Genomic DNA, 72,089 nt, shown 5'->3' with positions numbered 1-72,089 from the left:
ATTGCTATGAAAATACCCCAAATCTCAAGAAATCACATACAAACCATATACAGTATTATCGTAACCGTGTGTTTATTATTTGGATATTTCATAAATACAGACATTTCTCTGTTTGTTGTGGTCAGATCTGAATGTGGAAGAGTAGGGTAAATGTATCAAATTTTCATTTTTCGTGAATAATTCCTTAAAGGAAAAATGTTCATATGACAAAGGTTATTCAACCTTTCAAAAATAAATATTCTTCGATGTAGTCTGATAATTTAAAAACTATGTATATTGTGGTCACTCTTTTAAAGAATACCTATCTTTCACTCCATTTTGCACAATGCGAATTTGGAAAGGTTACTGTTACAGCATGAATTTTGGAAAGCAAGGGGGTCAGGGTCATCTATTGTGGAGTTTCCTGTTCCCCAGAGCAAGCATGTATTGAGACGATTCCACAGCATAGTGGTCTATTACAATTTTATAGTAATCGTTTCAGATGTTGTCTTAAAGTTAACAAATTTTCTCTCCAAGGAGTTTGTGTGGTGTGATGGATGTTGTCCAGCTTTTGAATCTGTGTAAATGAATATCATAATTTCCAAAAATTGGATGGGAAAAAATAAATCGGTAATACTTTATTTTGATAGTCAAAATAATACATTCTAAACACAGTAAAAAAACCAGCAACCACAAGACAACTAGAAGACATTATACTAAAAAAAGACTGTCTGCTTAATATCTTCTAAAACTTTATTTTGATGGGTCCACAACATACAACATACTGACTATGAGAAACTTTGCAAGTATATGTCAACTTATTGTACTAACCCTAAACCTAACCTAACAGACTACTCTGAGAGTTAGACATGTAGTTGCAAATTAATAAGAATTAGTTGGCATATATATATATATAGTTAGTAGAATGTCTAATGTGGACTATCAAAATAAAGTGTAACCAAACATATTTATTATTAAGCTTTTTCTACACAGCAAGTGTGAAAAGTCTCAAGCTTAATAACAGGATTAGTTTTGTTGCATCACAAATGCTCACTTGCAGTGTAAACGCAGTGTAAGGATAATGCTGTTTTGTCATCTTCATGAAGTGTCCTTTCCTTTAGTGGCTGTAGCAGCTAGTTAGTGTGCATGTGCTTGGGAGTAGGGAAAACATGCACAACACACTGCAGCTGGCACTGCACCAAAATGCACCTGCACACTGAGTTTAGTGTACAGGCATGTAGTGCTGCTTTCCCGGTCTCTCTAAATCTCTCTGCACCACTCTCTCTTTCTCTCCTTCTCACATTCTTTTTTTCAACCTCTTTCACACCCTTGTTCGCACTTTCACTCCGAAGTATCACTCCCTCACCCCTTGTCTAGACTTGCTGCACCTGTGGTACATTAATCTGCAATAGTCCTTGGCTGGATAACAACTCCTTAACATGACAACATGGACCAGCGACTTCACCACACCTTACCTTCTCCCTGCAGAGAAAAAAAAAAAAGAGCGAGAGAGCTTGACCAAGCTTGGCTTCTATTTAGCAAGATTTCAAAATGCACTGGAGGCAGTACTATGCAACTCAGCTAAAAAGACCTCTAAAGATGGTCACCAGTATATGTTTTTTTTAATGCTGGTCCACATCGTGCGATACTAGTGTCCCTACCAGGCTTCTTAACTGGCATTAACAGGTGAGACCTAATGCCAGTCAATCTAAATTTGTAATTAAAAAGCAGTTTTCTAGGTTGAGGGATATGTCATGCAACAAACACATGTTGGCATCTGCCTAATTTGGCTAGATTTCATTCAGTGACAAATGAATTTGTGCCAAATATTGCATAACCTTGTCGCCAACAAGAAAAGTCACTGCAGGTGTGTGTGTGTGTGTGTGTGTGTGTGTGTGTGTGTGTGTGTGTGTGTGTGTGAGTTTTAAGCTAATTTTCCTAACCAGCTATGCTCGATAATATGGGTACATTATTATTATTATGTTTTCCCCCTTTTGCTGCTGTCTGCTACCCTTTAAGAACAGATACACTTATGCATTGTGAACCACCAGTCAAGAACCACTGCTATAGACTACAGCTGCTATACTGTAGCTACAGGTGTGTCCAATGGGTTCCTCGGATGCACTCAAACACCTTTGTGTTCTTGTGCTTTCTGGAGCTCTGCCACATTCACAGCCTGGTTCTCACGTCTCCTGTCATGCATCTTTACTGATAGAACTGGGCTTGCTTGCCTTATTTACGTCAGTGTTACATATATTTAAACCAAGCAGCACCCTTCACTGCATTTCTGTGAGGCCATAACATTCCCGTATTTACTCCCAGGGCAGGGACTCATTTACAAGGACCCTATTTACTATATACATTAATTGGGCTTGAAGAATGTTGATTATGGGACATGTTCAGTTTAATCTAGTTGTTAATAACAGCTGCTTTTTGCTTTGAAATTATATGAAAGAACCCCTTGGGTAAATCATGGAAAGATTTCCAAAGTGTTGTGGCTCTGAGTCAGGCGGTGTGCGTAGCTGGAATCAATCATGTTTTTTTCTTTTTTCTTTTTTTTTACTACATAATATCCCTGCTGAAAAGACTATCATGGCTGGTCACCAGCAAATGCTGTACAGAACATCACTGCTGAAAACACTTGTTTAGACTAACATGAATTTCCATGTAGGTCAAGGCTGGTTTATGGTCTCTAGTTTTCATAACATTCTCAACCCATTATACTTCTGTAATGTTATGTATCTGTGAGTGTGGCTGGATATTCAACAAGAAAACTAAATCTAAGGTAGGATTTGGTCAATTGAGAGTTTTAAGTCGCTTTTGAATAAAAGCATCCGTTAAAAATGAATAAATGTAAATGTCTTGTGTTGCAAACTGCTCCAAACGGCTTTCATGTTCTGTCTCCCCCAGCGCACATTCACACCTCTCTGGGTGGAATATGCCTGTAATTATAATTCTTTGTGTTTATTATATTTAATAACGCCTTTCTATTTACAGCTGTAATCCCTAATTTCTATGATAAAACTTCTCACTTTATCTTCTTTGCCTTTGTATCAAATGTCCTTCCATTCCAATGATCTTACATGGATTTACTTTTAAAAATGAATCATAAAACATAATTGCAACAGGTGCATAAGGGCTAGTTAGCATTTTATCTTAGCATAGCACCAAAGCATGTCACTTTCTCAAATTAGTACCATGTTTTTTCTCCAAATTTACTATAACCAGTATCCAGAGTGGTTCTTTAATGGAGATTTCTCTATCATTATCTTCCCAAAAGCAGTCAGCAGTCTTGAAAAATGCATGTTAGATCAGACTTGTTCTAAATGACCTACATCTATTTTAGACTTTCCAGATTTTATGAGGTATTCTCCATTAAATTATATATATATATATATATATATATATATATATATATATATATATATATATATATATATATATATATATATATATATATATATATATATATATACACATATATTAATTTATATATATATATAAACTATGAATAAAGCATTTTTTTGCAGTTTTCATTCAAACTTTTAGACAATTACATGTTTTATATGGCAGTTTTATATGGCAATGTGCTTCAAAGTCAGAAAAAAATGAGCATGATATTTGGTTTATTTCCTCTGTAAATTTCTGTCTACTGTTAGAGTGAACATCTGTATACTAAATGCACATGGGATTCATCCAAGATACTTCTAGTGCATCTGTTGACTTCATCTTATGTGTGGATTAGTTTTATTTGAAAAACAGAAGCATGTTGAATGGACTCTGGAGTGAATCTTAAGTAATAAATAACGTAACATGCAGCCAAAGAAAAGCACACAAAACACATTATTCACCCCGTTTGCATCTGCAGAGTGTCCATTCAACATTTATAGAACATCTGAAGAATGTTTTGAGGTGTTGTATAAGTTGAATAATTGACTCTGCATTACCACCTCGATTGTGCATTATTTTTCAATAATTTAATGGTTCCTATATATCAGTATTCTCTACTGTAATAAAGGCTATGTAAATTAGCATTGTGTTATAAATGTACCTTACTTACATGAAAATAAACAAGATGGCTTGATGAACACAGATAAACCACAATATTGCAATGGCTGCTAAATACTTAAATTAATTGAATGAAATTATAATTACAAAATGGCAGTGTATGTTTGTAATAAACAGAAAAATATTGTGCATTGGTGTGGACACTAACATTACTACCTTTATCTTTATACTTATCGTTCACCCGAAAAAGAAAAATTGTTATTAATTAACTCATCCTCAGGCCAGCTAAGATTTACAGTACAGTAGATGACTTTTTCAAAAGAATAAATACGATTTTTAGCTGAAACTATGGTCTTTTGTGAATCACAATAACTCATTTGAGAGTCAAAAAATCATATAAAGGCAACACAAAATTAATATCTGTGGCCAGTGTTGGGGGTAGTAATGCATTACAAATAAATCAGGTTACTTTTTACAAGCAACTGGAACGCATTACTTTTTAAGTTACTTTTTCAAATATGTAACACCAGTTACTTTGTTTTCCCATTTATTGACAGCTCTCCTGTGGTGTGCACGGTGTAAACATGATGTTACTGTAGCTCTTGACTAAATGTGAACATGCATTTACTCATCTCACTTGGACAAAACACATTCAGTATTCCTCAAAATAAATAAAAACAGTTAAATGCAAACTCAGAATATGACGCAAACCTAAAATAATTAAATATGTTAAATAACACACACATCCTTTATTTGTTTAAACAATGTATTTGCTGCTGACCTTCAATGATCCAATTCAACCATACTAATATGCAAAAAAAAATTACTCTAGATAAACAGCATTTGTTTCTTTCTTTTTTATTATTATTGATGAAGAGTGTTGGACTTTCTTCTCTTGCATCCTATTCTTCATGCAATCCAGAAAGGCATGACAGCTGAAAGGTTTGTTTGAACTGTGCCCTCTACTGTACAGATGTGAATTTATATTTCCTTCAACTGGAGGATTATTCTTTTCACTTTTGGTGTAAAAGGGCTTTTACTTTTGCCAAAAATAGAACTTTTTTATCTTAAAAAACAAACAAACAAGCAAGCCCAAATAAGAAGAGAAAAAGTAATGCAAAAGTAACGTAATGTGTTACTTTCCATGAAAAGTAACTAAGTTACTTTTTTGGGGCGCAACACAATATTGTAATGCATTGCATTAGTTAATTTAAAATGAACTTTTCCTAACACTGCCTGTGGCTCCTGACAGTGAAACCACTGTTATGTCTGAAAGGTTGAAAAGTTGTGAGTTGTGATAATTACACAATCAACGACCTTTATACAGTGCGTGCCATTGTAAAGAATGTAAGTCTGTCCCTCACAGCCTTGTTTTCATCTGCGTTAAATTCAATATGTCGTCTAACCTAATTAATGTTTATTAGTTCCATTTCTAACCATTACAGTTTCTTAGATGCATGCTTTTTGCTACAGAACAGACATGCCATCATGTTCCCACAGCCATTGCCCTGCAACTGACACTTTCACACATTGGGACCTGAGTTTGGGTGGTTTGGGACCCATGCCAATGCCTTCATTCTAGCAAATTCAAAGGATTAACAAGTTTCTCCTGATCTAAAGAAGGCAGATTTTAACCAACAAATAACTAAAATCCAGCAAAATTGACCTTCCTCTAGTCTATAATTGTTCTTGATGTTGAAGGAGCTTCAATTGTTGAGGGTTTGGAACTTGCCCATCAAGTGATTTTCTGTTTCACAAGACCCCCTGATACTCTGAGGATTAAGTGAAGTTAGTAAACACTGCAGACAAAACTACAACGGGTGGGAAAACTGAGGAAGAGCAGCTCACATTTGTGGATCATCCCAAACATTTGCCTAGTCTTATTTCACAAGTTGAACTCACACATTCTCGCAGATCTAATGCATTTGTCTGTTGGTAAAGTCTCACTTAAATAATGATTCATATGCTTGGTGACCTTCTGATTTGAACACTGCTTTGTCCAAGTGATCCTGTTGTAACATCTCTAAAATTAAACAACATGCTTGGCCGAAGAGATGAAGAGCTGAATGATATGAATGGTATCTTAATAGTTAAAGTACAGAAAGCTGTTGCATATATGGTTTACTCATCAGACAAGACAGTTTGGCAATTTTATGGTAATGTAATGTGTTGGAGTTTAATGTGTGCAAATGGCTATTGAATAAAATCACCATTGATGTCAATAAAAAAGTTCAGAACAGTTTATATGATATCCAATTCATGCAACATTTATATTTATAGATGCATACATATATAGCAATAATTTATTCACATTTATATTAACTATTACTAACTTACTACTATTACTACTACTACTAAAAATAATAATAATATGTTTTATTTATATAGCGTCTTTCCATGTTACAAACAATAGAGAAAATGTAATAGTAACAGAGTGAATTAGACTATGACATACAGTAAATTACAGCTAAATATAATACTAATATATTAATAACTAATATATTACTACTCTATATACAATATTATATATCAACAACAACATCAAATAAATTGTAATCAGTAATGGTGCAGCACAGGGACGAGATGAGGCAAGGACCTAGATGCAGCACTGCAGCATTTATTCAAATAAACAAGAAGACAATCCAGAAGGTTAAGGTAAACGCAATTGTCACAGATTTGTGGAACAAAGAAAATAACTGAACATTAACCAAAGAAATCAAGGGCTATATATATATACAAAGGATAATGAGCTAAACTAGAAACAGGTGAATAACATAATCTGTAATCAAGGTGACTAACGAGAACATACTCAGACACCATGGCAACAGGAATTAAACACAGGAAACAGTGCTGCGTTCCATTTACCTCAGATGTCAGAGTTAGCAATACCAAGCCATAAAAACACATTAAAAAGCAGTATTTTGCACAGATAATACAGACATATCATGTCCACAAACAGAGGTTGGATAGTACTTTGTGCACTACTGTATTTATTAAGACACAGACAAACAGAAGTGCTAATAAACAATGTATTACTACTGTGCAGCCATATTGGATTTCGAAGTCAGGGTTGTTGCATTTCCTCCAAGTTTCCAAGTCAGAAATCCAACTTGAGGGGGTGTTACAGTTACAACTCAGAATTTCTGAATTCCAAGTACAAATGTAATGCACCACAAGATCAGGTGGACAATGGATCTGAATGAATATCAAATAAGAGTCTTATAAAATGAATAACTGAACCAGAAGTTGTTCATTCTTGTTCCCATTATTTAACTAAGAATAAGAAATGAATAAATAAAACATGGCCACAATTTAACTAAAACAATACATCTAAAATTAAGGGGCTGATTAATGAACTAATTAAACATACTTGTAAGCATTGTTAGTATTGTTAACTAAAACTGAAATCCTACTACACCAACTAAATATAACTGGCTATTTATCCTGAAAATGTTTCATTTTAATTTGGTATTTGCATTATCTCGCATAGCTAGAATCGTAACTATTTATATTATAAATAGTTATCTAAGATTAAAGGGATACTCCACCCCAAAATGAAAATTTTGTCTTTAATCACTTACCCCCATGTCGTTCCAAACCCATAAAAGCTCTGTTCGTCTTCAGAACACAATTTAAGATATTTTGGATGAAAACCGGGAGGCCTGTGACTGTCCCATAGACTGCCAAGTAAATAACAGTGTCAAGGTCCATAAAAGGTATGAAAGTCCTCTGTTTTCTTTCAAATCAAAGCTTAATATACGTAGAAACAGCGCATCCTTGTGGCACGGATGATACAGAAGAGCATACGGTGATATGGAGAGACACAGAGGAGACTGTTGACAAAGGAATTGTTGAATAAAGTCATTATTTTTTGTTTTCTTCGCTTACAAAAAGTGTTCCCGTCGCTTCATATAGCCCAGATTGCACGTCTGATGGCAGATGGAGTAATCTGATGACGACTTTCATACCTTTTATGGACCTTGACACTGTTATTTACTTGGCAGTCTATGGGACAGTCACAGGCCTCCCGGTTTTCATCCAAAATATCTTGAATTGTGTTCCGAAGATGAACTGAGCTTTTACAGGTTTGGAACGACATGGGGGTAAGTGATTAAAGACAAAATTTTCATTTTGGGGTGGAGTATCCCTTTAAATGTTATAATTCTATATTATTATTCTTATTATTATTACTAGTGTTAATTATTAATTATTCATTTATTCATGTGGCTTCATTTACAAATAAAAGTGTCACAAATCTAGTCTTTCCAAGCAATGGCGCAAACTTTTCCTTTGCACCACCTGGTGGTGATTTTGTGAACGAGTTTATTCTGGTACGAAGTAGACAGAATTTAACCATTAAATAACTGAATTCCAGCTAAATTGATACTCCTCCAGTCCATAATGGTTCTTCACATTGAAGGAGCTTCACTTGCTGAGGGCTTGGAACCTGCCTATCAAGTGTTTTTCTGTTTTCACAAGACCCCCTGATACTCTGAGGATTAAGTGTAGTTAGTAAACACTGCAGACAAAACTAGAATGGGTGGGAAACTGGCTAAGGAAGAGCAGCTCACATTTGTGGAAGGGATTATGGCCAGCTCCGCTCATCCCAAACATTTGCCCAGTCTCATTTCACAAGCTGACCTCACACATTCTCGCAGATCTCATGCATTTGCACCAGTGAGTGTGCCAAAGACACGAAGAAGCATTGTTATGTATCTGTGCAGGCAGTGCTGATGTATTCATTACATAAAATAAAATAAAAAAAACAACAAGAAATTTTTGAGTTCTGAAACTTGAGCCTTTCATGTCAAAACATCAAGAACATTCAAATTTCTTTAAAGATTTCTCTTTAGATAATTGACATTGCAGAGTTTACTGGTGTCTTTGTGATGACATGTGAATGTGACCTTAATGATAAAAATATAGAAAGCAGATTTTGATTTGCAGAGTTTACCAATATGGCTATTTAATGGTAATTTATAGAGTTTAAAAAAACAACCTGTGAAAGAGCACCTTTATGTACTGTAAAGTGGACATATTTGAATTTATTTTATTAATTAGTTATTAATATTAGTAACCTGTTAAAGTTTACTTTAAAGTGGACACATGTGAAAAATTTGTTCACTAAAAATGTTTACATTTTTAAATGTTATTTTATTACTAAATTACTAAAAATGATTTCTACAAGTTTACTAGACTTCTGAGTCTTCATTTTGGGTACACATGTGCCAGGAGTAAACAAGATCACAAGAAGGCCCCTTTTTTCTCAGCCTCTAAAGAAACGAGAGAGACAGTTTATGATAAGTTTAAAATTCAATGTTGTTATCGATTGTTTTTGTCCAAGAGTAATTTGAGTCAAGTACACTTATTTTAATTATATCTTTGATTAGTACATGAAAAGTAGACTGAAAGTATACTCTCTCTTATTTTAGAATGCTAATAGCACACTTGAATAAACTTCTGTAAGGTCTGGTTGAATCATTCATCGTATGAGTAGCTTTCATCAGGACTTTCAAACTAATTTTTCATTCCAGGCTATGACACTTTGTTGTTGATGGCACAGACCCATTTGGGTTCGTGTGTGTGCGTGTGCGTACAGGTATGTGAGTGTTTGCCCGGCTCACAGCTGTGCTCTACTTCTACGCACAGAATTGGTGTCACTCTGTTTGTCATCCCAAATGTCATTCGGGTTCCAGTTGCCTCATTTGAACCAACATTTGAGTAAAGAGATACAAAGAACCCAGAGTGCTTCCTTAGCACTGACTTTCAGATCAGCCTATACAATTACCATTTATCATCTTAAATGACACATCACATCATCACTTAGAAGCTAGTAGCGATATATTAAACCTCATTTGGAAGGTGAGATTTGTTTCAACAAGAAAAGGGCAAATTCTTTCCTCATAGGGTTTACTGGCATCAGATTATGGGCAACAAGATAAACATCCCATTTGCATTAACTTATGCTATGCTTAGGCTGTCAACCAACAAATAAAAGCAATAGCAATGAAACATTTTGTTAAACAGGTAAGCAACATTTCATTTAAAATACCAATAGACAGAATCCATTCTTGGTAGAATAGGCCAGAGGGTCTAGAATGTCTGACCTGATGACGGGGAAGGTACCAGCCCATCCCTGACCCAGAGGCGCCTGCTCCAGCCACGGTGCCATGAGGCTTAAGCTTTTAATCACTAAGCTTAATCCACTGGACAGCTGGAGAATCTTTTCGAGCCAAACTGTGCATGATGTAGCCTGTTAGTGTGCCCTTTATCTTTCTCTGATTCACAGTTATATTAGGGTGGTGGGAAGTAAGCCCATGAGACCATTGGAATGTGAAATCACAAAAGTCCTATTGGGAATGTGATACCGCTATCATATTAAGATTAATTATTGTGCTTTATGAGTCTACTGTTTATGAATGCATCTTGTAAGACCAAGCACATCATGGACACATACAATTAAGTACATTTTCTTAAATTCAGATAATTATAGCATTTTTTTTTTTTTAGTCTTCAACATTTGCCATTAATTACTCATCAGAGGGTGAGGATTCTCTGGCATTCAACCTATTTACTCAAAAAGGACCTATTCTTATAAAAATAATATGTCTTTGGCGGATTTTTTTTTTTTTTTTTTTTATGATGCTGTGTGCTCTACTTTCGTACACCAGCTGAAGAACATTTCATATCTTTGGTGCTGAAATGTGCTGTCAAGTTCTCACATTAAAGGAATTGCCAACCAAAAAATACAAAAATGCCAAAAAATAACTAAGCCATTCAAGATGTAGAGGACTTTGTATCTTCATTGGAACAGATTTGAAGAAAGTTAGCATTCCATCACTTGCTGAACTGTAAATCCTCTGCAGTGAATGGGTACCGTCAGAATGCAAATTCAAACTGATAAAACATAACAATAATCCACAAGTAATCATATTTGTTTAGAACATTTTGGACCTCCTCCACCTTGCGTCTCCACCTTCCCTTACACTCCTACTCTTTCCAGCTCCATCAATCCAAGAACCCATGCGCAGTTTGCCTTCTCAGTACTAACTGGCAGCACTCCAGTGTAAACCCTTACCTGGGAACAGGATCCAGACCACATGCAGCAGTGCACATCTCCTGAAGCTTCCTATCCATCTTCTTTGGCACAGCAGAACCTGCCTGGTGTACTCTTAACTCCTGTGACAACAACTTACTTTACAAGTACAAAGAAAATGGGATACATTTTTGGAAAAACAAAGGAAAGCAGTTTGTAAACTTACCCAAGGGCTCAAGGCAACTTCCTCCCAACACAAGTGCCAAAATACCAGTCTTGCTGACAAAATGGAGGACAATCAACAACAGATTCTAACATTTATAGCAGCAAACAAACAACATGATAAGGCAGAGACTGAACAAATGACCAGTTAAACAATTAGCAGGACCAATATTGAAGGAGTCTAAAACTGAACTGGTGGACAGATTCTAGATCCAGTTGAACAATACAGGGACCAATATGAGTCTAAAAATAACTGGTGGACATAGCTTAACATCAGTTGCTTCACAAGAACAGTTACCACTGCCCTTTATGGGAATGCTATTTTGAGACCGGTGCGGAAGGGTGAATGAAGATGAACCTCAAAAACATGAATCCAGCAGAGGACGAGTCCACCACCTTCGAATGTGGATCGCAGGCATCTGCTGCCAGGATCATTGGCAAGCTGCCTGCATTTCAGCAACATGAGCAGATCCTCTATGAGCTTCAGGGAATCCGTTTGGCTGGTCTCATGACTCCAGGTCTCTTTCTTCTCAGGCGCCCTGATTAATGCTGTCAGTGGTACATCCTTCTCAAGTTCGTAGTGGTAGCGCCTGGATCAGAACCCAAATTACTCAGCAACCAGAACGGATTTTGTGGCAAGTCCGAGGAAGTGTCGTGCAGTCGTCAGGAATGGCAATGCACCCTAGCTATTTCGGTTACAAACATGGCAAGCTTCCCACAGAGAGCAGCAAGGTGATATATCATTACACCTTCTAATGGCAAGGATTTAGACCTGGGCATCGCTTTGTGGGACCAAAGGCACTCACCACTGCAAAAGTCTGCCGAGCTCCATTGCTGAAATGAAGAGAAGGCCACTCAAGCTTCCACATACAGCCAGCAAAAGACTCTGTTATGTGGGACCCTTACCGTTAAAACCCTTCGACTCTCTCAAGAGTTGCACTCGACGTGTGGCGGGAGTGTTAGTACCCCATATAAGTATCGACAACTATAAAGGGGAAGCCAAACAAACCTTAGGAAGAACATCCCCCAACCAAAGGTCTCCAACATCTAGAAAGGGAAAGCCAATGAGTCTTTGGAAGGAGCTTGCCCCAGCAGACGATCTCCATCCCTGATCCCATGGTCTGCTCTATTTGGCCAATAGTAAAGCAGAAGTTCGGTTAAGAATGATACATCTACAGATTACACTCTACAAGAAGGATTTTATTTATGGGCTGATGTTCTCTCCTTCAAAGCCTTCACTTATGCAGTAGTCCTAGGATTGGACTTCATCTTGTTTTAGCTTAAAAAAAGTATACTAATAGCACACCTGAATAAACTTATTTTTGTAAGGGTATGCTTCCACATGCACCTTTCATTCTACAAGGCAGAGAAGTAGAGTTTAGAATATTTTTACGGAACAAGAAAGAGATACCATGATAATTATGCAGGCTTAGGTAACCCTGTGCTCAAAAAGTCAACACTTCAGCAGTCAAAAACTGCATACCTGTCTCTGTTCCTTCATGTCAAAAACTAGAGTTGTTTTCAGTAAACTCTCTAGATTTTTAAGAGATTATCATGTTTGTATGTCTTTCAATGACAACCAATCCACCTTCATTTCTGGTCTGGGGTGCCACAGGTATCTGTGTTTGGCCCAATATTCTTGTTGTTATAAAATTGCTGGGCTGGGTTAGAGAGTCTCCAGGCATTTTCTGTAACATTCTCTGGCATGATACACAACACTACCTGTCATTTGAGCCTGACAACTCCACAATAAAAGCTCATATCTCTTTCTGCCTTTTAGACAGAACTCCCCACAATCTCGGCAGCTCATATTAACCAAAAACTGAATAACAATATTTTTAAAATTTTTACTTTGCTCATATTTAATGTCAGCTGATATAACTTTTTTTCTTTTAAACCAAATTATCCACCCAAGTGTTATAAGTATTTTTGAAACACCACATGATTTTGCTCTGGGTGGTCTGTAATCTCATTTTGTGGTTGTGGTTCCTCACTATTATGTAAATAGTAACACAAAAATCCAGTAAGTGAATAAACATTGAGACACAGAATGGCTGAGAATAAAAAAATGTAGGAGCTGTGGGGACTAACCTCTATCTTTTAAATATCTTCTTGTGCCTTGGCCAAGTAAGATACACCAAGCTCTCTTATTTTTCCTCTTTCGACATGGGTTCGTGAGAGATTTGTGGCTGTCATTCTTAGGACCATATTTCCTTTAGCACTCACACTATTTACTGTTCCTTGTTTAGTCTAGCTTTTAACATATGATAGCCACCTGTAAACATGGAAGTAGAAAAAAATCATTGCCCTCTCTGTAAAAGTACTCCAGAATGTTAGTTGGAAGTGGAAATACTCAAGTTAATACTGCCCATTTCCAGCCTCAAAGTGTTCCAATTTTGGTGATATTGCATCTTCTTGCACCATCATTCTAGAGTGACTTAAAGGGGTTGCACACCAATGCTACACTTAAAGCATTCCACATGTCTAAGGCCACCAGGAGTAATTTCGGCATATAAGTGGTTCTAAATTTTGTCCCAAATCTAGAAGAAAAAAAATGCATGCAAATTTATTGATAACCCGTTATTGCAGCATATCATGTTTGTATGTCTTTCACAGAATAACCTACAGATGACAACCAATCCACCTTTATTTCTGGTCTGGGGTGCAACAGGGATCTGTGTTTGGCCCAATATTTTTGTTGATATAACATTGCTGGGCCAGGTTATAGAGTCTCTAGGCATCTCTAGGTCTCGAGACTTCAAGGGGTTGCACACCAATGCATTCTACATGTCTCCATGCCAAATTTACTGATTAACTGTTATTGTATCATAACAAATGCATAGTGTTTAACCAAAATATGTGAAGCTGAGTATATTTTCCATTTCTAAAAATAAAATATTGCACACTAGTAATTAATGAAATGTGCAGCATACACAGTTCTACACAAATGTCTATTTAGACTTTTACCACTGTACTTCTGAGATTAGGTTGAATACTAGGAGGAATTTCCTTTTAGATTAAAATGTTGCTAACCCTGCACCTCTGCTGGCAAAGTGAATGATTCACCCACAGCAAATGCAAGCATGTAAGATATACTAGAACCTGAGGCCCAAAGGACAAATCCACTTCATGTTTGTTTCATTTTATTTGAAATCCAGCTATGGTCTCTCAACGTTTTTTCCCTAGCTGTGCAAGTATGTGCGTCAATGCAAAAAACACATGCTTTGAGTATTATTTATAGATGGATTTTTTTTTTTTTATCATAATCTTGTGTTAAAGGAAAACCTGTCTCACTTCTACCACCCATTTTAAAAACTATTTGAGTTGTTTTCAGTTAAATCTCTACTTATCTTTAACAGAATACCATGCTTGTATTCCTTTGCTCGACTACCTGTCATTTCAGTCTGACAACTTAATCTAAGCTTATATCTGCCTTTCAGACATCTTAGCCTGAATTAGAGATCATCACCTTCACCTTAACCATAATAAATGTATTATTTATAGATTATTTTGTTCATTTATTATGATTGCCTTTTTCCTGAACGTAATTACCTGTGTCAGAATTTGTGAATAACTTCATGTCACATTTTTGAATGATTAAATATGATTTAAAATGGTGCACAGACAAAATATTTGTCATTGGAAATTTTGTGGCTGGTTAGGATGCAGTGAAAGCTTAATCACTGAGATATAATTTAACGCTGTTTTATATCTGCCATTCTTTAGACCAGACATATGTCACATATCTGTGTTTTGGTTCTTTTGAGTTCAGTTTCTTTACCCCTGTTTACCCATACAGAAATATATGCGCTCTTAGATGTAGCATGGTTGCATTTCTGGCAACCTGAGTTTGAGGTCGATCTCACACCCCCATCTCCACAACTTTGCTTCCTGTCTGTTTATACTGTCCTTAGGCAATAAAAGCAAACACACCAAAAACATAAATCCAAAAAAAATCAATATATATTGACAGATTTTGTCCAAAAATGTATTACACATAATTAAGCATACACATTTGTTTGTGTTACATATACATGATAATATATGACAATTTCCAATTTCTAATACGTTTTATTTAGGTTTTTACTTCATATGACAAATGTACATACAGACTTCATATGCAAATTTAACCATGGGTTCCCTCAAGATTTTCCTGTGGATTTTTATAATGAGGTTATTAAATTCATGAGTAAAATAATAAGGTCTGTAGTAAACATAACTTGGTGATACTTGGATGTTTGGCTCTACAGCATCCAACAACCCAAAAGTTTTTATGTAGTTACTTATTACAAACATAAATTTTTAATATCAAACTTCAAAATTCACATTTTTGTTATAGATGTGTGTAATTTACATTGTAGAGCAAAAAATCTAAGTTTTGGTTATTTACTTTACCACTGACCTTGTTTGCTCATAAATTAAAAAATCATGCCATATACACTATGAGCCAATGTCTGAAACGTGTATACATCATGTACTTTTCCTCAGTGGGAGTAAAATACAGTATAGATCTTATATATTTGGTGGTTGTAACTATAATAGCTTGACTGATCTGATGGTCTCTCCACAAACCCTCGTAGTTGCCAAGAAGCACTACCTGTGTAAACACTGTTCAACTTGCAGTGCAAACTCTTCCATTTCTGTGGCTTCTTCACCTCGTAGCCCTTGATTTCACATCCAACCTCAGGCAGAATGAAACATGCCTCAGCACAAAGCTTCTGTGGAATGGGCAACTACACACTTCTGCTCTATGGGAGACTAGTGAGGGGACTGCTGGGTACTTGTTGTTTTCAGCACACAAGGACATTTTAACTGACAGATTATCTCACTTCCCCACCCTTCTTGACCATATCAACCCTGTTGCGGGACTTTGCAGACAATGTAGGAAACAGATTGATTTTGAGTATGTGTGTCTGTCTGGTTGGTATTTTTTCTACAGCCTTTGCTCTAGTTGCACCCACTTCCTCAATGGTAACAGCTGTCAAAACGTTGCAGGATTACAGTACACCGCACAGTTACGGCTGGCGTTAGAGCCTGGCACAGGACAGGAAGCTAGGAGGGGTGATGCATGCTGGGAATAAGGGTCACACAGAACAAGGTGAGAGCAGCCCAAGGGAAGAAAAGCTAATACGATGCCATTCCAATGCTTGTCATTCTCTAACATATGTTGGATATATCCCAGGGTTTCTGTGATGATCTAACAAAAATGAACCATGTGAAAACATACATCATTAGATTTAAACCACCACCACAAGATGTTATTGAAGAAACTGAGTGATGTCAGGGATGGGGGTGAAGGATGGAGCGAGGACTCAATGGTGCAGGAGATGGGCTTTTATTAATAATATAATAAAACAAACAACAAAAACTACCCCATAGGGGAAAAACACAGCCAGCAACAAGACAAGGCTTGACTAGGCCGGACAGGACACATCCAGGATACATATGAAAACAAGTTGGCACAGGACTGCAAACAAGGAGAATAAACAGGGAGCAAATGAGGAGGTTAATGAGGGAAACACAGGTGGGGCAAATTAACCGATAATCCGGTAACAAGATGGGTGGGGTCAAGACAATTGACATGAGAGCACATGGCACACAGGAAACAAAAACAAAAGACATGTGCTCACACAAAACAAAAACACAAGCACATGGCCAGCAAACAATCACAAGCCATGTGCTTGAACAAAACAAAACATGAACTCACATCTAATGAAAATACTCTTAAGCCGCGTGTTCACACAAGACATAACAACATAAAAGCACACAGCCAATGAATAACACAAGCTGCGTGCAACAACACAAGACAACAGTAAAGTCCCTCCCATCTTCTCCCAGGCTCCTACCTCTGTCTGATCCACCCTGGCTCCTCCTGTCTTCTCCCTGGCTCCTCCATCAGTCGTCTCCACCATAGACTCTGTTTGTCGTCCTCCTCACGGGAGTCCGTCCTCCGCAAGAGCCTCAACCTGTCTGGTTTGCCTGCCTTCCGGCCAGCCCTTTACCGTCCTCTGTCCCCATCCCTTCTCCACTCCTTGTGTCCTCCTCCTAAGTCATTCTCCATCCCTCCCTTTGTGTCTATGGTGTGAGGTCGCGCCTTCAGGGAGGGAGGTGAACTGTCACAGTTATGGACTGTTTGTGGTGTTTTCTCCCTCATGTGCCCATATTTGGTCTTTCCAGTTCTCATTGTGTCATTATTAGTTGATCCTCCTCACCTGTCTGTCCCTCATTAGCACCCCTACTGTTCATTCTGTCTTCGTCCAGTATTGTGAATGTTACTGTGTGCGTGTGTGTGTGTGTGTGTGTGTGTGTGTGTGTGTGTGTGTGTGTGTGTGTGTGTGTGTGTGTGTGTGTGTGTGTCTGTCTGTCTGTCCGTCCGTCCTGTCTGGAGATTACCTGTCGTGAAATTATTGAAATTATTGAAATTATTAAAGTGTGTTTGAATTTATTCGTCTTCATCGTCCTGCCTCTTCCCACACACTGTATCGTGACAGATACATTTATGGTGATTACTTTTGCAAGCTTTATACATGTGCTTGAGCACTAAGTAGGCTACATACTAAAGCCCAACCCCCCCCACCACCACCACCCAGTACATATTCAAGTAATTAAATTAATCTGAACAATGAACATGCGACTAGTTAACTAATGGCTTAAATTAATGACTATTAGTCGACTAGATAATTCTTGAGTTGGGGAAGCCCTAGGGTGAGCTAATAATTATGTGAATTGCAATAGTACATTTTCTGATACCATTTCTTATGTTCTTAGCACATGAGTGTTATTGGGAAACTCAGAGCTCTCTCACTATAAGGCTTTACACAGCTGGGGAAGAACTTGAGGCTGTTGACCGCACAAAAGATCCTCAGTGGGGAGTTAGTGTCATAATCTGGCAAAGTTCTTTTACTTCTGATTCAACACAATCAGGGATTCGTGAGACATGTCAGCATGATATGGAACAGGTTTGCAAAAACGTGTAAGTAGAGAGGTGCATATACATGCTGTTCTGCTGTTTTATATTTTACAAATCATTGTAGGACTTGGTACCAAGACATGTCAAAATTATGTTACAAATGATGAAATTGTATACTTTATATTTTTCCCCCCATGTCTTATCCATCTGCCCAGATGTACATCTTCCTCTCAGCTCACCAATTCTCCCTAATTACATCTCTGGTGGCAACAGTCTCAACCCCATCCCCGATTACAGCCGGACATTGGAAGATGCTATTCCAGCAGGAGTTTGAAACGGATGGCTTTAACTGAACCAAGGTTGTGAACTTTGCTACAGATATGAAAGCCATTAAATATAAAGTCATTACAGAAATCTGTCATTGAAAAAAGCACCTTGGGACAGCTGTTTCCTGCATGTAATTAATCTCTGTTCCCCCCAAATAGGATAAAGACAAGAACAGGAAACTGCGACACACCATGTTGATCAGTTTCATGTTCCCAGTTCCTTGATGACGTCTTTACACTTGATTGTGTAGCTTTACCAAATTTCAGAGGAAAGGGGGTCAGTAAAAGACCAGAAGGTTTGTAATATCATATTACATGTTAACCTGCCAGCATAGGTTATTTTTTTAATAATGAAAATATAATATAGCTGAATGAAATCTAACAGAACCCAAAGGGGTTTTTAACCAGCAGAGAGGATTACATTTAGTCATATTTCTTTATTTTAAAGTTGATTTCACCAAGATAAATTAGTAATTTCTGATCACCGGTTTTCAGATAAATGAAAAACCTACATCTAAACTCCTGTAAAATCAGAAACACAAAATCTCAAAATTCTTTTAAAAACTCTTTTATTTTCAGATTTTCTTGCCTTTGTTATACAAAGATGTTAAATAACTTAAATACATTCTTACCAGTCATTCATGATCAGTTTATACCTACAAGCTATACACATGAGGTAGAGGAAAATAATTTAGAGGAAAATAGTTTCCCATAAGACAAGAAAAAGTGGACAAAGACAAACTACTGACAAAAAAAATCTGCCCTTAAAAGAAAAAGAATGCCTTTTAATAGTTACAGCATTGCACAAACCCTGACAAATATCAGAATAGTGACCAAGCCATAAGAATTTATGGAAAAAAATTACTGTGAATTTGTTCATTGCTAAGTATCTGCGTTCCACTCTCAATGAATGTAGGTCTAAAACTGTCAAGTGACTTGCTAGTTATGTTTATTTCATATAATCAGCAAAATAGTATAAAATAGTATAATATTTTACAGCCTTTATGCTACAAATGATGAGATTGCTACAGCTAACTGGGACATGTATAGTCTTATTGTGGGTGTTGTAGGTTTGCATTGTTTACATACTAAATATTGTTAATCTTTGGTATACGTTCCTTATAATAAATAAGGACAAAGTTGCACTTCAGACATAGAAGTGGAACTGAATTTTAGAGGGTTTGCATTGTTCTTTATCTTGGGGGGAAATGTTTTCTTTCAACCATCGGGAGCAATTATGTGTAGGAGAAAAGAAAAAAAACGTATACCTCAACCCCTGAAAGCAAATATCCAATTACAAGCCAAATGCAAGACAGAGAAAATATATAGAAAATCATCTTGAACTTTACAAAATGTACAATTAACACATGCTCATAAAACATTTCAAAATAAGTTATAGTTTGTCTCTGTGTCCATTTTTCCTACCAAATACATTTATACAGGTTGCATTGGAAAGTAATAATAAGGAACCAAGACAACAACACTAAGAAACTTATAACATATACTTTCACAATGCCTTCTGTCAATGAAAAAAAATATATATATATTTTAATATATATATATATATATATATATATATATATATATATATATATATATATATATATATATATATATATATATATATATATTACTGATTACTGAGAACATGCAGCATGCCAAAAATGCAACTATATGTGATATCTACATTGTTTGTCAGCATATTTACTGAATCAGGACAGATGTGAAAGGGCAGCTGAGGAGAATTGAATCTTATATGCATGTCATTGCTGTTTTCTGTTCACTTCTGCTGTGGGCAGACAACATGACTGGTGAAAAACTCGGCATAGCCATTATGGTTTCCATTTAGCGTGCTAAAGTCTATGTTTATGTTTCCATGCATTCTTTAATTGGCATGTCTTTTCCCATCAAATAACTATTTGGAATTCAGCTCGTTACTTTAAATGAAAGAAAAATTGAATCCCTTCTCAGACAGAATTATTTCCTGCACCCCTTGGTTTTTGTATTCAACATTTGCATCAAAATCCTCACTTATTATTATTATTATTTTTTTCTTCTTAATATTAATGTGAAGTATCAGCATTTTTGTTTCTCTCATGGCAAATATATGACCATCCTTACTTGAGAAGCAGAAAGTCTTAGATCTAACACAAAATTGCAAAAGTAAATGTGTCTTGTTTTAAGATTATTTTACTATCATTTTTTTTTTTTTTGTAGTTCTGTCTGTTTATGTAAATGACTTTTTAGTTGAGCATTTGCCCATCTTCAATACAACACCAAAACTTTCCTTATTGAATTATCTATCAGATGTTTCTGCAACATTTGATAAAAAATTAAAAAGAAAATTTGCTTATTTAAAGATTTGACACAAATAACATAAAATACAGTGCTTTCCAGATGATGCATACTTTTCACAGAGATCTATTAAGGATCATTACGTAAAAATTGTAACATTTATTTACAAAGCACTGAACTTGGCACTTCATAAAAAGTTTGAAAAAAAAAAAAAAATTTGAGTTTGAATTTGAACTTTAACGTACCTCTACTTAGCCAGACAGGTCTAAACATCTTTATTCTGGAAACTTCTGTCCAAAAGCCGTATGCATGTGCCTCACTTTTGTCTGTATGCCACAGGAACATAACCATAGCTATTTACAACTTTTTAAAAAAATTACATAAATAAATAAAAGAGCTTCCAAACTTCAGTGCGTGAATGGTGCCATTTTTCTTGTTGTCGGTCTCTCACTCAGTAGTTCATTCACACTAGACTAAAAATATTAAAAAAGCATATATAATTCATTCATATATATTTTGTCATATCTTAATTTCTTTATATTGTATTTACACTATGTGGATCTCAACAGAGTTTGGCGATCTGAATGCAAAGTCATATGTTTGTGCTGCCACTAAACTGACAGAGCGTTTAAATGATTAAAAGTCTGATCAGAAACTTAGATCCTGTCATTTGGTCACACAGCGCATTCTCCATGCAGGCTGTTATGTTAAGTAATTTTCAAAAATATGGAATTTCAGTGTTTATATTTTACAATAGAGATAAATGGATTTCTACGTCCATATAGTCATAAAAATATGTCATGTCCAGCCTTTTCACAATTGTGAATAGATTCAGTGAAACAGTCATTTTGGATTAACATGCATGGGCATTTGTCCAAGATGGTTATTCATCATAAATTTCTGAGTAAAAGTTAACAATGTGACAAAGAGAACCACAGTCAAGCAGTACATCATCCACACTTAAATGTAAAAAAACATTCACGGTAATTTTCCAACATCAATATCTGCTGGGAAATGTATTAGATCAGCTCTGAGGTTAATTATTCCCCCCTAGAAATACAATGCAAAAAGGGGAAATTACAAAAAATATTTTTTTGTTGCAATGCAAATTTAAGTCTCACATTTGCGGTCATGTTTATTCTCAACTCTTATTTGCTCCCTCCAGCTGTCTGTTAAACTGACAGAATGTAAAGTGGCCATGAATCATGCCATATTTCATATTTAACCAGCATTGTCCAGAAAAGCACTGCTGCAATAAATCAGCAGCTGGATGGACAAATTTAAGTCAAGTGGAAGTCTAAATCATGGAGACTAACGCTCCTTGCGATATCTCTGAGATTTCTTTACCATCCAACGGCGCATAGTGGTTTCACTTGTTCCCTGAACAATCATTTGTAGAGTTGGTTTAAGGCCGAGTTAGATCTTAAATAGACTGGCAAAGATTTCCTCTGTCAAGCAAAAATAAAATAAAATAAAAAACAAAAAGGAAGGAAAAGCACATTTTCCTTCCATGCAAGGACCGTTCCTTGAGATGTTCCATAAATTATATCCACAGAAGAACACAAATAAAAAAAGTATTGCTTTCCTAAGGGCCTTGTCGAAGAGAATTACAACACAAAGTGAATGCAAGCACACAAACAATAAAACATTTGTGTGGTTAGTGGTTATTTAACATACTCAGATAAGTGGTGTATATAATAGATTTATAATGTAATTTTATCTATGTACATATGCATACACACTCTTGTGTGGGTGTAGGATACATGTGCATGTAGAATAAATCTGACGCCACCAATTTTTCATTGCAAATTCTGTCTCCAACTTGGAATTAAGTCACATACGAACACATACTCTTACACGTACGGCTTGAAGCTATTATTCAGAGACTGTCAAATAATTGGACAAACAATTGTCTGTCCAAGACTGGACTTCACTGCTGACTGATATCTTGGCAGACAAATTACTCCATGAAATGTTTAATCTAGTTCCAAGGTGTCTCTCAAAGCTGTAGACCATTCCCTTAGGCTTGGTATATTACACAGCTTTCACACTGCTCCACATGGAAAACAGAAAAAATGCCCCGCAAAACCTCTCAAAAAAGTGCTTTCAACTAGTTTGATGTCCTTGAGACTGTTCCCCAAACCAGGACAACTTGTCACGTCTCCTCTCTTTTTGCCTTCCACTCATTCAGACTGGTGAGAGATATTCTGCATGGTCGTGACGGTTTTACCCCTTACAGGTGTAAACCTCCTCTCTTTGTGTGCACTGTTTGCATTCAACATAGCAGCACCAGCGCACCTGGCACTGACACGGTCTCGTCACCACCCGGCTCTGAGTGTTGTGGCCCCGGCCGCAGCAGATGGCCTCACAGTTCTTATCCTTGTAGCATTTGCGGGCCATGGTGCCTGACGAATACTTGCTTGGCCTGCAAAAGCTTGGCGAGTCCTCGATGTGAAGAAGGTCAGAGGTGCGGGGAATGAGTTCCGTTCGAGGGCCTGGAGAGGGCTGCTGCCCCTGGGATCTGGTCTGGGAGATCTCACCCTCCCCAGTCGCATCATTCGAGGGGTTGACCACTCTGATTGAAGTCTCGTAACGCTGCTTAAGCTGCTTGCCGATTTCATGGAAGGGTGCCAGCTGCCTCCAGCATGTTTGCACAGTACACGATCCCGAAACTCCGTGACACTTACAGGTGGTCTCCACCCCTGCCTTGATCACCTGTGCGGGACAAATGTTAAAAGCAGTCAGACTACACACATCAAAGGGATTACATTCGAGATTTTTACCAAACATCAACATTTACATCTCCAATTATCTCAGCAGACACAGCACAGCGCTCGGCTGCAATACATCAAAGACGCAGTAAGTACAGTGTTTACCGAACCCTTATGTTGCCCCTCGTATTGAAAAATCTGTATAGGTCAGTTAAACAGATGGGCAATGCTATTTACAAAACAAGTATTTCAAAAGCACATTGAGGCAGTGACTTTGATGTTCCCACATATTTTGATTGCTTTTAACCAAAGACCGAAGATATAATACAGGCCATTGAGGAGTAGGGCATTATCGTCATTCTTACCTAATTGCCGTAATTTTGGTTTTATCAAAAGCAACATCAGCTGACATTAAAAAGCTGTGCTTTAAAATATGTCAGTTATATACAGTTTTAAGAAAAGGTTGACCAAATATGTAAGACGCACCAAGACGCAAAGTGAAGGCTTATTGATGTTTTTTAATATTGTATTTAAATATTACAAATATTTAAAATGTATTAAAAAAATATGATAATATGATATATATGTGGGTTTTATAATGATATATGCAATAGAGTACAGTATAATATATTATTATTTATGTTAAAAATTGTCGTTCTTGAGTTTACCAGTATGGGTGGCATATAGTTTACACAATACAAATACAAAATAGAAAATGTTATAATTTTGAAACAAAACATTGACACAATGAGTGTTTTTAACAAACGGATACTGCTAAAGCGAGAAACCATAAATCCAATGTCTTCATTGCTAATTCAGTTCTATGCATGGCCTGACCTAGCTATGACACACAACATTTGTTCCTGTTTATGTTGCATCACACTGCGTAGCCCCTTTGTGAAATTGCATCTTGCTCCACATAGATGTATACTAAATATTACAGTTTTTTACAGCTCTTATTGTCACTAATGTCAGAACCTTTTTATTTTTTACATCTTTAACAACAAAACTCACAACCTTTCTCCAAATGCTTGGACACATCACACAAAAACCTCAGCTCATTTGTTCATTGAACTAAAATCACCTATTTAAAATAACACAATTTACTGAGTTTTATAATCATTAGGACACATTTTATCACATCAACAGTACAAAATCATCACAAAGTTTGTATTAATTTATTAAAAGTCTAACACCTATTTGGGTGTTCAACTACATCTAATTGTTTTGACAGTATTTTTTTTTTTTTTAGTAGAATGTCTTTCAATATGGTAGCATTCTAGAAATGTAGTAAATTTCTTTCTTATTCAGTTCCGTATTATGTTTGGTTTTAAACTTATGTTCAACCGTTTCGAAAATATTATATAAACGTGCAAATTTTCCTGTAGGTAGGTAGTTTTGGCGGTGGTTGTGTTTGAGTAAGTGAAGAATTCATGTAATTTGAAAGCTGTAGTCATTGAATGCAGTTTGTGCCAAAGCAATGATAAATGATCCACAGTTTAGCCCACATAGACTGCTGTTGTGCTCACTGTGTGAAGAGTTTTGAAAAAGTGACCTAAGAACTAAGAACTGAAATGGGTCGTAAGGATTGTAGAAACTGTAACATTTCAAAATACATCTGAGATGACTGTTGATGAGTTGTTAAGATGATTCATTTCATTATTATTATTATTATTATTATCTAACTATCAATCAAAACAACTGCTCAAATTGATATGTAACTGTTGTATTGCTCTTAATGCATAGTTTAATGGAAAATGACAAAGAATATTCCTTCAGGATAACGAGATTTGTTAACACTTTATTTAAAAGTGTTCTTGTCAATACAATGTAAAACAAGGACACTTTAAATTAAGTGTTAACAGATCCCATAATGCATCTATTTACTAAATTAATAACAGTAAATTTTGTGCCAAACCAAACCTAAGTACATGTTGTTAATTAATATTCCAAATGTATAATTACACTATAATAAGGACACATTAAATTAAATGTTTTTAAAATAATAATAATAATAATTGCAGTCATTCAATTCTTTATTTTGCTTTTTCCCCCCTAGCTACTCATTTTTGCCATGATTTAAAGAACCAATGTTATGATTTGGTTGTATTTAATCAATACTGTATATTTCATGTAGAATTTTTTTTAAGATTCCACTGACTGTAGTATTCTCTCTACTAGAATACAGTGTTTACAGTGATGCATTTATACAGTGCCATAATTAAATGTGCATCACATATTTTGTGCAAATGATTGTACAAATAACTACACAGTAAAACTATCTTACTATCTTGTGTATGGGTGAAATTAAGTTTCTAGGAAATTTCATAATAAATTAATAGAACCAGTGAATCAGAAAGTGATCATTTTCTTTAAAGATATGAATGCACAATGCAAAATTGAGCACTGAACAGCCTGTGTTACCAATGATGATCGTTTTGAGTTTTGTGACTAAAGTTTTGAAAAAAGACATCAAGGTTCTGAAATGAGTGTCAATGTGAAATGTTTCAAATTGGGAAGAAATGCAAAAGTTTGATTGTACAAGCATTGTCGATGGATGAGTTTCCAAAATTTGACCAACTGACAGAGGTACTTAAATTTCACGTTATGCAGAGAGCACTACCAACCACAGCGTTTGATCCATTCAACATTTCTGTAAGAAAGTAAACTTTAAGGTAAGCATATAAAAGGTGCTGTCTGGACATTTTGTGTTAAACAAGTGGTAGACTAGTTCAACAGAAACTGCAAATCCACCACAATGGAAGGAGAGGAAAATGTGTAACGTCAGCTTTAAAATGCAGGTGATGCCGAGGCTAGCACATTCCAAGTTTGTTCTCCATATGGGATTTGACCCCAAACCCCGTACACCTCCTTACATGTGCAGATGGACCAAAATATGCAGTGCTGTAAATCTCTTATCGCAGACGAAATGGCCTGAGGACGACTACTTGAGATGGACTGAGCAAAGAGGGCAAGTCTGCTGAGCACTGCTGTAATTTATATTCATTCTACAACTAAAACTAACAATATGAGACAATCTATTGGTGCCAGACCTGTAGTTTACTTTGGCTCTCAGTTATGGGTCTTTTTTTTACTCTTACAAGGGCCTCAATGTTACCTCGGCTCTTTCTCTTACCAGAAACAATGGAAGACTTGGACAAACTTAGTGCTCTTTAGTCTGTAAGGGAAACCTAACCTTGATTAATGGGCACTTATTATAAATTACTGAATTAAATAGCCAATTTAAGTGATTTAAAATGGGACCTTTAAAGACTATTTGAGTGACCCTAAAGAATTTATGAAGCTGAACATTTAACCACAGAGAAAAAGAAAGCAAGAAAGCAAGAAAGATAAATGATACAATCACCTTCTTTACAGTATACCATATGCAGATAACTCCACGTTTCTCATGCATGTTTCTGTTGCATAACATTTCCCACATTATTTATAATTCCCATGATCCCCATACTTTTTAATATATCTTAGCAGCTTACCTTCATTCCTACATTGCTGTTGTGCATATCTATCCGGGCGCGGAGATCCTTGTTGGACCTCTTACCCAGGAAGTCTTTGACAAATTTGTTGCTGTACTTGAGGTTGTCTCCACAGCCTCCCCACTGCCAAGCCTTGCGGTTCTCCAGATCAGGAGCCTCGTCACAGGTGCAGCGCTCCATGCGGCCAGCGCTGCAGGCTTTGGCCATGGCGTGGGTCAGGCCTGCTGAAGAGATGGCATAGAGGAATGCCGTCTCCTTGAAGCCTGTGAGGAACATGGAGATTATGAGGCAGCCAATAGTTCATTCCTGACCTTCAATCTTGTGATTTTACAGAGAATGCTAGTAGCAGTTCCAAGCCCCCCTTGCACTTACTTTTGTTCAGCAAGGACACATTAAACGAATCAAAAATAACAGTAAAGGCATTTATGATGTTACAAAAGATTTCTGTTTTCAAATAAATACTTCATGTTCATCAAAGAAACCTGAAAAAAAAAATGTAAACTGTAAAAAAAAGTATCGTACGCAATTTAATTTTATTTTGATAGTCCTCATTAGACATTCTACTAACCATTAATTTTCCAACTACCTGTCAGCTAAGGATACATTTACAAGACAACAATGTACTATAAAATGAAAAAAAAAAAAAAAAATTCCTTTGCATTTTTGAAAAGTTTCTCAGGTGACAACTTTGTGAAAACTATCCCTGTTCTCATGGATCTAAAAACGACTGAAATGCTGTATTAAGCATGCCAGGCCAGTAGCTGGCAATACTTATGCATAAAGAAACTCACGCATGCCTATAGACTAAACACATAATTCCTGTGCACAAATTCACATTTTTATAGTTTATAAGAAAACTATACTGGTTTTGTTTTCAAAAATTTGCATTCAACCCTATTTCAAAAGTTTGCATTTTCCTACTCAGGCTCATTGGAAATACGTGCCTCTTCCTAGATTTCTGCACAACTCAAAAAATGTACCTATAAACTTTTTTCCTAAGAAAGCCTAATTTTCGCACAATTCCTGCACAACATTGTGTTATGACTTCAAAACAATTCTTACATGCTGTGAGATTTGTAAAAAAAATAATCTTTTTAACATTAGCATCACATATACAGCTTCACATGTCAGGGTTTTATAATGTAGTAGTTACTTGGTAGCTCACGCGATACAGCGTTGCACTCGTGAAGTGAAGCGCTCCGGTACGGAGGTTCACCGGTACAGTCCCGTGAAACTACGGTTCAACAAAACAGCTTAAACCTGCGTAGAAGGAAGTTAAAATAGCACAGTTGCATCAGCGGATGTGTTTTTATACCACTTTTTCTTTCGATCAGTTAGGTTTAGGGTTGGGTTTGTTGTAGGGAGTATTTCCAACACGATAGGGCATTAACCTTTTTCGGCGACACTCCCCAGACACTTGAATTCTGAACTGCTCCAATACGTGCCTGAAGCTACGCTAGAAAAATGCCGCAATACGTGTATCAACGTAATAAAAATGTGGCCACAGTCAGGTATTGAACACACGTTTTAGCCTTTCTCACTGGACCTTTCATGTCGAAACTGGGCAAAATATGCAATAAGGTACGTAATATCAACGTCGCGACAAGCACGTATTTTCAGTGAGCCTGGGTTGCCATTTTCAGACTTCCAAAATGCTGTTATCATGTAAATGAACGGCCAAAAGGCATAAAAGGTTTTTAGTTGAAAACGGTGTTGTATAAACAGACTATTAGACTATTAGACTATTAGGTTATGGTTAGGCTTAGTAGAATAAGTTGACTTTTACTTGCAAAGATACTTATAGTCAGTAAACCATGGCATTGTATAGATCGCACACTTCTTACCCCTCTTTAAAATGTTAGCCCTGTAGCGGCCCTCCAAGGTGCAGTTCCATCTCTCAAAGCGGAACTGATACTGGCACTCTAAGGCACTCATGCTGATGGCCTCCATTAGAGTCTCGGCCACGCCAGGGTCCCGTCTGCACATTCTGCGCTGTTTCTTCTCCAGTTTGAGTCGATCACACAGCTTGTAGTGCGCCTTGCCCGCCCTTTCGTCTGGCTGTGAGCTCAGTGGCAAAATGGACAGGGGTTCATTACCTGTTAGCCTACAAGAGAGACAAATACAATCACCGTTACTGAGGAATTGTTAAAAGGCCAGATAAGACGTGTCTACCATTTAGAAAGAGGTGTGTCGCAAACATAGACAAGTCCAAAAGTAGAAAATAATTTCATATACAGACCGTTATTGCATTTACATTTACTGTGATATGCAATACCATTATTGTGATATAAATGTATTCATACTGTACCATGGTATAAGATATTGAAAGTTCCACCAATCCCTAATCCTAGTGTTTGCACACATTGAGCCAAGCTGTTTGTTTTGCCAATGCACGTTCAAAGAAAAAAAAATCCCATACATAAAATCAATTTGTCATCTATTGAAGTTTATATTGCTATTTTGCAAGTGAAATGGGGTATACATACAACTTTGTACTGAGGGGTCTGTATATTGTAATGCCACTGGACCTAATTTTTATAACAGGAAAATGTTAAGAGCCAAAATCACGTTCACAGCACTCACATAAGCACCACAACACAATGTGTTTCAACTTGACAAATCAGAGCACGTCACTCATCAATAACAAGCACTGGGGACAAAGTTGTATAAGAAAATTCTGGTCCCAAATTTACACTTTTTTTCTTTCTTATATTATTTTCTGAAATTACAGCTGTTCTTAATCAAGTAATGCCAATTCAAACTTTGATGAGCTGATAAGCTCCAGAGGTTGACCCATAGGTTTATTAGTTTATAGTGGCACCCTTCCAAAACAAAACTGATTGTGTGGAATATCATATCAAAGTATATAGGTCCAATACTGACAATAGTTATTATAGATTAATAAGCCTTTTTGTGCATTCATGAAATATTGCACTTTTATGTAAAAGTGTGTGAAGCAAGTCACACTGGACTGTAAAATTGCTACATTTTTACAGAAACTGCAATGAACAGGATATGATGTCACACTCCAGGGCTACAGTTTTTAAAAAATAATGCAACACATAAACATTAATAAATTCCAAATGTGAAAATACATAATCTATGCATAACACTGCAAACCTTTGCAGCTTGAATATTTTCATTAAGCCAAGAGGTCGCTCTTTGATGTTTGGATTGTCTATTGGTCCTACATCAAAATTGAACTTCACCAAACCTCAACTTTCCTACACAGTATAACGCCACAATTCTTTGTGTTGCTCTCTCTTGTCTGTATGTGAATGAATAGAAGTAAAAGGAGCACAAAGTGTGACCATGTCTTAAATGTGATACTATCACAGTCCAGACAAATAGAAACTACTATAATTAAATAAGTGAAAGGACAAGCCTGAATGAAAAATGAATGAGGGGTGCTTTGGGCACTTTTTATGTGCGTCCTGTCAGCTCGATAGCAAGAATGAATTCTGACGTGGTTAATGTTCTCAAATGTCTAATTCCCTATGGAAAACAAAGCTAAACAGGGTTTCCAAAGTTTGGGAAGTGGTTCCCAACACTGTTCAAAAGTACACATTTTGGACGTTTCCCTAATCAAACACACCTGATTCAGCTCATCATCTTGTTTGAAGACTTGTTTCAAGACCTGAAATGTTGATTGGTTGCTAGGTGGCAACAACAGCCAAATCTCTATGACTTTGTTTAGACAGACAGATTTATTGTGACAGGTGGAAGTCGCGGCCTAAAGGTTAGAGAGTTTGACACCTAACCCTAAGGTTGTGGGTTCGAGTCTCAGGCCGTCAAAACCACGACTGAGGTGTCCTTGAGAACGGCACCGAACCCCCAACTGCTCCCCAGGCACCGCAGCATAAATGGCTGCCCACTGCTCCGGGTGTGTGTTCACGGTGTGTGTGTGTTCACTGCTGTGTGTGTGTGCACTTTGGATGGGTTAAATGCAGAGCACGAATTCTGAGTATGGGTCACCATACTTGCCTGTATTCCACGTCACAGTCACTTTTATCACTCACCAAATTGGGGGTTTGTTCAAATCCCTAACCCTAAGAATTAACAACAATAATAGTAATAATAACAAACTAAGAACAATGAACGACACATATACTTATTTACCAGTATTTAGCCAATATCACATGGTGTAGGCAGCATGCGATGGAGCAGCACCTCTTTTGTCAGTTTATTTTAGAGCATGCAAGCATAAAACACGCTGGCTGGGTCTGCCGCATAGCTGGCGAACATCTAACCAGCATTCTGCGGTTTGTGACGAGGAGAGCTGAGAGTTACTTTCATAACACATACAGGGGACAAGACTGTCAGCTAATGACCATTTGGTCACACCAGTTGACAGCACTGGCAGGGCAGTAGCTCATTATGTGCAATTTCTGGGTTCCTTTTACACATTCAGTGAGAGGCAGAGGAATAAATGGATTTACAAAACTCACAGACTCGGGTCTTAAAACACATATGTTATTACAGTGAAGATTATAGCTTTAAATCTGCCACTTTGTCTCCTAATATAGTTACTGGCTATTATTAACTCCAACCTAGGGGTTGCCCAGAAAACATAGATCAACAGAGCAGCAGATGTTGATATTAATGACAGCACTGGGGGTATTCTGCTGTGATCACTTTAATGTAATTTTGCTGAGGATGTCAAGACATTTTTGCATGCAGCTAAATTTCCAAACGTTCATGCAATATATTCTGAGCTTGAAAAGGAGCTGCCGCATAAGGAAATCATGACACAGAAAAAACATGATGTTTATTCAGTTGCTTAAAGGTGACTTCATGCAAAAATATAAGGGGGTCCACTTGTGTTTTTATTAAGTTGTAACCTTCAGGCTTGTTGTGAGATCTGGTTGACAAAATGGGGGAATTCTGAGGCGGGGGGGAAAAGAGTAACTTCAGCTGCTTTTCCCAGGAATTCTTTAAGCGAATGTGTGGGTGCTCAGCAATGACCACAAAGTTCTTGATCACTTCATGAATGAGCTTAACCTATGTGGTCACATACTACCTGGCGATATCTTCTGAACATTTTCGAGTCAAGTTAATTATGAGGTGTATGCCAAAATGCTGTCTTACATTATTTGTCATCTCTTGAAAACACAAGGGGTTCAGGTTTTTCGAATAATTTGCTGTCAAGGAACCGCAACTGCATAATTCAATTAGGACATTAGACACGCTTGTGGCTTGCCTGTGTGATCCTGTAATATCCTGGCTCGCAGAGAGACCACCCTCAACGTACCAGCATACTACGGTCCTCTGGAAATGGAAAAAAGGAATGTTCAATTCCTCAGCAAACTGTATCTTTCCATTATAACTACATGCTCATATAGTGGCTATAATATACTGTGATTTCTTCTTGTACAGCTCAGACAAGAAGGCAGACTGTAAGTGTAACCTCAATAAGCAAACAAGTATGCAATGACGCTTCTGCAGAGAAGCTGACAAAATAAAATATATGATGCATATGGTTATGAGAGCCAAAAATACAGTCTACAGGTTTCATTCCAAGTACTAAAGGGAAATTCTGAACACATAACACAGATTTAAACAGGTCTGTGAGACATTTCTCTCGGGAGCCCTGACGAGGCATGAGTTCAGCATGTTTAAATGAACACAAACACAATCTTTGTAAGCTGAAGCTAAGTGTAAGGAATCTGTTTACTGCAGCAATTTGACATCTATTGACAAGTTAAGGAACAGAAACTAGGCAAGCAAAGACTTGCAAAGGCATATTAACAACACCCACATCCATAGCTTATTTTATAATGACAGTTTATCCCTCTGCAACACAGCTGTGTTTAACACTACAAGTCAACTTATAAATATATATAACAAAGAAATACTAAAGGTACACATTTGGTACAAACTGCAAAGTGACAATTGTTTAATTATTATCAAATATCACGAGAGTAGACATGACAGTTAAACTAAAGCTTTAAAATAGATGTATTGTTCATGGCTGTATTGACTCTAATGGCAATGCCTGAAACTTTAGTAATGCAGTCATTGTTTGAGGTCCAAAACATATTGTACCAAATTATGTGAACACAAACACTTCTAGCTACACAACCTCAATTGCATGTTTCAAAATACCATTCATTATGCTACTTACTGTAAGTACTTGTTGCCACAATAGCTAATACAGTCTTCTATTGTCATTTTTCTCTTTCAAGTCAACTACTGTCACTTAATTACAAATTTCATGCATAAGGTTTATTTCTGGCCCAAAGCAAAACTTCTGCATTTGTGCATTTACCCTTCAGTCCTTTAAAAAGGATTAAGAGTTCATTATCAACCGATAATATGCAGACCATAGACATGCTGGGCTGTAAGAATTCAAATAACTGCGAACAAACTGACAGATCTCACAGAAACAAAACAGAAATATCGTGTCTGCCCTCTGAGAAGTCTTTGAGACATGCTTCTATCTGAAACACAAAAGCTACTATGGAACTGGAGAGCTGCCAGAGACACTGAGCTCCACTAATCCCTGGGCTACTGGCGATGGCTCACAGCCCAGTATTTTTAGCCTTTTACCCAGAGTGCTGGAGGGCAAGCCTGGATGTGTGAGAATGGAGAGCAGTCAAGTATTCAGGCTTTTGAAAGATGAAGTCACCTCAGCTATGTGTATGCTTTTATGTGTGTGCTTTTTCCAAAACTGTATAGATTTGACAGACCGCTTACAGAGTGTACAGTATGTCAATAGAGACTAGCAATAAATCTTACATTGACGTTTTATCTCTGGACAAACCTTTGACTTCTTCAAGCAATAGATCACCCAAAAAGGAAACTTGCCATTTCAATATTTACTAAACCTCATTCAGTTCCAAAACCATGTTATTTCCATAGAACATAAAAAAAGAGAATTTTTGAAGAATCTTCACACAGCTTATTTTCATTACAAGATTTTATTCATGGTAAATCTTCCCCTCGCTGCAACTCTAAAATCTTATTCTCCATTCGGCATATTTTAAATGGTTCATGTTATGGTAACTGTATGATAAAATTATGTTTCAATAACAATTTTTTTTTAAAAGGAATACAATCGAAAAAAAAAAAGAAAAGAAAAAAAATACAGAATTTTTTTTTTTTTTTTTTTTTTTTGGACTTTCCAGCTTGTCCACATGCACATTCTGAAGTAAACAAACCGGCTGTTTTAACTGTTAGACAGGACTTATTAAGAACTTACTGTAACTATAAAGCCGACGTATTGAGTGTTGCAAAACTTCTATCAAAAACACAATTACCTCTTTTAAATTTTAGGTAGGACTACACCCAGAATAATCAGTGTTATTACATCTCCCATTCGTATGAATGATTATTATGAATAATTGTGTACTTGTCAGCATGGCAGTGAGCGAATGTTAAATCCTTACAGGTTGTCACTGCTGTCAAGGCTGACTCCACTCAACAATATGTCTGATGCTACATTATTATTATTATTTGAAATTGCTTTGGTATTTTTTTCACAAACAAGAAAAAAAAACCTCTTTGTACTGAGTACTAATTGCACAACAGGTCATCAGGTACAAAATCATGTGTTTTTAGATTGCCACTATGTTCAATCTGTGTATGTGTGTGCATTTCAGAGATAGATATTGTATTTATGAACACAGAGCATGACTCTGTCCATCAGATTGATCAGAGATGCATCAGTAGGAAGGAGACAGATGGTTTTGTGCTGCCAATACGGTACATTGTAAAAAAAAAAAAAAAAAAAAAAAAAATGTAAAATTTACGGTAAAAAACCAGGAGCTGTGGTTGCCGGAATTTTACAGTAAAAAATATGGTAGCAACATTTTGGATTTTACGGTTTTAACATAAATTTACAGTTAATACCGTAATTTCATTAACTGATATAATATTAATATACCAACCTATGGAAGTACTGAAATCTGTTTTGTACCTTTGTAATACTCTGATAATGACCAAATGCAGGTGGTGATGAAAAAGTCACATGATGAACCAAAGCCCATCAAAAGCAGCTTTTAAATAATAACATATAGAAGGTCCACAGTGTCATTCACACAAACACTAAACACCATCATGGTAACACACTTGAAACTGAAATAATGCAATAAACATTCATTTAACAACATTAGGCGTAACACACAACCCTAATATACAAAACTGATAAACTGAAAAATAAGAAGAAACAGTTATTTCATCAACAACAACAACAACAACAACAACAAAAAAAAACATTAAATTTGAAATGCAACGCAGGGAATTCTGGGAATGTCAATTTAGGGTTATTAACTGTAAATTATACAGTCTTTTTCACTTCCGAAAACGGTATACTACTGTAAATGTACATGTAATGTCCAATACAGTTTTTCACTGTATACAGTATGGGAATTTAGTGTTAACCATTTAACAGGTTTTTACTGTAGCAATATTACAGTCTTTTAGCGTTAAATTCATGGTCATTTTTTACAGTGTAAATATATGAAAAAAAATGGTAGGGTAAATGATAAAATCTCTTGTTCTTCCAAATCAGAAATGTTCAGTCCTTCTTTTGGAGATCCACCTTCCCAGAGAATGTAGTTCCAGCCCTGCTCTAACACACCTGTCATTTTCATGTGAACTCAAAGACCTTGACTGACTGGTTAAAGTTTGTTTGATTAGAGTTGGAACTAAACATTGCAGGAAAGTAGGGCTATGTCTAGAAACTCATTTTTTAAACTCTTGTGAGATTCATGGTTTCTGCTGCAAGGTTAGTGTTATGGGTCTCTACAAATATACTGTACACAGGGTACGGATGTGAACTCCCGTCTGCAATATAAGACTAATTTGCCTCAAAAAAAAAAAAAGGAAAAAAAAAGAGAAAACTGACTAACTTGCTAACTTTTCTGAGAAGTGCAATTTTAAGACAGAGTGCAGCCCTTTTTTAATATTCTGTTCAGAGGAAGGCAAATGCAAATATAACAGCTAAACAGTTTAACTATCAAGTGTTCAAAAAAGAACCAACCAATATCAGCCCACCATATCAAACAAGAGCCGACTATTAAACTAATGAAACAGAGTGATATACACTGATCAGCCACAACATTAAACCGCTGAAAGGTGAAGTGAAAAACATTGATTGTATCATTACAATGGCATCTGTCAAGGGGTTGGATATATTAGGCAGCGGGTGAACAGCCAGTTCTTGAATTTCATGTGTTGGACGCAGGAAGAAATGGGCAAGTGACAAGGGCCAAATAGTGATGGCTAAACGACTGGGTCAGAACATTTCCAAAACGGCAAGTCTTGTGGGCTGTATGCAGTGGTTAGTAACTACCAAAAATGGTGCAAGGAAGGACAACCAGTGAACCGGTGACAGGGTCATGGGCGCCCAAGGCTCACTGATGCACGTGGGGAGCGAAGGCTACCCAGTCTGTTCGGATTACACAGAAGAGCTATTGTAGCTCAAATTACTGAAAACTTAACTTAATGCTGGCCATGATAGAAAGGTGTCAGAACAAACAGAGTTCCCAAGATTACCCATGTCCACCACTGAGTGTCTGAATTGGACCATGGATCAATGGATGAAGTTTGCCTGGTCTGATGAGTCATGTTGTCTTTTAAACCAGTTGGATGGTTGGGTGCATGTCTTGTTTACCTGGGGAAGAGATGCATTATGGGAAGAAGGTAGGATGGCGCGTTATGCTCTGGGCATAAACCTTGGGTCCTGCCATTTCTGTTACTTTGATATGTACCACCGACCTAAAGATTGTTGCAGACCATAGACACCCCTTTCATGGCAGTGGTGTTTCCCGTTGGCTGTGGCCTCTTTTAGAAAGATTATGCACCCTGCCACACTGCAAAAATAGTTTAGGAATGGTTTGAGGAACAAGAGTTCAAGGTGTTGCCTTGGCCTCCAAACCTCCCAGATTTCGTCCATTTGTGTTCATCCACCTTCTTCCATTTGTGTAACGATAATTTGTGTAATGCAATCCATGGAGGCCTCACCTCACAATTTACAGGATTTAAAGGAATGGTTCACCCAAAAATTAAAAATGTCATTTACTCACCCTCAAGCCATCCATATATATGCCTTTCTTCTTTCAGATGAATACAATCAGAGTTATATTAAATAATATCCTGCTCTTCCCAGCTTTGTAATGACAGTGATTTATTGAAGCTCCAAAAAGCACATCCATCTATCATAAAAGTAATCCATACGACTCCAGTGAGTTAATGAATAATCTATTATCATTGGATTCCAGCAACTACTGTACATGTGTTCACGAGAGAGTCGAGTTACAACATATGACAGGATGATTTTCTGAAAGAAGTAAGGCCCGTTGACCTAGGATGGCTTAAGGGTGAGTACATTATAGGATAATTTCTATTTCTCTAAAGGGTCTGCTGCTATTGCCTTGGTGTCAGATGCCACAGGACACGTTCAGAGTCTACGACTCGATGCATCAGAGCTGTTTTTGGCATTTGCATGATAATGGGGAGGTGGTTTTGTTATTGTGGCTGATATAGTGTATATATAAAATTAAATGAGGAACTAAGGTAACAAACGTGAACACAGGAAATGCGATACAAAGGAATATAAAATCCATAGAAATAATCTAAATAAAAATATCTGGACACTAAAAAACTCAGAATACACATGGTCAAAACCCTTATCATGATATGAGTCATTTTCAACCATAATAAAGATAGACATCACAATATAATAATTCTGTCTATTTGTGTTGTCTGTGTACCGAGATGTTTCTATTTAAAATAAAATTGTATCTTTTTCATATTAATTATTACTTTTTAGGAAATGCTTACTCCTGCCTCAAACAAAACAGATTAATATTTATATTTTAATAAGATGTAAATTAATATTATAGATCGTCTTGTGAACTATTCACCGATGTCGATGTTTTGACTTTAAAAAAATTGAGCTCGTAATATTTTATTTAAAACATCATAAATTGCTCTTCCTGTAAAAATGATAGACTTACATTGGAAAGTTCAGGCAATGTATCTGCTACACAAAATGAATTCAATAAATATACTATAGCTAAATCTAAATTTGTAGGATCATTTCCGTTGTTAAATATCACCATATTATCCAGCTATAAAAAGTGATCTATGTTAAAGATTTAAGACATTATAGGCAAAACATTATGACTTACTGTAAAGCTTTTTTTATTAAAAAAAGATGTGTATTGTGAAAAGTGCTGTACAAATAAATTTGACCTGACTCAAATTATGAGTCCCAGACCATTTAAAGTTTTTATTACAGGTGTTCACATAATGCATGAGATTATAACAGCACTGGTGTGTTATCTTTAGGGTTGTATGATTTTTCTCCACTTGACTTTTTCCATCATGCTATCTCACAAGAGTCTTTGCTGCAGTTCTGTCACTCAGCGCTCTGGTGCTTGTTTGCCCCTTTTTTATTACTGTCATCACTTCATATTACCCGTGACATATCCGTCATATGCATTTTCTGTGGTGATGGTTGAACTTTAATAGTTCGTTACACACTCTGGAGGTTCTTGCCAGGTTCCTTAAAGTTGTTGTTTGTTCTAAACTCTGTAGTCTGTCTGTTCAGCATATTTGTGATTAGACCTTGCAATAAAGCGTTTATGAATAATGGATTACCAGCAGAGATGATTTCAAAGATGAAACTGAGACACAGGGAAAGCAACAACTCTACAGTGTAATGCAGTAAAGCAAATTATGCACTTTTCTGTAAACCCGAGGATTTACTAAGTCAAATACTAATGTTACTGCACACTGACAGCACATGATTGTAGTGGTTCTCACATGTGGCACCAAATTAATGTTATGAGTTTGGGTCACACGTCACTTGAGGTGAGTGTGGAGCATCAGGTGACTCTTCTCTCTTTTACCTCGGGTCCCAGGTCAGGAATTTCACCTTAACAGTAAAAGAACAATCAAGGAAGTAAATAAATTGCAAATTGTAGGAAGTTTGTCAGCTGACCAATCTGAAGGATTTGTAAGATATCTGCAACTTGTAGAGCCTCTTTCCTTATTAACACAATTTTATTAACAAAAAACAGACAAGAGTAACTAACACTGATATAAAATGAATACCTATTTATGGATACATTAACTTCATTTCCTTCTCCTCAAGAGCTTTTTCTGAATTTAAAAGACATCTGTTTATGTTGTCCACAGAAACACGATCACACTGAATTGCAAGTTTTCCACACCGCTGTGTGGAAATGGGGTTTCATACTTTGCCATTCTCTCTGCTTGCTGTCATTTACATGACAAATGAGTGACATTCCATTCACAAGCTCAAGATCATGACCTTCTGTTAAACTGTTCTTTGCATGCACCATAACAGTAAGTGTTGCATGTGAGCTATGAAATTGTTGGCTCACAAACAACATGATGTCAGAAGAGAGGAGATCATTTGGGAAATGAAAATTCTCCTGTGGGAGAAGAAAGGTCAGTGGATAATATTAAAAACCTGTATTGTTCATAGTATGGCAGAGAGATTATAGAAAACAGATGTAAAGAGACACAGTATAACTAATCTTACTCAGAACACTGACAGTTTGAGTTATGGACTACTAAACAACAGTCCGTGAGGCTTACATCACTCTCGTGACTTTCAACATGCTTTCAAATCTTCAAAGATTCCATCCAGTCGGAGGATATCAAACATGTTTGATATTTTCAGCCAATATTGCGCATGTTGTTTTTGTTTGTCATGCGTTTCCTAGCAAAAAGGCGCACGACTCTGAGTTAGTTGTAATTGGAACAACTTAAAAGTCTTGTAGTGTGTGATCCTCAGTCATTTAATGTATGATAGTCAGTTGTTCCTCTGTGACATTTACAAAGTCGGTAAGTGTATGATGCCTAGCGTTTTAAAATCTGTTCAGATTTTAAAAGTCATGTAGTATATAGCTTTGCCATAGCTACACATTGTGTACACCTGTCTCATTTTGCATCTTGTTTGTTCCCATTGTGACGAGTCAGCTGCCTCCTCCCTGATAATCACCGGCACCCCGTCCTAAATCGCCGCCCTTCACCAGGCTCCCGATAGGAGTGGGTGTGGGAGAGAGGAGGGGCGCTGGATGAGTCAGGGCTGGCGGCGTGTGATGGGGCACACCTGAAGGAAATGGAGCCTCATCACCGCCGCTGTTTAAAAGCCCAACGCGCCTCTCCTCGGGAGACCGGTCTCTTCCCCGTGCATGCACACTGGTGTCCTCGTGGGTCCAGGAAGGGTGCGTTGAGGGACTCCCGCGCCACCAGAGACGTGAGCTGCCGGACCCGCGGTCCGGTCGAGAACCGCACCCGTCTACACGGCCGTCGGGCCAGGATGCCGGGCCGTCCATCCCCTGCAAGCGCCGCGGCCAGCGAGGAGGATGAAGCCGCTAGAAGAAGCCGCCGCCCCTCGCGCCCCGGACCGAAGAGGGGAGCGCGTGCGGCCGCCGGACTCCGCCCCTTACCTGGACCCTTCCCTCCGTGAACACTGCCAGACCCCCACGAACCCCGCAGCACGACGAGGACACCAGATTCCCTGTTGTTTTGGACACTGTTCCCCTTTTGGACACTTTATTCCCCCTTTGTTTGGTTTTTCTGTTAAATAAAAAACCTCTCCGAGGCCTGACGCCACGCCCACTGTGTCTGTCGTTGGCTCGTCCCGTCACAGTGGTGGAGAATGCGGGCAAGGCGGAGCCTAGACAGCGCAGTTGGGAAACACCTGATGACGTCACTCCCTCTCGTTTGCAAAAGTGCGCGTACCCGGACTGGGACGGAGAAACGGAGGAGACGGCCTCCCAACCACACAAAGGGGTAAGTGACTTCTCTTTTACAGTCATTTTTACCCTGTGGTTGGTTGAGGCTGTCGACTAAATCCCGTTTCCTCTGTCCCTGTTCCGGCGCGCTGCGAGAGGGAGGACTGCCCGGAGAGGAATCCCCGCCTTGCCCGCATTCTCCACCACTGTGACGGGACGAGCCAACGACAGACACAGTGGGCGTGGCGTCAGGCCTCGGAGAGGTTTTTATTTAACAGAAAAAACCAAAAAGAGAGGGAATAAAGTGTCCAAAAGGGGAAGAGTGTCCAAAACAACAGGGAATCTGGTGTCCTCGTCGTGCTGCGGGGTTCGTGGGGGTCTGGCAGTGTTCACGGAGGGAAGGGTCCAGGTAAGGGGCGGAGTCCGGCGGCCGCACGCGCTCCCCTCTTCGGTCCGGGGCGCGAGGGGCGGCGGCTTCTTCTTCTAGCGGCTTCATCCTCCTCGCTGGCCGCGGCGCTTGCAGGGGATGGACGGCCCGGCATCCTGGCCCGACGGCCGTGTAGACGGGTGCGGTTCTCGACCGGACCGCGGGTCCGGCAGCTCACGTCTCTGGTGGCGCGGGAGTCCCTCAACGCACCCTTCCTGGACCCACGAGGACACCAGTGTGCATGCACGGGGAAGAGACCGGTCTCCCGAGGAGAGGCGCGTTGGGCTTTTAAACAGCGGCGGTGATGAGGCTCCATTTCCTTCAGGTGTGCCCTGCTAGCCCTGCCGCCAGCCCTGACTCATCCAGCGCCCCTCCTCTCTCCCACACCCACTCCTATCGGGAGCCTGGTGAAGGGCGGCGATTTAGGACGGGGGTGCCGGTGATTATCAGGGAGGAGGCAGCTGACTCGTCACATTCCCCCCCCCAAGCGACATCCCCGTCCTCAGAGCGCAGCCCACACGGGAGTGCTACCTTCCTCAACCAGGCCCCAAACGGTCAGAGTGGGCGGGGCGGGGATTCCTCTCCGGGCAGTCCTCCCTCTCGCAGCGCGCCGGAACAGGGACAGAGGAAACGGGATTTAGTCGACAGCCTCAACCAACCACAGGGTAAAAATGACCGTAAAAGAGAAGTCACTTACCCCTTTGTGTGGTTGGGAGGCCGTCTCCTCCGTTTCTCCGTCCCAGTCCGGGTACGCGCACTTTTGCAAACGAGAGGGAGTGACGTCATCAGGTGTTTCCCAACTGCGCTGTCTAGGCTCCGCCTTGCCCGCATTCTCCACCACTGTGACGGGACGAGCCAACGACAGACACAGTGGGCGTGGCGTCAGGCCTCGGAGAGGTTTTTTATTTAACAGAAAAACCAAAAAAAGAAGGGGGAATAAAGTGTCCAAAAGGGGAACAGTGTCCAAAACAACAGGGAATCTGGTGTCCTCGTCGTGCTGCGGGGTTCGTGGGGGTCTGGCAGTGTTCATGGAGGAAGGGTCCAGGTAAGGGGCGGAGTCCGGCGGCCGCACGCGCTCCCCTCTTCGGTCCGGGGCGCGAGGGGCGGCGGCTTCTTCTAGCGGCTTCATCCTCCTCGCTGGCCGCGGCGCTTGCAGGGGATGGACGGCCCGGCATCCTGGCCCGACGGCCGTGTAGACGGGTGCGGTTCTCGACCGGACCGCGGGTCCGGCAGCTCACGTCTCTGGTGGCGCGGGAGTCCCTCAACGCACCCTTCCTGGACCCACAAGGACACCAGTGTGCATGCACGGGGAAAGAGACCGGTCTCCCGAGGAGAGGCGCGTTGGGCTTTTAAACAGCGGCGGTGATGAGGCTCCATTTCCTTCAGGTGTGCCCCATCACACGCCGCCAGCCCTGACTCGTCCAGCGCCCCTCCTCTCTCCCACACCCACTCCTATCGGGAGCCTGGTGAAGGGCGGCGATTTAGGACGGGGTGCCGGTGATTATCAGGGAGGAGGCAGCTGACTCGCCACACCATGTAAATATAGCTCTTAATTTCATCTCTTCTCCTTGCTTCCACAACCACCAAATGACAGAGGAAGGGACCTTAAAATGGATCTAACAGCAGTACAGATCCTCCTCCTCTCACACGGGGATTTCTCCCTCGAAGACCCACCGTCCACTACACCATTGACAGCCTCTGCATGTTTTCCCAGGCGTGGCTCAACACTCAATGGAGAGCATATCTGCTCAGAGTTGGTGCTTGAGGGTTGCTTAGTAGGTATTTGGACTGGGTGCTCATGCATTGTGTATCCGTCTTCACAGTATTTGTGCGAGAGAGGAGGATCTCAGCCCCCCAGTGTCTGCAACAATGTCAGTTCACCCTCCTGAGCAAATCCATCCTCTCCCTAATCCTGCAACTGATCCAGAGCCACAGCCCACACCCACCACAGTCATAGAGCAAGAGCCCATTCCCGCCATGGAGCTAAAGACTGCTTCCGTCCCGTGGCAGAGCCTGATGCCATGTTCATCACGGAGCTGACGCTCATTGAAATGTTTGTCTGGGAGCTCATAGAGCTGGATGCTCAGGACTATGTTCCTGCCTATGTTCCAGTCCCAGCGCCAGGACACACAAATTCTCAGGGGGGCTAATGTAGCTGGGGGGGGGGGTTATTTATAATATACTTTATATACTTTATAATACTCATTCGGAGAATCAGATCTTTGGATTAACATCATGTAAATTCACCCATTTCTCAACACATACAAGTAAATCACTGCTGAACTAGGAGAAGAATAGAGTGAACTCTATACTGTATTTAACTACACTACGTTTCTGTGAATAAAACACATCATCGGATTTAATTTTAATAGACACTAGTGTATATAACGAACTCACAAACATCTGTGTGTATTTAACTAATGTCTTTTTTTCTATTAATTAATTTAAATGTCTGAAACCTAAAATAAATTTTATGTGGTTTAAAACACTAAGCGCTAATGAAAAGCACTAAGCGCGTCTCTGGCTCAGCGCCAGACAAAGTGCGAAAACATGTTTGAATTTATTAGTGATGTTCTAACTACACCAGTGATCGTCTGCATCGAATGATAATCGATGCAGTTTGAGGGGTCGGAGAGGGTCAACTGAATCTGAGGTGGCACAAATCAGATCCGAGGGATACCCCTCAGTTGAAATCACGTTCGTTTTAGAGTGCTTTCCACATTTAAAATCGCATTCCAGGGGTGGTGGGGTGGGTCATTCAGATCATTGCAGGGGGGCTTCAGAACGTAATGGGGGGCTAAGCCCCGTAGCGTATACTTGTGTTGCCGCTGACACAGAAGAGCGTACACTGCTTGCATGCAGCCTATATTCTCCAAAATGCCGCTATGGTGATGTGGAGAGACACAGAGGAGACGAATTGTTGAATAAAGTCATTTTTTTTATTTTATTCTTTTTTTTTTTTTTTTTTTTTTTGCTTAAAAAAGTATTCTCGTCACTTCATAACATTATGGTTAAACCACTGATGCCATATGGACTATTCTGACAATGTCTTTCATATCTTTCTGGACCTTGACAGTGTAATTTACTTGGCAGTCAATGGGACAGTCACAAGCCTCCCGGTTTTCATCCAAAATATCTTAAATTGTGTTCCGAAGATGAACTAAGCTTTTATGGGAATTGAACAACAACAAATCGTTAAATGATTGACAAAATTTTCATTTTGGGGTGGAGTATCCCTTTAAATATGAATTTGTTTCTCACAAACATGCAGCTTTTCATTTCATGTGGATTGTTGTGATATTTTTATCAGCTGTTTGGACTCTCGTTTCAATGGCACCCATTCACTGCAGAGCATCCATTGCTGAGCGAGTGATGCAAAGCTAAATTACTCCCATCTGTTCTGATGAAGAACAAACTGTATATCTTGGATAGCCTGAGGGTGAGTACATTTTAATTTTTGGGTGAACTATTCCTTTACATAGAGTTGTTTATTTTGTCTTTAAGTGTGTACTTAGTGAGTTTATAACTGTTTATAGTAAATATCTGCAAACAAACTACACAGCAACACTCAATGTCACTGCTTTGGTCCCACCACAAAAACAAGTCCTCACACACCCACTTGCACAAGTCCTTATACCCACAAGACAGTTAACAGTCTCGAATATAGACAAAGCGAACTTGCTTTCAGCGAGTTTGGGCTTGCTGGTTGTGTGGTCTCTTGGCTGGCAAGTCAGGGACCCCAATTACTTCAAATGCATGCCAATCATTCCCCCCAGCTGTTGACCCCAAACAAAGCCTTTTCTCAGACACCCCCCTCCCCACCCCAACCCCCACAGCTGTCTACCACAGTAACCCAAAACAAAGACAGATGTGAGGAAAAGTGTGAGTTACTCGCACAAGCCAAACAAAAACCTTCGAGCAGTCCATTCGTGTTTCTGATTTGGCTTGGAATGTACTTCTTCAATTCTCTGGACAAAAACATGGCAATCGTAGCCAGATCTCAACAGATGTGTCAGCAAGATGGATTTAGCATTAGTCCACGATGTTCGTTCCGACAGAGTGTTTCAAGATGCTTTAATGACATTTCACACATCACAATGAATGTTACAGATACCAGAAAGATACCAAGCAAGTCGAAATTGCACAATATCTCCTCAGTGTCAGTGAAATGAACCTGTGGCCTCCAACCCTGACCCTGTCTGAGCTGACTTTGTTGTCAGAATAGTTCCTCCAGGAGGTGAGGGGCCCAAGAAACACTCCACTAGAAAAAGAACACCTCCTCAGTTGGGTACTGAAAACACCTCCTCCTACTCCAGGGTTAGGAGAACATCTACTTCAGAGAGAGCTAGATGAATTTCAGGTTGCAATGCTGGAGTCCCATCTAGAGTTTGGCTGGCTTCACGCAGCAGGAAAGCAAAAGTGGTAGATCCAGCCAAGCAGCAGTGGCAGCCTGTTTTACATCTTTCCGCCCCCACGTGTGGCAGCCAAAAAATCCTAATGACTCCTTTCATAATGATCATGCTCAAGCGAATGTTTACCTGTGGGGTGCGGTTAGCGTTGCAGGTTAGTGATTACTGGTTTGACAGGTGGATATGTCGTAAGACTTGCTGGATGTGTTTATTGTTTATGAGTTTATGAATTGTGAAGGAATTGTGGCAGCTGATAAAGTATACAGGTGTTGTGTATTATGTTAGGAGAGCAGTAACTGATCAATATCTTTACTATATATATATATATATATATATATATATATATATATATATATATATATGTATATATATATACATGTATGTATGTATGTATGTATGTATGTATGTATGTATATACTGCATATATGAACTAGAACTTTTCCATCTTTCTCTAAAATTCTTAACAGAAATTTGACCCAAAAAAAAAGCATTGTAGTAAGTTGTATGATTATCATTTTTGGGACTGGAATCAATCATGACCACTAAATGCAAGTCAGCATATAGAAACTGTTCTATGCGGTGACAAATCTTCATGAACCTTTAAAATGATCTGTGAATTAACAGCGAACCGTCTGCCTCGCAAGAACAAAGTGCTCCCAAATAGCAAGAAGATGACGGGAAATGACGGCAATAGTTGAGTGACACACACAGGATGTGAACGAGTCACCATGACCTTAAGAGTCACTGTGGGCTGTGGCTGTCTAATGAGACTTGCTCTCTGGATTCCCAACACCAGTCACTGGCACAATAGCTGAGATGTTGAGAAATATCAGGTTGTAAATTAGTCAGTTCTAGTCACGACAGAACACAGAAAAACTGCAGATGTACATACACAGGATGACTAAAAATCAATCGGACACAGATAGTCATTCCAGAATGTTTGAAACATTTCGCAAAGAAAAGTGTTTTCCATGTGCTAGTGGGGCCAGATGGATGAGGATGACATGTTTATTCACTTGGCACTAATATTTTGTTTGGCAAGGTCACATGAGTATGTACTTAAAATCATTAACAGAGTTGCCAGTCTACTACAGCTGTAACCAGGTGTAATATCCAAAGGAAAAGTTAATGGACAATACCTAGAACATCCCAAAGGAAAGCTTAATTTCTTAGGGGATTTCTCAGTAATGTTTGAATTAAATATCAACGTTGTCATTTATGTTTGTCTAAAATTTATTTGAAAATGAGCCAGTCTTAAATAAGCAAGCAATTTGTAGAGAGACACTATGTGTAAGTTGAGTTGGTGTTTATCTATGGAAAAATAATTGCCATGATGCTGTGGATTGTTGCTAGACCATTGCTAAAGAAATGTCTCAAGTTCACCTGCCAAAATCATACATTAAGTCTTGGGAATGTAGTAGTACAGTACATCTTTCCTCAACAAGATGCATGAGTTGAGATATTGTTCATGCCTGTAGCACAAATGGTGTGGGACAAGTTCAGCATTTAACAAAATTGTTTTTAGTTTAATACCTGACCAATCCCTGGTCTTGGAAGAATCTGATGACAAATTAATTGAATAAAATTGAATCCACTGACGTTTGAATGTAGAACGTAAGTACCATATTTTCCAGAAAATGACTATAAGTCACACCAGGTCAAAACTGCATTGTTGAAAGAAAAAGACACAGGCAAGTCACACTGGTGTGGGTCCAAATTTATTATTACTTACATTATATAATCTATAATACCGGTAAATAAAATGAAACATTCACAAACATGGAAAGATTAGAAACATGCATTTTATTTCCTTCAACTCCATAGAATATCATTTTACATTAACGTTATTTAGAACAGGATTGAAAAATATAAGTATAAAACAAACATAAATTATATATAATGCCATTCATTATAAACTATAAACACCAAGCAAAAATGAAGTTATCTGAAGTGAAACTGGAATTACACTTTATTTTGATGGTCACCTTTAGACATTTTGTTGACTAAAAGTAACTTTGCAACTGCATGTCAACTACCATTCATTAAAGCTTTAGTATAGTGTTATCAGACTGTTAGGCTATATGGACTAAGTTGACTATAGTTGGAAAGTTACTCATGTTAGCAGATATTAAGCAGATGCTCTACAAATTCTTTAATGATTAGTAGTTGACATGTAGTTGCAAAGTTACTTGTAGTCAACAGAATGTCTAATGAGGACCATCAAAATAAAGTGTCTCCCAAAAATGAAGTCACCTGAGAGCGGGAAATGTCTTATACAAATAAACTTCAGCAAATATACCTCACTCATTCAGCAGGAATCTAAATGTGTGCACTTATAATAATGGCATTATATAAGTCGCTTTGGAACATGCAGTCCCAGCATGTTTCAGATGACAAAAAAGTGAAGATATGATGTTAACTTGACAAATATAGCCATAGTTTTTCATATTGTTGGAATCTCTTTTGAAATACAATTGAGGAGACACTAATGTACCTGTATTTACTGAGGTTGTTTTATTTGGAAACTAGCCTGAGAAGCAGCACAGCAATAGTCTCCATTCACTCGAAGTAATCACAATGGTGCCTATGAGAAACAATAATAACAGGGCACAATATCTTAGAAAATAACTTAACTATATATGTAGGGGTAGTAGAGTGGGGGACACACAGTACTGTAGGTTGGTGCGTACAGTACCGTGCGTGTGGTTAGCATTAGTAAGAGGTTTAACCACAGGGCTCGACACAGGTCAGCTGCTCAGCGATGGTGACTGTGTGACTGGCACAGCATGGGTGCACCACAGAGCTCCACATGACTCTACCTATCGACCTCACACCATGGCACTGAGAACCCCAGCACCCAGTGACAGGTACGAGAGCTGCTCCACTCTCTCATTTGGGCTTCCACTAAAAGCCTTTTCTAAAAGCATGCAAACATAGCCCTTAATGATGTGTTTTTCCTGACCATAAAAGCATAAAAATGGACTCGAGAGGATGGGAATCCTAACATGCTTTGACTGCGGGGCTTAGTAACGTAGCATTTATGGTTGCGTGACAATATAATGACACAGCATCTATGACACTGATTCTATGGGTGCGCTGATACATTGATCATCTTCATTCCAAATAGAAGACCAAAATGTCTTTCACGGAACCAATTAATCTTAAAATGACAGCTATATTAGTTACAGTTATTTATATTTGCTACTGACAGAAATTATATAGCTTTTTCTACATATTAGAGACTCCCGAAAAGTCTGTGTGCCTTGTAGTTACAAGTACTGCAGCTTGTGTCTTGAGGAACCAAAGACCAAAATGTCTTTCACAGAACCAATTAATCTTAAAATGCAAGCTATATTAGTTGGTTATTTATATTTGCTGATGACAGAGATTATATTTTCCTACATTTTAGTGACTCTTGTTAAATCGGAGTGTACAAGTACTACTACTGATGCCTAGAGAAACCAGTTTGAAGTACTTAAATTTTTATATAATTTATTTATATAATAATTTAGTAGTATATAGTTCCCCAGTTCAGTCTTAAAGACCAAAGACTGATTCGTGCGCGTAAGCTACCCTAGCCAAAACCATCTATTGAGACATTCATCTGTGGTTGTGTGTTTTTGTTTGTTTGTTCACGTTATGCAGGCAGTGCGGCTCTAACAGACTAAATGAAAAGGCAAACAGCTTTAATTCAAAACTCCAAGTTTGATGCAAGCATAATGAAACGGAAAAAGCACAAACTCAAGGTACATTCTTGGTTTGTCTTGCCTACTGTTTTGACGTCAACACCGGGTCCACGTAATAAATGTGCATGTATGGTTCATAGCTCAGGGTTTTTATAGTCATCTTATGGTTTTTCAGTCATCTAATCTTGGCCGTTGTCACTGATCATTTTGGCCCCAGAGTCCACCCAAAGCCCTTTGTGGCGGAAAACAGCCTGTGGTGGGAGACGGAAAACACATGACATGGTAGTGCCGCTAATTAACGTCATTTCATCAATCTTCAACCACCAAAAGCTATTCAGATTCCATATTGGCTTTCCGGTTTTGCCTGGCAATGCGCTCCTGTCTGCGATGCCCATCACTGCATTCCCAACAACAGCCTACATATCTACAAAACACACCGCTGACTGGTTATGGCAGGAGCGGACCCGCCCTCTCTTAAAAAATCAAGGCAGACCTCCAAACTGTGGTTGGAGCCATACTACCAGAATATTGAGCCGTTTGGATGCAAGTGTGCCAAACACATTTAAAGACATTCCCCAGAGCAATAATACCATATAATCAAGGCAGGGTTGGGATGACTCCTGTGGGAGAAGCCATTCTCACAGCTTGTCGAGAAAGCCATTGAGGAAAAACAAACCGGTTGAAATATAGAGACACGGATTGATGTTTTTCAAGTGGTTACTTGAAATGTCATGAAAGCCTAAGAAATGTTCATAATCATAAGTGTGTTTATAGTAGAAACGAAACACTGTGCTAAGCTATCCAGCAACGACACACACCTCGGTGGAGTTGCAACTTTAGAAAAGACCATCACGTGTCTGTTAAGTGAAACACTGTTTAAGTTTGATGTAAAGAAAATATGCATATGATTCAGTAGAAAGTCTGTGGATGTGTGTAGGAAGTGGTCAAATGTGAGGATCTTCAGTTGCAGACACTGCTATTCTCTGGCACTGAAAGGCGATCCACCGCAGCTCAGGCAGCCGCTCTCATCAACATTCCCGAGCCCAACTCTAGTCGGGGATTTAATCTGAAGTCTTATGCAGAAAAAAACTGCTTCTGTACAGGGGCTTTCCTGAGAGTTGCGGCCAAAAATACCATCGCAAACAGATCAAACTGACCACAACTACCTTTGAAAAAAACTGCTGCTCTGTTGACCTTCTCTCTGTATCCTCATCACACAGCTCTCTGTGCTCATATCTGTTTTTGCCACTCATTTCCCACTGTGCTAAGGTTTCATAAAGCAGCAGATGATGATTGAAGAGCAGGGCGTTTTTTACAGTAGTGACTCCACCCCCTGGTGGAAACATCAGGCACTGCAAGTACTGCTGCCCCTACTGATAGACAGGTCAAGACAAAACATGACTCATTATTTAGTTAACAAAATCAAAATAAATGACAGGTGAATTACATGAGGAGTGATGCACAGCTTTCACTGCAAATCTACAAATGCAAAAAGCTAAGTCTACGTAAGTGTTTCCTAAAGAAATACTGTGGAAGCTTTGGGCCTGTTCTGACTGGGTTCTAGGGGCCAGAACTACAACGGAACCCTTATTACAGGGTTTTAATGCACATACACGCATCTTGTTGCAGCCAACATCTTCAGCACAGGATTTTGGAACATGTAAGCAACAGCTGGTCTTGTATGACACTTATCACCTGATAAAGATTTTAAATAGTTCCTTGTTAACAGGTCCAGCACATTTCACCAGCCTTCCTTTTAGATGACAAGACATCCGTCATAACTTACTGTTGAGATAGCAATGAAACAGTTTTGGGCTTTTCAAATGGAAACACCAAATAATTTACATCTCTAGAATCATAATTTAGGTGGCAATAACCAGCTTTTCACATATCAGTCTTTACCCTCGTTTCAATTCAGGTTCCCCACATGTGACCCCAGGCTGGCTTCCTCAGGAGATCTGCATAAACTTGTCAAAGCCAGGTACAAAAGAATCTCATTCCTTGGATATTCAGGGCTTATTTTCCCCATGTTTTCCCAGCACGTAACCTCTTGCCCTTTCGTCCCTCAGGCTATTTAAGGTGAGCTCTACACCTAGACAAAAAGTGTGCAGCCCCCGTATTGCTGCATTGTTCCACCACCATTTTGTCCCCAACCAACCGAACCTGGTCTCCCTGTGACTTCTGTTGTATAAGATACAGCTGAAATAAACACTGGACACCTGCCGCTACAAGCTGGAGGGCACGGCTGGTAAAAACTAAGGCTTTGCATTCTTGTGGCCAGGATGACAATTTCAGCAGCGGCTCAACTAGGCAAAGAATCCCACCCAACCCTCAGAGACACAGACCGAGGTCAAACAGAGACTGTGTTTAAGTTTCATATATGCTCCACCGCTCTGGGGAAATTGAGTATGCAACATTGACCCTCTATTTAAGTAAATCAGTGGCCAGAAGATGCATTCGACTCATGGAAGGTATTTATTTGCACGTTAGTGGAAGCATGTGTGACAACATGTCAGATGGTAATGGTTTCGTGCTGTTTCTGGCACAAGGTTGAAATCACTTGTTTGATTTGTGATTGTGTCCTTGTCTTAAGGAGTCACCCCCCTCTTTGACTGTAGAGTTCAACAAAAAGCCTAGAAAATGACACCCATATCAGCATTCAAAATTATCACTCATTGTGTGAGATGAGAAAGAACATCCATAGTGAAGTATATCACTAATGAGTTTCCTATAGTTTGTGTTCATGACCCGATAACACGGAAGTACAAGCAGTTTCCGTGTCGGCAAAGTGCTGAAATTGGCAAAAGTTTGAGTACTTTAAAACAATGGCTAGTTAGCCTCACATATGCATGACGAATTGAATGTTAAAAATATCCAGACATTTATTAGACACAGCCTCTTGACACTGCATATCTGCTCGTTATCACACATTGTAGTTTATCGTTTTCCATTAAATGTGCCAAAAAAACAAGGGGGAAATATTCTTAAGAGGCTAACTCCAATTGATAACAATCTTTCAGATCAAATAATGGAGACTATAAATCTTTATGTGAAGTACTGTCCCACCCATGCGAACGCAGGCCAGCATTTATTAAATTTATTGACTTCCTAAGAGGGGGTAGAATAGGCTTGGACCCAGTCTTCAACCACTGCAGCCCAACAAACCGGTTTACTGCTTCATAATGTTCAATGGGGCCTGAGGGAGCCACTCCCACCCTGGCCCTTGATTTGCACTAACAATATCCTCTCCTTAGCACACCTTTTAACATAGAATCCTCCATCACTGTAAAGCCAAGAGAAATAATGATACAGTGTCATGAACTTCTGAGCAGTTGTTGAACGGGAAAAATTTTCTGTCTTGTGCATCACTACAAATTCTGGGTTAGAACACTAGGAGGATATCAAACGCACACCTGTCCGTGGATTACGTCCAATAATTTTGGATTACATGAACTCATACATCTGTAATTTACATATTCTGTGTCTGTATATAAAAGACTTTCATTGCAGTCAACCTCTCTACTTTTACCCTTCAAACTTGTTGATACAAGTGACAGTGATTTAAAGACGATGATTAAAAGTTAAACACGTTTCTCGAAACATGAAGGCGCGTAATGGAAGAATATCAATAAGCAGAAACGTACGCGTCATAGAAGAACATATTCCAAAGGCGTTCCCGCGGTATCACAATTACCTCAATTAAAATTATGCTAGGAGAATGTTTATAGGGGGAACTGGGGAAACTGTAAATTCAACACACATTCTTGAACTTGCGCTTATTAAACTTAGTGAGCGAGCAGTGGGGGTGCCAAAACGAGTGTTTATGCTGGATGAAGAAATATTATCTGCGATCTGAACAGACGTTTTGGCCACCAGGTTAGAGATCTTCGTAGCTTTATTGTTAACAGCTGTTGAGAGCTGGTCGTGTCTGTTTTCATTCTTCTACAAGCATCTATGAAAAAGACAAACCTGTCCGGCTAGTACCTGTCATTCAAAACATGCTATTGAATTAAGACATTGATAGATGTGCAGATATGCACATTTAATAAACTTGTAAATAAGGGCAAATTTATTGAATTTATAAAGAAGTTATTAACCTGAGACTTAATGCAATCATGCTATAATGCGAACATCACTCAGACTGAATCTGAACTCAACAGGTTGTTGTGGAGAGAAGTTTACATAACATTTCCTAGATTGCATTTCCTTTATTTATGATTTTTGATTCATAAATTTCAAATATATCTTTAGTCTATTCCTTACAAATGTGAAGCTTGAAAAACATTTAAAGATTGAGGAAGAGTTCCTCTGCCTACCCGAAGTAAGCCGTGCACGGTCCAGGCAAGCTGATCAGAAGCACTATAATGGTAAATGATAACCATCCCAGGAGAAGGTGTCCATCCAGCATTTTGTAGCGGCTCTGGGGCAGCTCATTTCGTTCGTCCTGAGTTGCTGTGTAAAATCCCTGCTTGTGAGAACAGCACTTCTTATACACCGAGGATTTCTGTGCCCCTCCCATTCACTTAGAACAGAACACGAGAGAGAGAGAGAGAGAGAGAGAGAGAGAGAGAGCTGGGGGGGACTGACTGGGCAGCTGGATTTTGAAAGACTGGCTTAATTATTTACGTTTGCTGTAATAGGAAAGCTAATAGATTGTGTCTAAGCATGTGCACTAATAATTGTGATACTTCTGAAATGGAGTAAGTGTACCAGTTTTCTTATATAGCCTACTGCATCTGGCTATTCTCGTAAACTTTTTAATATCAGAGAAAATCTCTCGAGCTGATGAAAGATATTGAGAATGCTCAACCAGCATATGAAATTTTTTTCCCATTATTCATGCTCCATTCTGTTAAAGGGATTGTTCACTCAAAATGAAAAATTCTGTCATTATTTTCCTCAAGTTGTTCCAATCCTGTGTGAATTTTCTTCCTTCTGTTGAACACCAAAGAAGATATTTTGAAGAATGTTGGATAACCAAACAGTTTCTGGTCCCCACTGACTTTTTCATTCAACATTTAACATCCTTCAAAATATCTTCTTTGGTGTTTTGATATAAGAAAGTAACTCAGGTTTAGAACAACATGGGGAAGAGTAAATGATGACATAATCTTCATTTTTGGGTGAACGATCCTTTTCAAGCTGGCCCAGTAGAGTCAAGACTTTTTTCTACATTTCTGAGAGGACATAGATGGCACAAGTTCAGTGGCAGTGAGGGAATACAGGTCTATTATTTTTGTCTAATCTCTAGATCTAGATGAAACTTTTAATGAGCAAAAAAAAAATGAATTGTTGGAAGTTATAAATCACGATGAGAGATTTGTTTTGGTTAGAGCAGAGGAGAAAAGGTTGTCTATTCTTGTTTGAATGTTTTTTTTTTTTGATAAGCAGTAAAGACAACATATAGTTCACCACACTAGAGCTGATCTGTTCTGCCTTCAAGGAGAAACCAATTATTGACACACAAAGAATGAAGTGTCATTAACATAACATAAATAGCACAGATGAAACACAAATATTGGCATGATTATCCACCACTTACACAACTTTGTTTTGGCAGCGAGTTGTTAGCGAGATAAAGATCTGTTGGGCTGGTTCCAGCTCACTCTTGGGTACACCTGGAAGGAGCCCTTGACATACTTGAAATGACAGCACTTGAATGCTGCAACAATATGGACCTTTTCATCACAAGGATCACAGTAGCAACAACAGGTGGGCTACTGGAAGCTTTTGCCAAGTTTCTGTTTGCTAAGCTGCCTGTTCTGCTGGATCATGACACAGGTACGGGGTGAAATGGCATTACTGAGGATCTACCTGAGCAGCCACGAGGCAATGACGTCTGCTTTGTTGACACCGGATGATGGGGAGCTCGACCTCACAAATGAAAGAACTGGATTTAAAAGTCTAAATGGCAAGATTCCATAATTCCTTTAAGCCTAGGTCTCCTAAAGTCAACATGAAATCAAAATGGATCTTATTTACTTTCTTAGCATGCGTTCTTCAGTGTAAGTTATTTCAAATAGAAAAGTTTGCCGTCTACTCCACCTCTTTTTCATCTGATGACACAAATCCCTCTCATTTATCAACCCCTCCCCTCCAAGCACCTGTTATATGGGTTTTCTGAATCCCATCAATTCCACTGGAAGGAGCTATGTATCCTAACATATGACCACCTACCTTAAAGGAATAGTTCACCCAAAAATGAACATTTTGTCATCATTTACTCACCCCCATGTCGTTCCAAACCTGTATGAGTTTCTTTCTTATGTTGAACATAAAAGAAGATCTTTTAAAGAATGGTAATCAATCAGTCGATGGTCTCCATTGACTTCCATAGTATTTCTTTCCCTACGAAGTCAATGGGGACCAACAACTGTTTGGTTCTTGAAAACTCTTCAAAATATCTTTTGTGTGTCTGTGTGTTCAACATAAGAAAAAACATACACAGATTTGGAAAGACATGAGGGTGAGTAAATGATGACAAAAAAATTCATTTTTGGGTGAACTAAGTCTTTAATTTCAAGCACAGGCCTGGACAGCGGACCGTGTTGTGCTGCTTGCAAAGACCACCATCATCTCTTACATCCTTTTGAATGAAAGCAGTTTAACCAGAGATTCACACTAAATGCATCATCAAGCATGTTCTAAACAAGTCTGTTTCGTTAAGTCTTTTCAGAGTCCAAACCTGCTTATATGATGTTTGTTGTTTTAGCGAGCACACATGCAAGGATATACAACGAAATCTGTGTCATATGTTACTGTTGAGATCAAAGATGGATGATGCATCTATGTTGAAAAGTGATGCTAAATGTCCCAGGTATGGCTGCTGGCATCTTCTGCTGAAGATGTAATTTGGAGCCGGTGTCTGTGCAGTAGTGATTGTGCCATGGAGTATCAAAGTCTGGCCCAAACTCCTGCAGACCCAATCACAAACACACTATCATGACGCCCCATGTCCCCATTTTTATAGCATCAAATAAACTAAAACTAAACTTATTAGAAAAGCAAACACTTGAGCATATATCAGCATGATAAAAATACATGGAAACCATCTTTGGGAATATTTATTTGAAATGTAATTATTATTTTTTTTTTTTTTTTAGTTTGGTTCCTGTCCCATTAGTTTACATGGACAGGTTGGAACTTATGACCTATACTGTAGCCAGCCACCAGGGGCGATCAAAATTTTTTAGCTTCACTTTTCAGAACATGTGAAGTAAACTTAGATGAGACACATTGCACACGTTAAATACCCTGTCGTGTTTCTTTCATTTCCTAATCAATAGTGACGAATTCACTATTTCACTATATTCACCATTGTTCTTCTAAAAATGCATGACAAGACTTAAAAATCTATAAAGATTCTGAAATTTAGGAGTTTTAGTTCCTGCAAAGATATAACTAATTAGTTCCAACTAATAGTTAGGGGTGTTTAAATTGTGCATATAGCACATTAGGAAATACATTGTATTATTCTCTGTTATTACAATGTGATTTGTACTGTAATAGACTTGCTTCGTAATTGCAAAAAATAAATTAAGAACCATCGCTATACCACACTGCACTGTTAATAGGCCTACAGAGTTTGAAAATAATTAAAGGAAAACAGTTGTAACAAATGGATGGTTTTTATAAGAGGAATTTAAGTTCTACATACAGTGGTGCACTGGTATAAAACGAGTACTTAATGAAATGCAGAGGGGGCAGTAGCAAAACTTTTCACTTTTCACCCATTAGTTTGCGATATATGTTCACACCAGTTTCAAAGAATAGCGTATGAGTGGAATTTAATGGAAAGAATTAGCTCATAGAGACATGTATGTTTATATTTCTGTTACACTATAAAAAATTATTGTGATTTTAACAGTAAAAGACTGTAAAAATGCTACAGTAAAAAGTTTTTGGAAGTGAAAAAGGAAAAGTCATTGTATAATTTACAGTGAAAAAACGTAAATTGACACTACCAGATTTCCCTGCATGACACTTCATACTTGCTTTTTTGTTTTTTTTTAAATATGTTTCTTAGTTTATTTATAATCATAATTTTACAAAGGGGTTTAATCTTACATCTAATGTTGTTAGATTAATGTTTATTGCATGTGTGTCACCATGATGGGGTTTAGTGTTTGCGTGAATGACACTGTGCACCTTCTATATATAAGTATTGCCATCCTCAACTAGTAGAAAAGCTGTTTGTGATGAGCTTTGTTTCATCATGTGACTTTCTCATCACCCCCAGTTTTTGGTGGTTATGAGTGCATTACAATGGTTCAAAACAGATATTAGTACTTCAATATGTTGGTTTATTAACATTACATCAGTTAATGAAATACGGTATTTTATTGTGAATTTAAGTTAAGTCTGTAAAACCTAAAATGTTGCTACCATATTTTTTATGGTGAAGTTCTGGCATCCACAGCTGCCAGTATTTTACCATGAATGTCACAGATTTTTTTTACAGTTAAGGTATGCATGGAGATTTACAAAAAAATAAATAAAAGACAGCCGAAGAAGGTGATTGACAGCCCATTTGCAATGATGTGTAAAGCCATGTCATAGTTAGTGAATAATCATGCCTGTTGCCTTCAAGGCTTTTTTGGTTAGGTGTGTAAGACAAATTCACTCGTACACAAAGTGCATCCATGTCTGTGGATTTATACTTGTGTTTTTCCAGATCAGACATGCCCAAACATGCACTTGTAAATGATCAGAATATCCGCAGATTTGAGCATGTGCACAGGAGTGATTAACCAGTGAAGCGTGAATTTGCATTTTGATCCACCACTTAAACTGGTGTTTATTTTTCTGTGCTAATGTCAAATACAAGAAAACATAAAAAAAGTCTATCAGTGAAATGTTTTGTGATTTTAGTAAGAAAAAAATCTAATAAAATTTGCATGCCCATTTAAAAATTGTTGTCATAATGCCATGTACTGTAAAAGTAAAACTTTTCGAAAAATGATGAAAAAAGGGTGCATTAGTAAAAATCAAATCTAACAGCATTTGCGTATCAGCTCTTACAGTATTAAAAATAATTTTTGCAATGTTAGAATTAAAAAAAAAACAAAATTAGACTAAGTTATATGATAAATTACAGTACTATTTTAGAATTTCTATTTATAATTTTTTTGTGATACAAAGCGATGCATATTGTATTCAATGTGTTCCACATTTTTAGCTTTGATTTAACTGTCAAAGAAAACAGCTTTTCAACAGTTCTTATTTAATGATAATGTACTGGACAAATCTGTTTATGCACGGCATGTAGACTCATGTGAAGCTCAAAATAATGGTCTCTTCCTCTCTTTGCATATAAGACCCTATAACAGAATAAATCAGTGTAAGCTTCCTGCCACCTATCTATCCCTTGTGAATACCAGCAGTAAGTAAAGGTAAGGACAACTAGGCAGGGAACTGGGTTGTGAGGTTCTTTTCATGAAATATATTCCTCCTGTTGTGACTATGGCTGTGTGTATAAGTTGTAACTTCAATCCAGTTAACATTAACGCATCACAGGCAGACTCCTCTGCCAACCTTTTCGGGGCCCTGTGGTATTTTCAGGATTTTTAGGCATCATTAGTGGTTTGGGATGTGGAGGCTGACACTGCATCTGTAGAGCGGGGCTGTCTCAGGTCTCACACCTCAGACAACTGTGGAGTATCCCTCTAGTGTTTATTTTCTCTCAATCATCTGAGGGTACGACCATCACTACACCCTGGCCACATATTTACTCTCTCATCTTATAAGAAAGTAGGTCTTGGTCTTATTGTGAGCGACTCATTGGTGCAAAGCCTTTCCAAAGAGAGAGAAACAAAGTTTGTCTCTGTGATCTTTAATCAAAATGTAACATCTTGCTTTGGCTCTGAAATGACTTTCTTTTTTGGCTGATGTCACCAAGCTCTCTTATTTTTCAACTCCTCCACCTTGTCATTTCGAGACCACTTTTCATGATCCAATCAATTCCAGATGGATAAAATCAAGTTTCACCCTACGTTTTTTTTTTTTTTTTTCTCTCATCAAATATCGTGTTTCACTTTGAAACACGTCACATTACAGAAGTAAAATGGTTGGTTGTTTCAGTGATCCAACATGTCAGCTTCTGGTTGGTTGAGAAACAGCAATTCTGTTTAATGCTGCTAGTGGCTGAAAAAATTTCACTTAAAGTCAATATGCAATTGCTTTTACAACCTAATTTGCTTCCATATGCATTTTTTAGAGTTGCACATTATATGTAGCATTTGAATATTTTCCAGTAGCATGAAAGCAAATGGGGTTGATATGAATCCATATAGCCTATTTTGTGGAAGGGGAACTTCACCATGTTTGAAATGCATGACATATTTACTCTCTCATCTTATAAGAAAAGTAGGTTTCTTGTCTTATTGTGAGCGATCCAACCTCATTGGTGCAAGGCATTTCAAAGAGAGAGAGAAACAAAGTTTGTCTCTGTGATCTTTAATCAAAATGTAAACATCTGGCTTTGGCTCTGAAATGACTTTCTTTTTTGGTCTGATGTCACCAGCTCTCTTATTTTTCAACTCCTCAACCTTGTCATTTCGAGACCACTTTTCATGAATCCATCAATTCCAGATGGATAAAATCAAGTTTCACCCTACCAGCTACGTTTTTTTTTTTTTTTCTATCTCATCAAATATCCTGTTTCACTTTGAAACACGTCACATTACAGAAGTAAAAGGTTTGGTTGTTTCAGTGACCAACATGTCAGCTTCTGGTTGGTTGAGAAACAGCAATTCTGTTTAATGCTGCTAGTGGCTGAAAAAATTTCACTTAAAGTCAATATGCAATTGCTTTTACAACCTAATTTGCTTCCATATGCATTTTTTTAGAGTTGCACATTATATGTAGCATTTGAATATTTTCCAGTAGCATGAAAGCAAATGGGGTTGATATGAATCCATATAGCCTATTTTGTGAGAGACTTCACCATGTTTGAAATGCATGTACCCTGTTCTGCAGAATTCCTTGATGGCTCCTCAGACATACCAGTGCTCCTCTCTTTATGCATCATATTTAGCTAGCATATTGGTGAAAGGGGACAGGCATGTAAGGCATGTAAAAAGAATTCTTTTTTTTTTTTTTTTTTTTGATGTATGATTTCCTCAACTTATAGATCTAGTCCAGAGGAGCCTTTCGACTCGGGTGTTTGAGGAATGTGCAAGCAGAATACAGCTAACATAGAAACCATCGACTGCTGTTTGTACAGTGTGCATTAATGGACTTTATTGCATCGAATGCATTAGTGCATTACTCAGTAGTAGAGCAGCTAAGTTTGTCTATGGAAAGTCCCTGTCTGTTAGTGTCCTAAATATCAGTCAGCTACTGTTAATGCAAATGTCTTCTCTAATTGTTGTGAAATGCTTCTGCTGATATGTAATGACATGTAGGAGCTTGTCCATCTCCTTAAGGCTTTCTCTGTAGACTCTTTGTCTTCACAATACAACCTAGTTTTCTTAGTTAAACATTATAAAGGAAAAAGATTCCTGGGGCTTAGATTCCATGGCTGCTGGCCCTGAGGTAAACACAGTACCATAGCAATCAACCCCAACATCACAAGAAAAGAAGCTGATTGCTTGTAGTTTCAAAATGTTGAAAGCAGCAAGGTAAGTTAGGTGGCAATGTAGTTGTGAAAACTGACCATGTTGGGCAACAAAGTGTGTCAAAAGCACACATTTTAGATGTGACTTAATGCAATTTAAAGTGTTTTGTGTCATTCATAAATGCACTTATTCTTTTCTATTGCAACATGCATGTAAAATACAACTGTATGTAAATACATGCTTGCGAACGGAGGTTTTTGAAGTAGTTCACCAAAAAGAATTTAATTCTTTCACTGACCCTGTGTTCAGGTCAGACTGTGTTACAGTCTGGACAAGTTGATGCTAGTTGTTGAAAATCTGCGTTGACAGATTTCATAGAAAATTGTGCAGTGTATGATGGTCACAATATGACTTGGAAGACATCAAACGTTTTATATTTTGAGCCCATTTTAGAACACATATTGTGTTCATTCTCCTAGCAAAAAGGCATGTGTTTCTGTGTGAGTTTGTGTTTAGAATGACTTAAAAGTCTGTATGCCTGAAGCCCAGTTTTTTTCCTGTGCAGATATTTACAACTTCAGCATGTACTGTATATGATGTCTAGTGTTCAGATTTAGAACACTTTAAAGAACCAAACAAGTCTTGATATTTTTTTTTAATTAAGCTTTGTGTGTCCAAAAGACTCCAATGAGAGTGGGACTGCAAAGCAGAACATTTTTGCCTTGTTTTCATTCACTATTCATTTTCAAATTGCTCAAAAATGCAGATTCATTCACAAATATAACAGCACTATGCATGCAACATGATTGAGACGCAGAAACTTGAAGGTTTAAACCTTTGTCAATGACATTTAAAAAATCATTGTTAACGATTTCTGATTTCTCAAAAATTAACGTGGCCATTCAATTTGAATTTGAGGTCACACTGTGAGCATTTTCATTCGTAAAGTTCACACTTTAGTCATATTGGTCACACTATAGCCATATTTTGCTGTAGTTTTAAATATGTTCATTACAAAATGCTTGTTGGATAATCCGTGTAAAGAATATTTGTTTGATTATGTGTTTTGAATTATTTCCATCTTTTCAAATAAGGCATTTGGCTTTGGGAATATGCCTATAATGTACAATAAAATTGTTTCTAAGTAAAGTAAAGTAAAATGATATTACAGGTGGCCTCTTTGCTTGCACCAGATGTAAAGTGTTATAGCAGCAGGCGCAAACCTGTAGGACTTTCTGCTGCAATGATGCTGGATTAACCTACTGCTAAACATGTTCCTCTTTCCCTCATATTCCCAGTGTGTTGTCCATGACAGCCAGTAGTTTAGACATCATTCTCTGCCAGAAAATGTGTGCTGCATACCACAAAACTGTTCACCAGACCTCTGTTCTCCACCTCCTTCCATAAATTTCATCTCATTTTCATTCTCTCCTTCCTCTATTTAGTGAACTATGTGGCATCCAGTATATAGTGAACAGTGAATGAGTGACTAGTTTTCAGTGAACAGACTCAACCAAGGTTTTTGGGGTTTCCTACTTTGTCCTGCAGTTAACATGATTCTTAGAGCTTTGTCTTAGTCTATCAAACCTGATAGCTGATGAAAGCTCTCTGTGATCATCAAAGAAGGCACTACCTTCAGCGAAAAAAAGCCCTTTCCTGCCCCTCACTGTCTCTTCAGACTCTGGGATTGACAAAGTGACAGCAGTTGGGCGAGCGCTTCCAGGGAAGAGCCCAGTTTTCAAAGGCCGGGGTCAGATAAGCAGGTCAGCAAAGGGAGGAACGAGGCATCCACCCGACTGATTTCAGCTACGTAATGACTGGATGGAATAAAGTTGACGCAGATGGACGTGGCTGTAATGATGCTGATGTCTGGAGTAACTAAGACACGGTCAGATATTGTGTTTCATCTCTTCTTTTCAAAAGGTGGAGGCAATGAATACACAAAGATTAATATTTGCCACGAGATAGGCTTAATACTGGGGTCAGTCTTGTAGTAAGTGTAAGTGTAAGCAGAAACACACTGTATAAGAGCATGTCTCTTTGAAAGTGAAAGTGACGTGACATACAGCCAAGTATGGTGACCCATACTCAGAATTCGTGCTCTGCATTTAACCCATCCAAAGCGCACACACACAGCAGTGAACACACACACACCGTGAACACACACCCGGAGCAGTGGGCATCATTTATACTGCGGCGCCCGGGGAGCAGTTGGGGGTTCGGTGCCTTGCTCAAGGACACCTCAGTCGTGGTATTGCCGGCACCAGACTCGAACACACAACCTTAGGGTTAAGAGTCAAACTCTCTAACCACTAGGCCACGACTTCCCTAAATGCAAATGAGCTGCTGCTCCCCGCCCCCTTTTCCAGAATAGAGCTGCGCCACTACAGCTCGTACCTGCTATAAAACATCTGTTTTGTTTATGATTATCATCTTTATTTTATTGCATTAAAATCATGTGTTTAAAACCATATTAGATTAAACTTCTGATATATACGGTTTTCTGAGCACACACATACAGAATGCGGCTGTCACAGCATGTGAGAACTAAACGAAGTTTTCATTCACACACAAGTTAACGTTAAAATCAGACGAGTTACAAAACCAGTTGGTTATGTCTGTGAAGGTAAACAGCTGGGAAATACATTGCATGTTTATTTTAGATCTGTGTGGCAGCAGCAATATACAGTAAATAAATCAATAAATCCACTGCTCTGTTGTCTCCTCTGAGGCTGGGACTCTAAATACTGTTCTAAATAGCTCGTCTGTGCAGCCAAAGACAGAACAGTTAGCATGGTTTGCTCAAACTTTTGCCATGGCATTAGAGCTGGTATGTTAGAATGATGGCGCCGTTAATTAACAGATTAAGGGGCGGTAATATTATAATGAGATCCCTTTGCCACGTCACTAGGAGAGCGAAATCTGACGAGCTCATTTCTTCAGACGCTTGGAGTTACTTTTTCAAATCCTTCAGCCTGAGAGAATGAAAGGGCTTTTACATTTGCCAAAGTTAGAACATTTTATATTAAAAACAAACAAGCAAGCCCAGCCTAAATGAGAAAAATAAACTAAAAAAAAATGCAACACATTACTTTCCATAAAAAGTAACCAAGTAACCCAATTAGTTACTTTTTTAGACAGCAATGCAATATTGTAATGCATTACTTTTAAAGTAACTTTCCCCAACCGTGTTCAATAGCAACACAGAATAACACACTGCACATTCATTTGAACTCAACTGCTGTCATCTTGCGCCTCAATTATCAGCTCTATTCACTGTAAAATGAAACATGAGGACTTCAGTATTAATGGCAGGCTAATGGTAATATTTTTTCTTTCTTCTCAAATAAATATTTTACTTCCCCGTCTTTATTTATGCGTAATTAGTGATAAAACTGTACGTTATGCCTTAAATGTTCATCTCGTCTGAACCTCATTTAGGTTCAAAGGCGTTTGTTTTTCTTCATGGAAGCTTTGCATTTAAATAGCTAATAAAATATTTCAACTAGAATCAATATGTTGTGTCTAAGTATTTATTTATGAGTCAAGTAGCCTTGTAATAAGCGAGATAATGTACATCCAGCCATTTGTTATCACAAAATAAAATAAACCTCTTCAGGTCTGGGTTTATTCTGTGATAACAACTGGCTGGATGTACATAATCCTTTGCGAAACACATGTTAGTAGAACAAGAACTCCCTTCCAAATTTGTGGGTTATTTTCTCATCTGTTCCTTATTCACTCCACATTTTGCTCCTTGTGCTCTCATACTGGCCTGAGAGCTTTGGCAGGGGTAGGAGTGGCAAGAGCAAGACAGATCAAACACCTGAGAGCGACTGACTGCTACAGGTATTTCATTGTGTTCTGTTCCAACATTCTCCTCTGGAATTCAGAACGCTCATAGATTTAGCTCAATAACAAAAGGCAGGCTGTTGTCAGTGAGTCATGAAAAAGTTGACAGTTTGATTGCAAAAGCTGCACATTTGTATGCTGCAACAATCCCTAGCTAAACTAGATAGTAAGGAATTGTGATTTGTAACATTTGTTATTAAAGATGTGTGTTTTCTGATCTGCCTCTGGTTGGACAAACACACACTCCTACCCCAAACGTACGCCACTGGTTGAGGTTGAGGCAGTGCTGCTGTGTCAAAATGATATGATGCTAAAACAAACCGAGAAATGTTTTTGGTAGCCATATACAGATGAATCAACATACAGATGATTTGTAGTTGTCCCTGCATATTAAACTGGGATATAATGAAATATTTCAAAATTACGCAGAGCTATGACCAAATTTTCAAACAATACTGACCTCTAGTGGTTTTTTATCTGCAACCATTTATCATTTAAGAATGAGGCTCCACAACACCATGAAGCCAATTAAGGTTGTTATAACCAAGTAAGATTCAGTTTAGTTTGTGCCAGGGTTTTAGGCACCAAGAAAGTGGCTTGGCTTTTACCAGCGCTCAATGCCATAGTGACTTATGCTCCATGGCTAACCTGCTGTGCATCTGCTTTTGTTCTGGGTGAGAGATCTCAAACCGAAATTGGTCCAGCTGTAAGCAATGTGACACCTCTGATGTAATAAAGTCACTCCCTCAGGTTTTCTGTGAAGGTCAGTGATAATTCATTCAAATTTGTTTGGTCCGATTCTCACTATTAACTATGACTTTTCTCCTTAATAAACTATTCATTTCATGCTTATTAATAGTTAGTAATTAGGCGGGTGGATTAAGGGATGTAGAATATGATCATGCAGAATAAGATATTAACGTGCTTTATAAGTACTAATAAGTGTTTATATATTATACCATATCCTTAATCCATTACACAATTACATTTTTTACAATTAATATGCTTTTGGTTACAGACAGCATGTAATAAATAAGCTTAAAACATTAAATATTACTAAGCTAAATTACCTAGCTTGCTTCACTTGTACTTTTATATCAAGATATTTTTTTTTTATCATCTTTCTTTGATGCAACTGATGTCACATTTTAATTGCACATGCTCCAAATTTTATCATGAACTCAGGATCAGAGCCTGGAGGGCCACTGTCCTGCAGAGATGGGCTCCAACTCTAAATAAACCCACATGAACAAGCTAATTGAGGTCTTCAGGATTACTATACAGTTACAGGCAGGTGAGTTTGATTGGGATTGGAGCTAAACTCTGCATGACAGTGAGCTGAAGAACCCTACCTTAGAATAGCCCCAATGTACAAGTGAACTGATTTTATAGCTAACCAGGAAAGTGAAAGTGAGTTTTCATATTTTAAAAGTAACAGCTACCGTACGACTGGCTCTTTCCATTGCTGTAACCTTGAAAAACTTAATCATTCTCTTAATGCTTTTGCCTGCTTGCAACATTTCATTTCTTCACGTAGCCTACGCCACAGACCCGGTCCCTTGAGATAGACCTGATCTGACTTTTCTTCTCTCGAGCTGCACAGATGTTCCAGGCAGTGAGTCAGCATCTTATGAAACAGGAATATGAAATATATCGCACGGGCGTCCGCCTGCTGTGAAGGAAAGTGAGGCTGAGTGGATTGATGGGGCGCTCGTCTCAGCAGTGGCTGATATAAGACAGGATGCAGACCACTTTCTGTTTTTAAGTCCTTCAGAGCGCTCTGCTCATCTGCTCTTGGAAAATAGATTTTCTTCCTGCTGTGAAGAGACAAGACTGGAATGTATTCATGTCATCTAGAGGAAATTATTAGTTCAGCCTTATGAGTCACAACAAGAAGAAAAAAAAACAGTGTAGAACAACATTTTTAAGCAACTAAGTACTTTTTTCCCCTTTTTTCTTGATTCCATTCAACCTGTACTGTCCGATTTGATTTAGCGGTGCTGCACAGTAAAAACATGTCACCATCTTATGCAAAATATGCCTCCAGAAAACTGTCAGCAAGTGAAAATCGGTCCTAAAATCATGTAGTCTATACCCTGTATTATTGTCATGATCTTTCCTGTAAATGTAAGGGACTCTTTTAAGATTCCATTACAGTTACTCTCCCTATAAAATATACTTTCTTATGTACTTTCTTGATGTTCAGCAACAAAGGTTTCTCTGTTGCACTCGGCCTGTTTGATACCCGCACACATCTTTTAAAGTTTCAACCTCGAATCGTTTGATCTTATGACTGTTTACGAACTGGAAATATGCTTGGACTTCATCATGTTTACAGAATAAAGAATATAAGGGGATAGTTCACCCAAAAATGAAGATTCTGTTATCATTTACTCACCCTCATGTTGTTCCAAACCCGTATGAACGTCTTTCTTCTGTTGAACATGAAAGAAGATATTTTGAAAAATGTGGGCAAACGAAGAATTGACAGTAGCCACTGATTTATTTTCAAGTTTATTTGTTCAAGTTTATTAATTTGTATAGCGCTTTTCATGATACAAATCGTTTCAAAGCAACTTTACAGAAAATTAAGTTTCTACAATATATTTAGTAGTATCTTATCAGTGGTGACTGTCAGTAATTGTACATATGGCAGAAATGTACGGAAAAATCAATTAAAGATCAAATCAAACAGATGATGAATACTATTAACAGCAATTATTATGTTGCAATCGAACTGGTAGTTCTTTATGTTGTTTCAGGGTTGGCATCATCTCTTCTCAGGTGTTCTGGATTCAGACTGGAGCTTGTGTTAATCCTAGTTACAGCAAAAACAGAGAAACAAATAGAGACATAATTAGCATAGCTGCTGTTCCAACCAAGCAAAACTGATTTGTTTAACCCAAGCTAAAGAATAATAATACGCATTTGATCAGATATAACTGCAGTCCAAGATTATGAGATGCATTATTTGAATGCTTGGCCAAAGAGATGTGTCTTTAATCTAGATTAAAACAGAGAAAGTGTGTCTGAACCACGAACATTATCAGGAAGGCTATTCCAGAGTTTGGGAGCCAAATGTGAAAAAGCTCTACCTCCTTTAGTGGACTTTGCTATCCTAGGTACTACCAAAAGTCCAGTGTTTTGTGACCTTAGGGAGCGTGATGGGTTGTAGCGTGGTATAGACTAGTTAGGTATGCAGGAGCTAAACCATTGAGGGCCTTATAAGTAAGTAATAATATTTTGTAACTGATATGGAACTTAATATGTAGCCAGTGCAGAGACTGTAGAATTGGGGTAATATGATCACATTTTCTTGACCTGGTAAGGATTCTAGCCGCTGCATTTTGGACTACCTGTAGCTTATTGAAGATGCAGGACAACCAGCTACAGTAGCAGTGCATTACAACAGTCCAGTCTAGAGGTCATGAATGCATGAACTAGCTTTTCTGCATCAGAAACAGGTAACATGTTTCGTAGCTTGGCAATGTTTCTAAGATGGAAGAATGCTGTTTTTGTAAAATGGGAAATATGATTTTCAAAAGACAAGTTACTGTCTAATATAACACCCAGATTTTTGACAGTAAAGGAAGTAACAGTTCGTCTAGATGCAAATTGTAATCCAAAAGATTCTGTGTACTGTTTTTTGGTTCAATAAGAAATATCTCTGTCTAATCCGAATTTGATAGGAGAAGATTATTGGTCATCCAATCATATAACAGTTTTAACACACTCTGTTAGCTTAGATAATTTTGAAGTTTCACCTGGTCTTGTTGAGATACATAGTTGACCATCATCAGCATAACAGTGGAAACTAATCCCGTATTTTTTTATAATATTACCAAGGGGCAACATGTATATTGAAAATAGCAGAGGACCTAGGACAGATCCTTGTGGCACTCCATATTTTACTGGTGATAATTGAGATGACTCCCTGTTTAAATAAAAAAAAAATGGTAGCCATAGTTTTCCATAGTATTTATTTATTTATTTATTTATTTTTCCATATTATGGAAATCAAAGGCTACCACCTCTTATATTAGATTTTTCGACCACTAGATGTCACAAGGGAGCAGGGTTATTATAGTTAACTTTTCAAATAAAATAAAATAAACACAGAACAGCTGCTAACAGGGCATCTACCTACACAAATCTATAGTCCCAGTTAGCAGTTTCAAAGGGAGGGACTCACATACAGTAACTATGTGGCTGCTGAAAAACTTCACAAAAAAGCTCAGATTACAGCACACACACAGGTCCTGACTTCACTCTCAGCTCTGTTAAGTAAAAAATCATCTCTCCTTAAAGGTATAGTTCACCCAAGAATGAAAATTCCACCATTATTTACATAACTCACTCTTATGTTGTTCTAAACTTGTATACATTTTTTCTTCAGTGAAACACAAAAGGAGATGTTATGCAGAATGTCCATATTGCCCTTTCCCATTCAACAAAAGTATATTGACCAAAGGCTATCAAGCTCTAAATACAACCATAAAAGTAGTCCAGAAAACATTTGTGCTTGTGATATGTGAACAACAAATTGAAATGTATCTCATTGCTCGATAAAAGTCCTGCCCTCTGGTGTAGCTCTAACATTTGCTTCTATTGAATTATTGAAAGAGCAGTGTGAATAACATCCTTCAGAACTTTCCCTTTAGTGTTCCACAGGTTAGAAATTTGGAACGACACAAGTGTTTTTGTAATTTTTTTAATTCAAAATGTTTTTCATTATGTGTGATCTCTTTTAACATCCACATTAATATGCACCATATTTTCTGTTTCAAATGATGTTGGACTGAAAATGAAGACCTGCTATATGAGGTAGAAGGTGGTGAAACAGAATTTGGAAGGAGTAAGGTTCGATGACGTGTTGCTAATGTGGAGGTCTGGCCCACCCAGTGTACTTACTCTCCTGGATACCACCTTGACTTTGCATTTCTCCACATGACATAATGGTCTCGGTGAGGTCAGAATAGGCGCGAGAAAACACCATGATGTTGACACAAGGTCCCTCTGTTACCCACAGGATAAGTGAAAGATGGGCAAAAACGATTGAGGGTGAGAGACTGGGCATTTGAAAACTGTGAAACCAGGGAAAATATGAAAAGATTTTTTGATTTAGTATTGTCCCGGGGTCTTTTTTTCTTCTTCTTCTTTTTTTCTCAGAACACACAAATGACAAATGTCATTTCCCTGACATTATTTATTGTGTTTTGTGGTAGAAATTACTTTTTCAACATTTTTAGAACTAAAATAGCAGTCTCTTTTCCCTTGTTAAAGCTCATTTCAATTATACACACTTAAATAACATTTTCACACATAATAATATATTCCAATTGGAAATAATGCACAATAAAAAAAAAAAGTTGTGAGATTTTGCTACGTTTTCTCAACTTTGCGCTTTACTGACACCATTTTTCTCCATGGTTGCCAAGAACTTACTAAACTAAACACTGACTTGGAAAAAAAAAATGTTTTGGTCAGGGTAGATATTACATCACAGCTGAGACAGCCGATTTTTATTACAGTTAATAATTTATTTATAATAATTCAAACAAAATACAGTTTTAGCATGGTTTTAGCATGGGACAAAAAGATTACTGTTGAAGAAACACCCAGTTATGCCTTAATGTTTTATATTCACCTTCCACCATGTTAGGGTTTTACATTAACTAAGGTAATGTGCTCATGTATGTCTACAGTAGCTCTGCTTGAAGGGTCATGAATTGAGAAATCAAAATTTCCCTGATCTTTTGACAAGCGGTCATTGTGCTATAAAAACATTAAGATGCAAGACTGCCTGAAGATTTCTATCATGGGGTTGTTTAATTTCAATAAAGTGCCTGATCATGTCAGTGGGGCATAATTGTTTATTTCACTACTGGACACAAGCTTTGCAAACACACTTTTAGTGAAAGGAAAAGGACATAATGCAACAACACTTAAGTAGCCGTGTTAATTCTGAAGCCATATCTGTGATAAACGACTGATATGTAAAGACTCATGAAGACTCATATCTATGCATCAGCAAAATCAAGCCATTGACTGAACAGTCATGTTCACATTTTTAGTAAAAAATAACTGCTATTTACATTGTGATTATATATAAAAGAATGCTCACTTTATAATCGCTGGAGATGTCATTCACTTGCAAGTTCTGTTCTCTTCCATTATAATCATTGAAACTGTCTATACTCCATATAAATCTCATCTTTACATCGTTTATGCACTTTATTGTTTATAATGAGAGAAATAGTGAGAGAATGTGAGCACATGCTGAACAAAAAAATGGCCATTGCTCAATGCTGCAAAAAAAAAAAAAAAAAAAAAAAAAAACCGTTTTTCAAAGTAATGTTTGATGGGGTAGATATACTGTAACTGAGACTTTTCCACAATTAGTTAATCCCAGTAATCATAAACAAAATGATATTTAAACAGTTCCATGTGTATAATACTTATTTCATATGCAAAGATGTGCAAATGAAGTCTTAACCTTCTGGTGCTCCTCATTTTGGGAGTCACACTTGTGATCTTCACGGTCAAAAGTGACCGGACACGTAAAATCTTTACCTTTTTTCCCCTCAGTAAAATTAATGTAACATATTTTTGTTCTATAATATTTTTTTTAAATTTATTATTTTGAGATAATTTCATGGTACTGATTAATATTTCTGCAATAATTATGATCAATTTCTTCCTATTGAAAATAATACAAATATTTAAAAGTATATATTTTTATATTTACTTTCCATGTTAAAATAGAATCAATGCCTTTAAAATCTAATTTTTGAAGCCTCATTAGTGCCATCTGTGGAGTAAAATAAGAAAAACATCTGCAATTCCATGGCTTGCCCATATATCCCTATATAGCTCTAAATAAAACGTCTATAAATTTTCTAATTGTTTTTTAGGCATAATTACTTATTTTTATTAAGTTGTGGTTATATATATTTAGACATTCTCAAAGACAACTCTCTGTAAAGATTTAGATTTTTTTTTTTTTTTTTTTTTAAATGTTGATTTGAAGCGTCAGTTTTTGAATTATTATTACTATAGTCAAACCTGAACACAGAGAAAGCATTTTGTTACACAAAACATTAAAATTCTACAAAAATGTAACAAAAATGAACAAGAATATTTTATCAGAGCTTAATTCTTCTGGGTCTGATCTGATTTCAGTTTTCTGCCTCGTTTTGGCTATATGGGTATAGACATAATTATTCATTCGAGTGTGTATAATTGTGTATGTGTAAGTGTGTGTGTGTGTGTGTGTGTGTGTGTGTGTGTGTGTGTGTGTGTGTGTGTGTGTGTGTGTGTGTGTGTGTGTGTTGCACTCTTGATGTTTTAAAGTGTAATCCCTTCTTTGCTGTCCACTTTTTTACTGCATTGTAATGAATTATTGCTTTTATTTGACATATTTGCTGTGTTACAGGTGTGTGTGTGTGTGTGTGTGTG

General features: G+C 38.0%; 1 protein-coding gene across 1 annotated transcript; it reads right to left on the bottom strand.

Moving 5' to 3' along the window:
* Nucleotides 1-21,488: 21,488 nt before the first annotated feature.
* LOC109099171 (protein Wnt-9a-like) lies at nt 21,489-53,740 on the bottom strand. The gene is made up of 4 exons (XM_042717770.1): nt 53,538-53,740; nt 28,826-29,085; nt 26,982-27,244; nt 21,489-23,491 (listed from the first exon to the last, which is right to left on the bottom strand). Exons 1-4 carry the CDS (start codon nt 53,738-53,740, stop codon nt 23,003-23,005), a joined length of 1,215 nt encoding a protein of 404 aa, XP_042573704.1. The 3' UTR covers nt 21,489-23,002.
* Nucleotides 53,741-72,089: the final 18,349 nt, after the last annotated feature.

Source organism: Cyprinus carpio, chromosome B2, assembly GCF_018340385.1.
Source record: "Cyprinus carpio isolate SPL01 chromosome B2, ASM1834038v1, whole genome shotgun sequence".
Lineage (NCBI taxonomy): Eukaryota > Metazoa > Chordata > Actinopteri > Cypriniformes > Cyprinidae > Cyprinus > Cyprinus carpio.
Note: the sequence above shows the minus strand (reverse complement) of the source record. Positions and strands in the feature narration are given on the sequence as shown.

Bases quoted from the DNA above. Each gene is read 5' to 3' on its own strand.
- LOC109099171 (XM_042717770.1), bottom strand. From the start codon at position 53,740: ATGGGAGGGGCACAGAAATCCTCGGTGTATAAGAAGTGCTGTTCTCAC. The intron at 27,245-28,825 runs GTAAGAAGTGTG...TGTTCCTCACAG, and splicing joins GGCTAACATTTTAAAGAGGG to GCTTCAAGGAGACGGCATTC. The intron at 23,492-26,981 runs GTAAGCTGCTAA...TGTCCCGCACAG, and splicing joins ACAGCAATGTAGGAATGAAG to GTGATCAAGGCAGGGGTGGA.